Below are 72,089 nucleotides of genomic sequence, written 5' to 3'. Positions count from 1 at the left end.
AACATGAAGAACCTAATTGAGAAAAGTCAGAAAATATAGGGATTATCTTAATAATTAAACCTTAAATATTATGTTTTATTCTTATTAATATTTATATTATTATTATTATTTTATAAATTTATTTAAAAAATATTTTTATTTTTAATTTATTAAATATAAAAATTTAAATTAATTAATCTCATTTAATTTATTCTTTTAATATTTTTATTTTACATGTTTATGTTATTATAGTATAAAACATAATGATTAATAAAATATTAAAATATGTTATTTTATTTTAATTATTTATTTAAATAATATAAACTTATACTAATAAAATAGTAAATTAATTTACTTTATATACTTATTTTGATATGATTATAAATAATATAAATAGCAAAAAGTTATCACATTTAAAATATTTAAACATATATTACTGCCATAAACAGTTAAATTTTCTGTGTAATTGATTCATCTCACATTTTCTTCCCAAATAGTTTTACTTCCTCGTGAAAAAAAATTTATTTAACGTTTCATTTTTCATTTTTCTTTACTTTTTATTTGTGAATGTCGGCATAAATAGTGGAACCGTATAAACAAACATAATTATTGTTAATCTACTTATCAATTCGTTTTTTCTTTCTTCAATCCCATTTAACTTGTTTATGTCTCTTGAATTTTAAATAATAAATAAATTAGTGTAGGTATTATTGAAACTGTTCACATTTAAATTCCTCTATTAATTGGATATAAATAAGATTAATATTAATTGTTTTTCAGTTTATTATAATAATATGGATGAATATATATACTATAATAGAGTTCCACTATCATATAAGAAATAATAAAAATAAATAAGAAATAAATTAATTAAGATAGAATATTTTAAAAATTAAAATATTAAATATTATTTTAAAATATCTTAATATCAAGATGAGATTAATCCAGTAATACAAAGTGACTGTTTCCATTTTTTTCTAAGAAGTATTTTCTCAAATAGTAAAATTTATTTGAGTAAATACTAACGAATAGACACAACCCTTCTTTTTAACTATTGCAAGTGACAATTTTTTCCGTCAAAATGTCAAGTCTAACTCCAAATAACATAAAAAGAAAAGAACACAACTTTTATATACAATACAGACTATCATAACTAGAATACAATGACAACAAAATTGTTCATCTTTTATTGTTGTTTAGTTTTATTATTAGTTCAGTGTGGCATGAAATGACAGTGATCAGTATTTTGGTGGAAAAAAGAATGTTGAGAAGTACAAATCATAATGTCTTTGTGGAATAGTTGCTCCCTCCCAATAAGTGGTTGAGCCTAGTCTTGTTTGTCTTGGAGCTTTCTTTCTGGTAGTAAGCAATGAATGCAAAAGAAACAAACTTGTTTAGGCCCTTTTTTCAATTCCACACAAGCATTTGCCATTATGACTCATTCCATCCAAATATGAAATTCATGAGAAGTTTCCTAATTGACCATTTCAAGTTTCCCCACTAATGGATCATGAGAAAGTGACAAGCAATAGTGGAGAAATAACATGTTCAAGATATTTTGGCCAAGGATAATTTTCTACCTGCCATGTTCTATAGTGACTGTCAATTCATTACGTGAAAAGGTTTCAAGTTTACTCGAAGTAGATGCTCTACTTGAAGGGCATCTTCTGATAACAAAGGCTGGTTCCTTCGGACTTGGAAGAGTGTTAGATTCACTACCAAGCATGAAAACCACATTTGACATTGTAGGACGTTCATCTGGATCTTCTTGTAAGCACAAAAGCCCCACATTCAAACATTTCAAGCATTCATCTGCATTGCATGTTTGACTTAGTGTTTGATCCATGAATTCCAATTCCCTTCCTTCTTTCCACAAAAGCCATGCCTGAAAGTGAATCAAAGAGTGAAATGTATCAGTAGCTAACAGCTATGTAGTGTAATCATATGTGTTTGTTGCATATACCAGAAACACTCATTCACAGAACTTACATATCCCAGAAGACTCAATTTATGTTCTGCTTGATAAAATCCTGTGTTCCTTTTTCCACTGATAATCTCAAGTACCACCACACCAAAGCTAAAGACGTCAGACTTGACTGAAAAGTGTCCATCAAGAGCATACTCTGGAGACATATATCCACTGCATTACAAAATTTGTGAAATGTAGACCAAATAAGAATGTGGGTGGGAATCATTTGGTAAAGTGTAAGAAAAATATGGTTCTGATTCTTGTATTTATGAAATATGGTGTATTTTTGTTTCTGGTCTGTGCTTTCATTTAACCTAGCCAAGAATCATATCTATCCAATACAAGGACCAGAAATAGATTACTGTTTTTAAAATGTGAGTAAAAGATATCAAACTTTAGTAATAATATTGCTATAATGCTTAAAAGCATTGAACCATGCTGTGACATGAAACTTACTGAGTTTAGCTACTTACTATGTTCCAACCACTCTATCTGTGTTAGCTACTGTCTCTGTTCCTCCAAATATTCTGGCTAAGCCAAAGTCTGAGATTTTAGGATTCTTCTCTTCATCTAGTAGAATGTTACTTGTTTTCAAGTCCCTATGAATAATCCTCAACCTAGAATCTTCATGCAAGTAAAGGAGCCCTCGAGCAATCCCCAGAATAATCTTGAAGCGCATATCCCAGTCTAATTGAACACACAGCTTCTGGTCTTGTAGTCCATTAGGGGCAGAACATATGATATTAGTCTTCTTCAAGATATAATTTTGAGGCTACAAGAAAAAGGCTTTAGCTGACAGAGTACTTCAAATGCAAAAAAGAGTCTTACCAAAAATGAAAGCATCCAAGCTTCTATTTGGCATATATTCATATACCAGCATCTTTTCATCTCCTTCCACACAGTACCCCAGAAGTCTCACCAGGTTTCTATGTTGAAGCTTTGCAATCAACACAACTTCGTTTTTAAATTCTTCTAAACCTTGTCCAGAACAACTTGAGAGTCTCTTCACCGCTATTTCTTTTCCTCCTGGAAATTTTCCCTGACAGTATACAAAAAGTGTTAACCATTCCTACTATCATCATGATATTAGAAAAGAAAACCGTAAGTGTCAAGAAGTTCTTGATTACCTTGTAGACAGGACCAAACCCTCCTTGTCCAAGCTTGTTAGCGTTTGCAAAATTGTTAGTGGCTCCAAGTATGCTTTCTAAATTGAAAAATGGAATATCTATGGCCTGCCCATCCTCTTCTTTGAACCTACCAGATTCAATTAATTCTCTGACATATCTGTCACTGTCATACAAGTTAATCCCTGAGTTTTTCTGAACATATCCCCTGCTATCTGAAGTCAAACAGATGAACTGGGTCTGAGTTGCAGGCTACTGCTGATGAAGTATCACCTTTAATATTGGGATCTTTTTTTTCATAAGCGCAAAAAATTAAGTTACCTTGTGGTTTTCTCTGTCTCCTCTTCCTCAAGTAAACACATGTAACAGTAGTTGACAGAAGAATTAAACCAATCACAGTTGTAAAAGTTATTACAATGATCTTTGGTAAGGACAGTTGCCTTTCTGATTGATAGATATTATTGCCATCTGCAAGGTATAAAAAAATTGACATTTATGCATAAAGAAAGCTGACACAACATTTCATGAAAGTGTTAATCAATAATGTACTTATAGTTGAAAAAGTTGCAAGTAATGCTGGGTTGAAACAAAGTATAGGCAGTATTAGGAAGAAAAACAAAGTTATCAGTTGTTCTGTATAATATATATGCATGATATGTAGAGGGATAAATATTACACACTACAAAAGAAGCATATCTATCAACACGAAGAGGGAACAGATTACCTAGAGTGCAGTTTAATTTCAATCCATCCCAAATAAAGTTTGTGTTGCAAAGACATCCCTTCTTGCCATCTCTGGTAGTGTTGCAAGTTGAATTTGGCCAATCCTTGCAGTCCAACAACGAAGAGCACATAGGCTCAGTTGGGGGCTCCCAACTGAGTTCTATCTCTACTCCTTGTTTCATGGGAGCATTAGAACTAAAAATGCTTGGATCAGCATGACAATGGCCAGTAAGGTGAAATGGAAATGACTGATTGAGAGACAGAGACTTATCCCTTGAAATCTGATCACAGTTAAGTACATCTTTTATGTGGATCAAGAATTTTCGTGTGTCTGGGTTTATGCTAATCACTTGATAAGTTCCCCCTGGAATTTTAAAATCAAGCTCACCAGAGGAGTTGTTGCATTGAAAACTGAAGTACATTGGGTCACCACAACTTGGTCCTGTGCTTAGGGGATATGGAATGAAATTTGTACCACAAGTTCCACAGCTGTTCCCAGTGGATTCTGCAGAAGAACAATCTCTGTCACTTCATAAAAATAATTTGTAACACAATATCTATCTTCCACTGCAGGATCCATGATTCACATATTTGATGAGTGTATTCACATATTTAGTTGCCTAATTGCAAACTGTTTAATAATATATCTTTGATTTACTTACTAAGCACTACTTGTGTTCTACATGTAACAAACTGAACATAATTACAAAGTCCACTGCACAGATTTTACCTTCTGCTAGTGCTTCAAAATCAGGTTTATAACCAATGCATTTGAGTGTTATTGGTTATTTAAAAAACAGTTGGATATTAAGGGTGATTGGAACAGAATTTGTAAGGTTAGATACATGTAAGAGAAAATGTAAAATTTATGGGTATATAGGTGGTGATTTTATTTTATGTATATACATATATAAACTTCAGTGAAGACATTGAATGGGTTTAAGAGGGACATGAAAACGAATACCTATATCAGAAAATGCCACGCGAACATGCAGGTCACACCCATCCTCGTACTCTTCTTCAAGATTGTTCAAGTCCTCATACCAAATCCAGCAAACAGCATCCTTTTGGGCGCTTTGATACGAATATGCATAGCACTGGCAATTGTTTAGACACTCTGATTTGCATTCCTCTTCATTATTGGCATTAAATTGAGCATCCGGGTTCCCTACTTTCATCATTTTCAAACTCAAAAATGTAGCTTTCGTAGCATCCCCACTGCAGACATTTGTTTTTCTGCTGCATCCACCTGAAAAGTCTCCAGCATTCCAACTCTCAATTGAATTAGGCTTGTACCCAGGCAAACACTTGCACATGGAGTCAAACTTGCTATTACAGCTTCCAAAGTTTCCACAGGCATTGAACACACTGCATCTATCTCTTGGCTCCACCCAAACCAACAACCACACTTTCTCTGAATCCATTTTCATGTACTTAAGTTGACCCCAGTGTGTCATGACCAACCTTGTGTCACGATAAAGTGCTGAAGTGAGAAAGGGAACAGTGTCGTTTGGGGATACTCTCAGGGTGAAATTTGAAAGCAAGTAAGATATTGCTGGAGACATCTCATCGCTTCCTGCAAACCTACTTGAAACACTGCTTTTCCAATACTTGATGGACCTCTTCCATATGACGAACTGATTCTCTCCTTGACAATGCACAAAAGTGAAGTTCCCTGTTGCAGGGTCTTCATAACTTCTCCATGATGTTAGTGCTAAATTGCCATCCATTTTCATTCCAGGAAGGAATGTATCTGTTGGATTAGCAAAACTCTGCCACAGAATCTTCACTTGATGATCCTCTTGGCCTCCAACTTCATCACTGACAATAAGGTTCCCACTGTCCATTATCTTCAATGTTCTGTGTTGTGAAGCTGATCCTTCAAGTTTTGTGCCCCAGCAGGCTTTCCCCCTTCTGTCCAAAACCTTTAGATTCCCATCTTCACCAATGCCAAAAGCACCCCAAGAATCTAGAAGCGGCTTGTCTCGGTTAGCAACCCACACAACTGTTAAAGGAGTAAACTTGTAGTACCATATGCCCACATATCTTCTCCCACTAGAGCTGCCATTAGGAGTGAAAAATCCCAGCTCAAACTTTTCTCCTTTTGAAATTAGAGTATCCCCTCCCCCATCTTGCAAGAATTTGTTAATGGTTATAGCATCTGTGGCTGAGCAATGCTTAAAACTAGAAGTGAAAAGCAATGAGCAGAAGAGGAAGACAGACAGCATGAAACTGGTGGACCAGTTAAGGATAACTATCCTTCTGGTCTTTCTCTTGCTGTTCACCATTTGACAGAACTCATATGGTTTGATATTTTCTATTCCTAAAATAGAGTGAACCTTATGCCAGTCACCCAATTTTTCCACGGCTTTCTCCCTCTAGTTGAATTCAAACACCGCCGTAGGTAAAGTTTGTCGATAACACTTTCTGCTTTTGATGTCTATTGGTGGAACAATTGACTCATATTTCGGTAGGATTTAATTTAATTATGCCTTATGCATTGTGACACTATAGCCCCTACAGCAAAGGTGTAATGATACTATGAATCTCAGTATAAATATGTTTAGGATTTCTGCAGTCAAGGTTCAAGAGCTTTGCATGCAACTGATATGCTTTGGAATTTTGCTGTTAGGATCGTTTTAGGCCAAAAGCCCAGGCGCTGAAGCATCTTCAAAAGTATTTGTCTGCTGTAAATTAGAATGCAACACTAGAATAATGATTTGCAGTATGATTGATATATTATTTATTATTTTCAAACTCGAATAATTAATCGAAGAAAGGCAGAAGAAGGGTAAGTATGGTCAAATTCATCAGTTTTTGTCAATGTTATCTTTTTTCATCGGGGTCCCTTTGCTTACTTTTTTCAACATCCACTAGCAAGTGACATTTATTTTATGATATATTGAGAGCCTGTCCTTTTTACCAAAGAGTCAATATAGGTCTCTTGTTTTTTGTTCCTGTGATGAAAATCTTCAGTTATCCGCAGCTAGCGTTGAAAACTGTACCCTTGGCATATTATGTCAAGCAACATCCAGAGAAGAGAGAAATATCCATTTTAGTTAGTGAGAATTAAGAAATAATTGATTCAAAGTTCATAGTCGTCAAATGGAATTAAGATAACGAGATTCACATCGAGCCATCCCATAATAGTGTACTATCATGCATGCTTTCTAGCATTTTATTTTTGGTAGGGTAAGATGAAATTATCATTCAACTGTTATTGATTCGGTATTTTATGAAATTTCTTATCCAAATCCTCCCTCAACCCTTTTCTCTTCCGAGGCATCAGCTTCTAGATGATGTTTTGAAAGGTGGCCACGCCAAGACAAAGAACATTTGCTGTCCACTGTCCAACACTGCTATCAACTTTTTTTGTTGACCCACAAAAGTTGACTTATCTTCATTTGCTCTCTGTCTCTCAGCACCGAAATCAGTAATGATCATGGGAAGAAGCCCTTAAGTAGGGAGAATTTTCACCCTGCTGAAGGTAAACATGCTCACGAGTTGGCTTTTGTGTAATGAAGAGAATATGATCAAAGGCTAAGTTGTTTTTGCCGCAGAAAAAATCAGCTGCAGAGGCGATCTGTGCTGCTACCTCTTGTTGCAAGAGTTTTTTCATAAATACTTTTAAAAGATAAACTAAGAACAACAAAAGATGATTTTCTTTTTTTAAATTGAAATTATCTTATGCATAAATTAAAAAAAAATTAGAAAATTTGTATAAGAAATTTTCTGATTGGCTTTGCGAATAACTATTGCTTTATTCAGCAATCAAAAGTAGTTGATAAGCAAGTTAAAAACCCCATGATTGGTTATGAGCATAATAAGAAAATAGGAAGAGAATAAAATTAGTGAAAGATAATTATAGCAATAGCATTCTAGAAGTGTCTAAGAAAGATCTTTCTATCAGGTGCATTAGAGGTAGTCTTTCAACTGTATAGATCTCTTTCTAGTCCTCTTGGGTCGAGATTCATAGGTTAGTTTGCTGTCATTTTCTTCCAGTGGGGAAGCAGCTTGTCCTCAAGGTGATGAATGGAGCAAAGTTGTTTCCAACACTCTTAACCAGTGTCTTCAAGGACCAAACCAGAAAATTGGACCAAAACCAAGTGGTAAGACGAAATTATAATATATAAGTGGAGTGCAAACCTCACTTTACAAGTTGGTTTTGTAAGATTGAGTTAGGTTTAAAACCACTTTAAAGTCGATTTTATTTCTATGCTTCTTTAATGGTACGATGTTTACCTTGATGTCCTTCTTTAATGGTATGATATTTTATCTTGAAGTTCTTTGTTCTACCATGTCGTAGGATTTTTTGAAATTGTAATGACTGATATATTGTTTGAAATTGTAATTCCCCATCGAACAAAATCTTTCTAAGCCAAATAGCTTGATTTGCAGCAACCGGAAGTGATATAATCTGGATATTAGATAATACATTCTAGTTCTATAATTATATTCTCTTTCTCTTATTTCTTTCTTCTTTCAAGACATTTAATTTTTACAATGTCTTTTCTTCTTTCTTTTTCAAGTGTATAACATGTAATTCTTGAGGTCTTCATTGGTCATGGATTAGAATTGATGAGTTTCATGACAATAACTTTCATATTTGGAACATCTTAGAGTACTTGTTTTGGCCTTTGACAATGATTTGCTGCCATGTTTGTGCTTTCTTCTAATCTCACATTTTTCGCTTTAGATGCACTATGTGTGACATGACTTCATTAACATTTGCCACCAAGGTCACACAAACACTAAGTGTAAGATAGATTAAACCATATGTAAAACCAATCCTAGAAGAATGTCTTTGTTGAAACATGTTGCATTGCTAAATATTACTAGATCATGCAAGAAAGGTTAGTAAAACAAAATGACAATAAAATATATTTAAAACCTCACTACTCTTTTAAGTGTTTCACTAAAAATCTACTCGTGTATCAAATTGTAGGATTTTTTTAAGTACTCCCTTGCCTTTCTTTACTCATACAAAACTCTATATAAAACTTCAAGGAATTAAAAAAAACGATAAAATTATAAAATAATAGAACTACCATAAAGAGTTAAATGACACAACGCTAAGACTACAAAAAAAAGGCTTCTTACTATTCAATAGATCAATAAACCACAAATAAAATTGCAGTAAAAATTTGTGTTGAATGAAATTTATTTTTGCTCTTAGATCCTTACTTTTTCTTTCAATATACATTTGTTTCCTTTTGACTTAGATCCACTATTCTTTATTTTTATTTTTTCAATTTTGCAATTCAACCACAAACAAAGAAAACTAAATAGATTGTCCTCCAAACACTAAAATTTATGCAAAATCAAAGTAAACAGTTAATTGATACTACAATTAACAGAAATATACAAAAATAGATAATTTTGACGAATCAAATATAGGAATGCACAATTTAAACGAAAAAAAACAAAAAATTAAAACTCAACAAAGTTAGATAAAACCTTAGGTGTTTTACTACTTACAAAATTCTAAGAACAATTAACCAAACAAAATTTCAAAACAAAGCACAAAACACAAACATTCATTTTTTTTCTTTATATGATAGAAAAATAATATAGAAGATGATATCAAACGAGAAACCTTGTTCTAGTCACTAGATGATACAATTCAGATACCATAAGATACGATTCTATCTAAAAAGAGAGTATGACCACTTCTGAATTTGAATCCTTAAGAGACACAAACAAAAATAAATAAGAACATAGAATTAAGACAAAGATGGGATACGATTCTATCTAAAAAGATAGTATGACCGCTTCTGAATTGAATCCTTAAGAGACACAAACAAAAATAAATAAGAACATAGAATTAAGACAAAGATGGGAACGTTACAATCTAGCAGATTGATGAGTTCATAAAGATTCACCACAAAGATTTTTGTCTTTGATAAGAGCCAGGATAGAGGGATGTTATAATCTAGTAGATTGATGAGCCACAAAGAATTCTATCTTTGATAAGAATCAAAGTTCAATAACAAGAATCAAGAGAATTCTCTCTTACTAAATTCAAAATTCATATATTGACCAACCAAGGTTTACAAATGTATTTGGTACCCCTATATATAAGCACAAATATTTAAGCCACTTAAGAAACTCCAAAGAAAAGTCTAAAGACATCGGATCCAAAAATAAAAATAACTTTGAAAATTCAAAACTGAAACAAGCTATTCATCCAATAAAACATCTTTCTTGCCTAGTGAAACACCTTTATCATCCAATGACCACTCGGCATTTTCACCTCGCGATATAGATACTTTGTCTAGAAATCTTATTTGAGTAACCACAAGTATGTAAGAAAATTGTTTTAGACTCCTTCATTTTGATTGCTTCAAATTATTTTCTCAATAAACATCTTTTTTTCTCAAGATTTAATATCTTGATAAAAACGTCATGTATTATTTTCATTTTCCACTACTTTCCACACTATTTGAGCTCTCAAATAAGTTCTCATTTTTGTAGCCAACAAATCATAATTTTCTCCTTAAAAACTAGAAGGTCGGGGTAAAAAAATTTCGTAGAGGTATTTTTATTTTTTTACATTCTTACTGGTTTTCACTCTTTTATAAGCCCTTGAAAATCAATGAACTCTTGATACCATGTTGTAAAATCAATAACAAACATAAAAATTGGAAAATAAAAAACGAAACAAAAATAGACATTTTTTTCTGCACTAAGGAAAAAGGGAGAGACAAAGACTGTGCAATATACGAGTGTTCTGGGTTGTATTTCTACAATAGATTTCTCTCCTATTTATAAGAGAGATATAAGCCTACTTTTCCCCCAAATCTTAATAAAAAAAGTTTTACAAAACTTCACTACTGAGTTTTCCAAATTTTCCACAAAGTACAACTTTAGAAAAATCTCATTTTCTTATAGATTCGGAAAGAAACAATGGAAACATAATGAATGCGGGCATATTTTGGAAGTTGAAGGAGATATGCCATAGGACCAATGTGATCCAAAATATGAAAAGGACCCATATATAATCCTTTAGATAGCTTCTGGTAAGAATTTCCCACAAATTGTTGCCCATTTCGTATATATTCAATCATCCACATGGTAAGATACATCTTTTTCTTTTCTATTAGTAGTGGATATCATTGTTGCCTGGCTAAGTGTAGAGTTTTGTTTTATCTCACTTATATCCGCTGGATTGGCTATTGAGATCATCAAGAACATTAATAGAGAATCATATTCATTTTTTCTTGTTTTTTTTCCCCCTTTCCTTACGCATTATTTTTGTGTTTGCTAGAGCTTCTAGTATTTAATGTTTTTGTTAATGAACTTCTTGATCTTTGGTACCCAACAAATTATAAAAGTGGTTAATTAGGTTTTTAAATAGAAAATATGAATTCATCATGAGCAAAAGGTAGGAATATGTAAATGTCCAGAAAACACAATGATAGAAAGAACCGAAAAGGTATCTAGATTGGCCCACTAAAAGATAATATGTTGTATTTGGACGGAAATAGATTGGCCCACTAGAGATTAAAAGACAGAAATAATAATCACGTTATAAGAGTAAAATTAAAAAAAATATAGTACTTAAATAAAAATAAAAATAATTTCATCATTCCACAAAATGAACTTTTTTTTAAGTAAAGATGAACTTATAATGCATAAATAAAACTAAATTAAATCTTTTAAATTTTCGTTAAACTCGGGAAATTTTTAATTCGTTACTAATCCGCGAACAACATTCTAGACAGAAGAGTGATTTAAATACAGCCAACTGAAAATTATATTTATTTTATTTTGATTGATTAATAAAAAGCACTATTTGATTATAAAATATTCAATTTCTTCCCAATGTAATGTCGCAATTATAATCAACATATGCTATAAAGCCTTAATTTACTGTATTGGTATTTATTTTAATACCTTCAATTTAAAGAAGAAAACAAATAAAACTACTGACATTTAATTGATGTTCACTAAAACTTATATTTATTTGAAGATTAACGTCATCTTTTTAACTTATTCCCTTTCCAGATTTTCTATTATTGCAATTAAAAAAAATTTCTATGTCTTTCCAAATTTTAAAATCCTCTAAAAGCTAGTTATGAATTAAATAAGATAAATCGATTTGGTATTACATAAAATAACCAAAACTAAAATAATTATTTTTGTATAAGAAAAAAAACATTAATTTCTAACTAAATGTGGGACTCGTTTCGTTGAAATCTCTCCATAGTACATGGCACATATGTTTACATATTTACAATAAAATTTAGTTTAAACTTTCACATATTTTCGTGATGAAAATTATTATGAGAATAAATTGATAAATTTAAGTGTGAAAATAAATATAATTTAGTTTAAACTTTCACTTATTTTCATGATGAAAATAATTATGAGAATAAATTGATAAATTTAGGTGTGAAAATATATAGTTGTATCATTGGTATATGTTAATGATTATTAGTTTGGATTTTTTTTATAACAGGTATCTTCTATTTTATTTTTTATTTTAATAAATTTTTATATAACAATAAATAATTGATGTATTTTGAAATATAGGTGATGTTAATATATATAGATGCTTAACATGAATTTATTTTGATTTTATAACAATATATTTTTCATGTATCATTATCTTTTTATAAAATTTAATTTTTTTATTCCAATTATTGTAATTTTTTAATTTAAAATAAAATAAGTTAATTTTAGTTTATAAATAAATAATATAACTTTCCAAATATTCAACAACATATATATGAATAGTTTTAATAAATAAAACTTACATTTTTTTATTTACTTTATCGGTAAAAAAATAATATTTAAAAATCCATTTAAAAGAAGAAGTAACTTCAGAAGTGTTTAAAGGAAAGATGGTTAAAAACTATATTTAATAGGATAAATTGGTTGAAAAATTATCATTAAGTAGTTTAAAAGAAAGTTTTTCTTAAACTACATTGATGATAGGAGAAACTAGTGTACTGGTCAAGTAACACCTAGAACAACAAAAATTTCAAATAATGAGCAAAAATAAAATACAAGAATACACAACAATTTTTATACTTTTTTTTTTCGAATCTACATTCAATGATCCACACAACCTCAGTTGGATTTTTTTCACTAGAAAAATCAATTTTACAATAAGTAAATAAATAACTCAATTTTACAATATATTTTTCAAAACAAGAAAAGTTCAACACTTCTTGAAACACCTTTGAGAAGTTCTACACTAAGTAAATAAATAACTCAATTGCTTAGTACACACATCATAACACTATTAATGCAATATTTACAAATTAGATTACAAGAGAAACAAATATCTTCTTATGTGACAAATTTTACAATAGTTTAACTTAATAGATGATCAACCCTCATTTATCTTTATGCTCTTATATTATCTTTTTATTACAAATAATTTATCTTTATATCACGTTTGGTATATGATTAAAAGTAGAGGTATTTATTAATCAAATATTATATATTGTAATTTCTAATATTTTTAATTAAGTTTTTATTAAAAATTATTCTATTAAATTTTAAATATTTTTTTATTCAAGTATTCTCTTGTTTAATTTTGTTGAAAATAAGATAATGTGATCCTTATTTCCAATTTTCTTATCTTTAATTTATTAATCAACTTGTATTTTGTCTCTTCAGTCTCCTTTAACTCAATAGTAAATTTGATTGATGAATTAGATAAAAAAACATAAAAATAATTATTATATCCTGATAATGAAAAAAAAAATACATGAAATAAAAATAAATATTTTAAATATTAAATAAAAATATTGAATAATAATTCAAATAATAATATTTAAATTTATGAAATATATGAAATAGATAACACCTAATGAGATTTACTCGTCAGGTGAATCTACCCATAATTACAAAATAATTCTCTTTTAATATTACACATTTCTCCGTTCCCTCAAACCCTTTTTCTAAAAAAGAACAATGTAAAACTAGGGCAATTAAAATTTCTATTAGGAAAGCAAGAGTTATTTATTAAGTATAATAATTTATTAAAGGCATCTGAACTTTGTGCCCTCGACAGTGGTTCTCATTAAAACATTGATTTTGGTAATTTAAATTCTATTAACTTTCTGAAATACCATTTTTGGTTACTCAGTTTTTAAAACAACCCTAGTTCCCGGAAAGAGTTCCCAAAAACATGGGACACGTAGTACTTCGGCTATTTTTTAAAGGACCGCGATATTCCAACAACCATTTCTTAACACTTTTTTGACAACGCCACGTGTCCTATTTTCATTGGTTTGGTTTAAAAAAAATATTTTATAAAAACCTTCGAAATGGAAGTCCGTAACCCTTCTTTTAACTGAAAATCCGAAAATACCCCTTTCTCTGTTTCATTGGAAACGAAGTTCCCGTCTCGTGAAGGTCCCGTCTCCTGAACGTGTTTCGTGCCTCTTGACTTAGCTTTGTATGTGATTGTTCTGTGTGCGTGGTGTTGTCTTCCTCCATTTTCGTAAAGGTGGCGTTTTTCGTACAAGTTATCGTGCTGAATGGCAAGGTCCGGTGACCATTGTCCGACAACGGAAATGAACAACCTTTGAAGACGTATGTTAGGGTTGGATCCCGAATGCGTTACAAGGGAAGAGCACTTAGGACTCCATACACCGGAACCGTAGTGCTTAGAATAAAAAATGAGTGATATGTGTATTTAGTTGATTAATGGAAAGTAAATGATCATTGTAATCATTGTAAATAGATTAAGAAAACAAAGTGCAATGTATCGGATTTATTTGAATGATATAAAATTTGAGTTTTTGTTTGAGTTGGTCTCATTTTATTTTTTGAATACCATTGTTATTATGAGTTGTGGGTTTGTGGATTTTAGAATGTGGTAAAGTTTTGTGTTTGCTAAGTTGCAGGTTTGTTTGTAAGATGTTGGTGTTTGAGTGGTCATTATGGGTAACATGGGTGACTTATGAGAAAACCAGTTCATTTGAATCATAATTTGAGTGGGGGGTGATGTCCTGTGAGGCCAAGGAGTGTTGAGTGACCCCTCATGAGTGGGGGAGCAACTTGTGCAAGGGATGACTGAGAGTGCTGAAGAAAGGCTGTGGTAATCGTTTACAACTCCCTCGTAAACGATTACCCGAGAGAAAATAAGGTTTTGTACAGAAAGTCCAACACAGGTAGTCAGTCAGATTCACAGGGGTGACCATTGTCAAAAAAAGTGACTTTTAGGCACTTTTGCACTTGTCTTAGGCTGGTCCTGGTGTTTCAGTGGTGGGAGAGGGTGGTTGGTGATGTGATTGTGTCCCAAGGAGTGTGGAGTGACCCCTCATCAGTGGGGGGAGCAACTTGTGCAAGGGATGACTGAGAGTGCTGAAAAAAGGATGTGGTAATCGTTTACAAGTGCTTGGTAAACGATTACCCGAGAGAAAATAAGGTTTTGTACAGAAAGTCCAACACAGGTAGTCAGTCAGATTCACAGGGGTGACCATTGTCAAAAAAGTGACTTTTAGGCACTTTTGCACTTGTCTTAGGCTGGTCCTGGTGTTTCAGTGGTGGGAGAGGGTGGTTGGTGATGTGATTATGCCCCAAGGAGTGTGGAGTGACCCCTCATGAGTGGGGGGAGCAACTTGTGCAAGGGATGACTGAGAGTGCTGAAGAAAGGCTGTGGTAATCGTTTACAACTCCCTCCTAAACGATTACCCGAGAGAAAATAAGGTTTTGTACAAAAAGTCCAACAGAGGTAGTTAGTCAGGTTAACGTGGGCGACCATTGTGAAAACCAGTATGATTGGCATAAATCCCATGGTTTTAACTTGATTTTGTTGTTTAAGTGTGAGTATAGGGTGAGAAGTGATGTTTTGGCACCCCGTGATGGAGGAAAGAAACAATGTTTATGAGATGAGCAACTTGGGTGAGATAACATGCTGTCAACTTTGACCTTTGCTTGCTATTATACTGATAACTTTTCCCACCGACCTCCAAATGATGTGATTCTTTTTTTATTAGAAACTAGACTCAAAAATATTTCCAATGACTACTAATTTGTAATTTTTGGACATTTGAGTTGGTACAGTTTATTGTTTCAAGTTAGCGTTTCATATATTTTTGCCAACTCTCACCTTTGCTTGTTCTTTTGCTCATATCTTTCTCCACCGAACTCCAAATGAGTTGATTCTTGTTTTGTTGGAATCTAGACTCAAAGACCTTTCAAATTATGCCTTGGAAATCAAGTTTACACCTTCTTTGACACTGTAATCGATTACAAGGACACTGTAAACGATTACCCGAGAGAAAATTGGAATTTGTACAGAAAGTCCAACACAGGTACTCAGTCAGGTGAACAGGGGTCACCATTGGAAAAAGAAGTGACTTTTAGGCACTTTTGCACTTGTCTTAGGCTGTTCCTTGTGTTTCAGTGGTGGGAAGTGATGTTTTGGCACCCCATGATGGAGGAAAGAAACAATGTTTATGAGGTGAGCAACTTGGGTGAGATAACATGCTGTCAAATTTGACCTTTGCTGGCTATTTTACTGATAACTTTTCCCACCGACCTCCAAATGATGTGATTCTTTTTTTATTAGAAACTAGACTCAAAAATCTTTCCAATGACTACTAATTTGTAATTTTTGGACATCTGAGTTGGTACATTTTATTGTTTCAAGTTAGCGTTTCATATATTTTTGCCAACTCTCACCTTTGCTTGTTCTTTTGCTCATATCTTTCTCCACCGAACTCCAAATGAGTTGATTCTTGTTTTGTTGGAATCTAGACTCAAAGACCTTTCAAATTATGCCTTGGAAATCAAGTTTACACCTTCTTTGACACTATAATCGATTACAAGGACACTGTAAACGATTACTCGAGAGAAAATTGGAATTTGTACAGAAAGTCCAACACAGGTACTCAGTCAGGTGAACAGGGGTCACCATTGGGAAAAGAAGTGACTTTTAGGCACTTTTGCACTTGTCTTAGGCTGTTCCTTGTGTTTCAGTGGTGGGAAGTGATGTTTTGGCACCCCATGATGGAGGAAAAAAACAATGTTTATGAGGTGAGCAACTTGGGTGAGATAACATGCTGTCAACTTTGACCTTTGCTGGCTATTTTACTGATAACTTTTCCCACCGACCTCCAAATGATGTGATTCTTTTTTATTAGAAACTAGACTCAAAAATCTTTCCAATGACTACTAATTTGTAATTTTTGGACATCTGAGTTGGTACAGTTTATTGTTTCAAGTTAGCGTTTCATATATTTTTGCCAACTCCGACCTTTGCTTGTTCTTTTGCTCATAACTTTCTCCACCGAACTCCAAATGATTTGATTCTTGTTTTGTTGGAATCTATACTCAAAGACCATTCAAATTATGTCTTAGAAATCAAGTTTACACCTTCTTTGACACTGTAATCGATTACAAGGAAATTGTATACGATTACCATAGTGTTTTTTCTACAGATTGGCTCTACACTTGTCCAACTTGGTCCCCTAAGTAAGAATGGCTTCTTCTCCACTTCTTGGTGTCACCTCCCATCACTTTCCACTCTCTACCTCGACTGAAACACCAACACCAAGTAAATACAAGTGGACTTGTGCCTGAAAGTAACAATTTTTTCCAATGATCACCCATGACACCACAGCTGACTACTTCAGTTCAACTTTCTGTACAAAACAGTGATTTCTCTCGTGTAATCGTTTACCAGGCCACTGTAAACGATTACAACAGTGTTTTAGTTTTACAGACAACTGCAATGTCATTAAGTGGTATTGGTTAGTGGTATTGGTGTTTTACTCACAATTGCAATGGTATTAAGTGTATCATAAATTGAACATTACATAATAAATGTCGAGAATTGAGGAACCAGTTTTAAAGTAAACAACTTCATTAAATTAAAGACTTGAAATTATCAAAGTAGGAACTGTGGTACATAGTTCTTTATAATGCAGAAAATAAAGCCTAAACAACCAATTTTAAGTCTGAGGATTGTTTTCAGAAGCACTTTGGAAGTGTTGCAGTTGTTGTTCAATGTTCCCAACTGTCGCAACCAGAATCGCGACGGGACGACGATCCAAAAAGAAACGGGTTTTGAAAAGAGATTTGGAGTCGCCACCATAGTTTATTATGGAAAACTATGGAAAAAACCTCAAAACGATAAAGCACGGTCCACGAAAACCAAAGATTGGGTTCGGGAGTCGGTTACGCGTGGGGAAGGTGTTAGCACCCCACAACGCCTACCCTAAGGCAGTACCTTTAACTAAATGCACGAATATGATGTGGTTTTCAAAATGTTTAATTATCCCCTAAAATAAAATTCTAAATAAACAAAACATATTTTTTTAGTTTTTTAGGCCCGACAAGGATTGACCTTGCTCCTACGTATTCTCATTCAAAATGAGAAATCAGGGTTACGTAGTTCTAGTTAAGAGATTGTTTGTTGTTTGGAAAAGCAGATGTTTTTAATTTTTGGAGTTTTTATATTTTTAATATTTTCGAGAAAAAGAAGGTAATGAGTACTAGGCCAACGCGAACGGTCGCACGAATACTCATACCTTTAAAACGATATTTTAATATATTTAATTATTTTTTAAAAAGAGAAATAACGACATTAAGCACTAGGACGATGCGGACGATCACACGAGCACTCATACCGTTATTTACTTATTTAGGAAAACTTGAGAGTATTGAGTGTTAGGCTGATGCGGACGATCGCACGAGCACTCATACCCTCGTTTAATATTACGTAAATAAGAGAGAAAAGTATTGAACACTAGGACGATGCGAACGATCACACGAGTATTCGACCTTTAAACGTATTTTTTTGAAATTTTATTTAAGAAAAGAAAAGGTTTTTAGCACAAGGACGACACGAGCGGTCACACGTGTGCTTAACCTTCAAAACGTATTTCTTTTGTAAATTTATTTAAAGAAGAAGAAAAGGTTTTTAGCACAAGGATGACGCGAGCGGTCACACGTGCGCTTAAACCTTTAAATATTTTTGTAATAATTTTTATAAGAAAGAAGAAAAGGTTTTTAACACAAGGACGACGCGAACGGTCACACGTGTGCTTAACCTTTAAAACAAATTTTTGTAATTTTCTATTTTATATGTGTATATAAGTAAAATTATTATATATATATATATATTTTGAAATAAGTGGATATTTAAAAGAAATAAATAAAATAAAGTAATAAAATAAAAAATGAAATGAAATAAGATAAATAAAAAGGCAAATGAATAATTAAATAATAATAAAAAATGGGGGTACCAAAATAAAAATAAAATAATGTCGAACGGTCAGTCAAAAAGCTTGGATAACGAACGGTCCGTGGTAAAGGCCGAACGTACGTTGGGAAAAGATTCAGAGTCACGAGCGCTCGTACGTTGAGAAAAATAGACTGAATGACGATCGTTCGTTGGGTGATACGACGAACGTACGTTGAGTACAGGAAGGTAGATGACGAGCGTTCATTGGATGATGTGACGAACGGACGCTGAGAAGAGGAGGTGGGATGGCGAACGCTCGTTATGGAAGAGCGTTCGTTGGGAAGATGTGGGAAATGGAGACCGAATGACGAGCGCTCGTTTGGGATGAGCGTTCGTTGGGAAGATGAGGCTGGATGATGAACGCTCGTTATGGACGAGCGTTCGTTGGGAAAATGAGGTTGGATGACGAACGCTCGTTATGGACGAGCGTTCGTTGGGTTGATGAGGAGGGATGACGAACGCTCGTTATGGACGAGCGTTCGTTGGGAATGATGAGGAAAGATGACGAATGACGAGCGCTCGTTTGGGACGGGCGTTCGTTGGGAAGATGAGGCTGGATGACGAACGCTCGTTATGGAGGAGCGTTCGTTGGGAAGATGTTGGAAGTGGAGACCGAATGACGAGCGCTCGTTTGGGACGAGCGTTCGTTGGGAAGATGAGGCTAGATGACGAACGCTCGTTATGGACGAGCGTTCGTTGGGAAGATGTTGGAAGTGGAGACCGAATGACGAGCGCTCGTTTGGGACGAGCGTTCGTTGGGAAGATGAGGCTGGATGACGAACGCTCGTTATGGACGAGCGTTCGTTGGGAAGATGTGGGAAGAGGAGATCGAATGACGAGCGCTCGTTTGGGACGGGCGTTCGTTGGGAAGATGAGGCTGGATGACGAACGCTCGTTATGGACGAGCGTTCGTTGGGAAGATGTGGGAAGTGGAGACCGAATGACGAGTGCTCATTTGGGACGAGCGTTCGTTGGGAAGATGAGGCTGGATGACGAACGCTCGTTATGGACGAGCGTTCGTTGGGAAGATGTGGGAAGAGGAGACCGAATGACGAGCGCTCGTTTGGGACGAGCGTTCATTGGGAAGATGAGGTTGTATGACGATCGTTCGAAAAAGGCCAAAGGTTGCTGGACGTACGCTTAATTCTGGGCCTGGCCCAGTTGAATGGTTTCTAACCTAGAATTTCCTAGGGGTTCTGCCTTCCCACTCTCATTCACTCGGAACCAACACTCTCCCGCAATCCCACTCCCTCAGCCTACACACTCTCCAGAGACCCAAGGTCTGTTACTCTCTCCGTAGGCTCACCGTCGCCTCCGCCAATGCCAGCCGCAGCGCCACTATTTTCTCTCACTCGCTTCTCTCACAATAGCCTAGGGTTAGGGCCTTTCCACCTCTGGCACTGCCTATCGCATCCTCTACCAGAGTCAGCCACCGTCGCCTTTAGCCGGAGCGCGCTTCATCAACGGAACCAAATGAAAATATTTGGGGTTTTAACGATAACCTTGTCGTGAGTGGGGGAAAGGATGACTGGGTTCCGAGGATGGGAAAATGAAATTCCCCTGTGCGTGAAGATGGATACCCCGTGTTGATGCGCGTATGAATATGAGTATGAGGGTGATAGTTGATGATGTAGGGCTGGCGAGATGAGGAAGACTCTGGGAAGTGAATGAGTTTAATATCTGGGTTATGCGAGACCAGTGTGATAGTGATTGTGTGTGAATTTCTGCATAGTAATGATGATTTTTTTTTTTTGTTACAGGGTGAATGGAGGTATTAAGGGGTGTTGATGATAGGGGAACCCATGATGTTCATAGGAAAAGCCTTTATGATGGAATAAGCATAAGAGGTAGTCATATAGTAAACGTTCATGATGAGTCCGGATGCACAGGTGAACCAGAGACTTACCTGCTGCTATGGCTGCTGCTATCGTTCACTGTGTGTCCGATGACCTCTTCTCACCTTTCGCTTTCTCTGCCGGTGCTCCTGATGAATCTGGATGATGATTCTCCCAAAAAAAAAATGGTCCCCGTGTGTCCTCCTTCTCCCTTTTCTCTCTCTGATCCCACCAAATCCTCCCTGCCAAAATCTTGGAAAAACCCTATTCTAACCACCTGGTCCCCCTGCTGCCTTTTTTTTTTCTCCAAAAATCTTGGAAATATTCTCCTTAACCCCCTTGTCCCCCTCACTCCAGACACGCTTCCCATACCTCCCCTCCCCACGTTTTTTATTTCCTTTTTTCTTTTAATTTTTATTTTAATTTTTTATTTTATTTTTAATTTTAGTTTTAATTTTATTTTTCAATTTTTTAATTATTTTGATTAATTAACTTTACTAAAACAAATTGAAGATAAGAAATAAAAATTGAATTAAAAGCAAGAATCTAAATACATAAAAAAAATAAAACAAAAAAGGTAAAATAAAATAAAAAACCAATAAAAATCCATTTTTTACAACCCGGACAAAATTGAGTGTTGACACCAACGCGCGATTGCAACGCATCAAACCTTGTAGTGATGACCATGTCCATGTTTTCAAATCTTGTTTCAAGGGCAAGATGGAGGACAGAGCGACAGACAAGATGAAAGGGTTTCCTTATGGACGACAGACCGACTACGGTAAAGATTGAACACACAGCCACACAGAATATCCAAGGTTTCAACGCACGTATTGAAGAAGGAGGAATGGAAGTTTCGAAGACGAACGAGAGAGCGAGAGAGCGAGAGAGCGAGAGAGCGAGACACTGGAAGGGTTGAACGAACGTCTTTCCCACCCTAAACCGCCAAACCCAATTCTTAAAATTTTAACCTGGAAATCCCAAAATACCCCTCGCCCCGTAACCCTTTCTCTGTTTTAATTTCAAATTACTGAGCCAATGAAGCGCTGACACGTGGCGTTGTCAAAACAGTGTTAAAAATACGTTGTCCAAATAACATTTTCCTTTTTTAAAAGGTTTTTCTCTTCAAAATATCATTGAATCCATTTGGATAAGAAATTTTAATAATTCCGAAAACTATATATAGAATTTGAATTACATAAATTATTGTTTGGATAAAAAAATATTTTAGATTTATTTTTAATTTGAGTCAAACTTAACTTTATCTTGAGTATGAAGTAAGTTAGTTCGATTTTGGATTTGAGACAATTCGTTTTTACTTCAATTTGGATTAATTTGACTTGACATTCGATCTAGACCAATTCAATTTAACATTCAACACACTGATTTAGTTCGACATTTGACTTGGTCAACTAAGTTTGACTTTCGACCAAAACCAATTCACTTAACATTTGACCTGGGTTGACTCTGTTAAGAAGTAGACTTTAATAACTCAACTCCACAAAACCAACTTGTAAGGTAAGGTTTGCACTCACTTATATACTCTAAATTGGTCTTATCTCTAATCGATGTGAAACATTCAACACACATCCTCACACCAAGGTATATACATCTCGAACGTGAGACTATACATTAATGGGTAGTCCAATAGCGGGTGGAACAAAATGTCCAACAAACAACAAATACTACTAGGATAGACTCTAACCTGACTCTGATACCATGTGAAGAAGTGGACTTTAAGACTCGGCTCGACCTTCGGCCCAGACTCACCAGGATCAACCTTTAACCTCAACAAACTCAGGTCGACCTTCGGCCTTAACCAACTCGACTCGACATTCGATCTGAAGCGACTCGAAATAACATTCAGCGTAGATCAACTCTGCTCGATATTCGGCCTAGATCAATTCAGCTTAACATTAGGCTTGGGCTGACTCGGCTCAACCTTCAGCCTTGACCGACTCGGTTTGACCTTCGACACAGACTAATCAGTCAACCTGGCTCGAACTTCGACCTGGACTAAGTTGGCTCAAATCTCCCCTGGATCAGCTCGACATTCGACCTATGTTGACTTATCTCGACCTTCGACTTGAGTAAGCTCGAGTCGACCTTCGTCCCAGACCGATTCCACTCTTTTTCTGCTTAAACTTCGACTCGGATCTACTATGCTCGACCTCTAACCCAGGCCGATTCAACTCAACTCAAATAGATAGAATGTCTCATCAAGTCAGTCTAAAGTCATAATCGAATCGAGTTGTTCGGGCTAAATGTCAACTACTGGTTCACCACTCTCTTCTTTCCACCTGAATTCTACCTGTACTATACCTCGTGACCGACCGACTGTTAGATACACCAATCAAGAAAGGTAAATACGTTTAATGGGCATATTAAATGCGAATATACGCTATTTATGACTGATTGACAGGTCATATTGCACAAGAATATGATATTAATGGACAGTTAGCAGGTATGTTAGCAAGTATTATTAGATTTATTGTTATATCAAATATGAATTTATGAGCTTGATTGCTAGAAGCCCTATAAACATAGGGTTAATGCCCAGGTAAAGACACATTGATCTATGATAATAAAATATAGACCTTTTTATAAAACATATTTGACTTGAGCGTCGGAGTTCTGCAGGTCAACCACCCATCAAAGTGGATCGCGTTCTCTAAGATGATTAAAGATCAAAAGAAAATCAGAACAAGAAAGGACGACCGACCCTCAGACCAATTTAACCGAAACACTACCCAAGTAGACTTCCTCATCAGCTCACTCCCACTTTCAAGCTTCTAACCTATAAGTCCAGCGAGCTCTTCGTTCTCACCATATGCTCCTGACTTCGCGTCAAGGAGAAAGCGGTTTATCACAACCCCAACATCCACAACCTTAACTACATACACAAAAACTGAGTATGAACTATAAGTAACCTAATAGCGGTGGTTTGCATATGAAGAAGATGCGAAGCGGAAGCGAAGCAAGTCCTTAAAGACGACATAGGGATCACAGAGATCTCGGATTGCAAACAAAGGATGTCGTTCTCACCAGATGTTCAAGAACCAACTCAACAAAATCCTAAAGACTAAATGTATATATTTTATCCTAATTTTAATTACATATAAATTTGTTTAATTTTTAATTTAACTGTTGGTTTTTTTTAATCTTTTAACGATCTTTTCAAAGGAACATTCATTAAAGAAGACACGTGAAACATGAATCTAATTGCTGAACACCATTTTTTCTGTATTAAACTTAAACTCACTTATATTTCCAATCATCTTGTTACCACTTCTCACCATGATTCAATATATATTTAAATCTGAAAATTGAACAAAGCTGTAAATAATTAAAAAATAAAAAATAAAAATTAGGCAAGACTGAATTCAGGGATGACAACTACGAATAATAAAAACTAAGGACCTAAGAATGTGAGAAACAAATTTAGCGGCCAGAATTGCGGATATTATAATATATAAAAAATTGGATGAAGGATTTTGTCATTTGTTAAGGGTGTTGATCCTTCTGTTTTTAATTTTAGTGGGTTTTTACATGTTGGACTTTTTCTTGAATGTCTTAGTGGGCTTTGTTTTGTGTTCATACCGCAATCCTGCTTATGTACTCAGAATGGTAATGAAAAACATTCTCATCTCTTTTACTGTTGCACGTTTCTAATTAGGGTTAATAGTTCAGCCGTCTATCACAGATACATTTAATGATATTTATTACGTTTAATGTTTCAATAAGTCTCTATTTTCATCCACAATTTCAAATAGGTCCCTTTCTTTTTCCGCATCTCAATTGAGTCCTTATTTTTGTAAAATTGAATCAAATAGGACCTTTCCGTCAAATTGAAATGACGCCGTCATTATTTTCACCCAGAAATAAAGCATATTCTTCTTAACGGTGTCATTTCAATTTGACGGAAAGGTCCTATTTGATTCAATTTTACAAAAATAAGGATTCAATTGAGATGCCGAAAAAGAAAGGGACCTATCTGAAATTCTGAGTGAAAATAGGGAGCTATTGAGACATTAAACCCTTTTTATTAATATGAAATTGACCAAAAACAACTATTTTTTAAAATTTGAAAGATAAAATGAATTAAAATATAAAAGATTAAAACAGACATTTTCCATAGGATTTCATATATTTTGAACTATTTGATGATTGGTGATCGTGATGAGACATTAAAAGCTTTTAACAAGTTTTAATATAATTACAAGACCATAATTATATAATTAAGCTTCATCTCTAATTTAGAACATGAATGGATTATGTTTGACCTCTGCTTAATGTATTCAGAAAACACATGAATATGAGAAAGAAATTCAGAACAAGCTAAAATAAAAACACAGTAATTTGCCAGAATTAAAGTTATAACAACAACTAGACTTGAAATTGAAATCAAAGGAAAATACAAAAGATGAGACATGCAAGACTTGAAATTGAACTTGTTGAAAATTCACATGAAGTTAAAGGTAGAAATTCAAATTTGGATGTAGATGGTTATCTTTCCTGGTTGAGATATACGAGTGTTTCTTACGTTTTAACATATTTTTCTAAGTCACCATGTTTACATACTCTCTTCGCCATCTTTTCTTTTCACTTCCTTCACCTAGAATTACAATACTATTTCAAGATTTGATTGATCATTCAATTTAAGTGGGATTTCGAAGTCCACAAGCAATTATATATAATCTGAAACAACCTCGATTAAAAAAGTTAAACAAGTTCTAAAGTTTCAGTCCATGATAAAAAATAATGACGTTGTTTGTCCTCTAATCAGTTTATGACTAAAACAAATGCTTATTCACCTTAATCAAGGGAAACATGGCCCTGAGGAAAACTCCTTGCTGGACGATGACAGTGACGAGAATGAGAATAAGGGTGATGAACTATTTGTAATCTGGGAAGTAGCAGAAAAAGGAACAGCAGCACCATTACAGTTGGGAACCAAGTCCATGGATTCCTTATTCTTTAATGATTTGGAAGCTCTAGTTTCTTCTATCGCGAGTGATTCTTCTTGAGACCTTTTCTTGAGGGTGGTGTGCCAATGGTTTTTTACTTCCAAATCTGTTCTTCCTGGTAACTCAGCCGCAATAGCAGACCATCTGCAAGCGATGGAATCATAAAGTTAAACATTTACGTGTTTTCAATATTCACGTTATTGAACAAGAACTTGTAACACCATTTTGAATGGTGGGTATTTTGATATGAGGGGAGATTTCATTGTATTACAGCATAAGGAAGTGATGATACATACTTGTTACCACGTTCTGCGTGTATTCTGATGATGCATTCTTCTTCTTGTGGAGTGAAGTTCCCTCTTTTGACGTTAGGCCTCAGATAATTCATCCATCTCAATCTACAACTTTTCCCACTTCTTGCCAGACCTAAAAATCAATGCAAAAGGTAATGAAGAAATATTTTACTATAAATACTCACTAAAATTTATTGGCATATTTAGTTTTCACAAAATGTTAAAATATTTACCTGCAAACCTGGGAAGTTGGCTCCAATTCCAGTGACCATATCTAGTAATATAGGCAACTAATTTCGTATCTTCGTCGGGAGACCAAGCACCCTTCCTCAGTCCACTGTTGTCAGAAGATGGGGTTCTCACCATCTTTGTAAGAAACAGTTGCAAGATGATAGTAGAATTGTGGTAGTAAGCAAAGGTGTGTATGGATTCTGTGTCTGACCAGTAATTTATTTTACACGGTGGAGGTGTTCATGTCCAAAACGCATATTTTTTATTCATAATGAATTCAGATATTGGTGTGAGTTCAGAATAAGGGTCCTTCTTAGCAGATTCTAGTCGTTCTCTACAAGGTCAAAAACTATGTTTCTATAGTCTTCCTTTCACATTGTAATATAATATGGGGAGATAGTGGCATTAGGTATATGTGTCATGGTAGCAAGTCAATAGCGATAGCATCTTCCAGGAACATGGTCTCATCCAACTTGCGCTTTCGGATTGTTAAACTGTTTATGATTCAAGTATGTGATCAAATTGACAGCAAGACATATCGGTGATTCGGCTGAATAAGAAAAAGATATTATTAGTCTGATGATGTTGCTATGTTTTGTTAAGAAGAAAATAATAATAATAATGACCTAAAAAAATACTACGGTAGAAAAGTCTTTTTAAATCAATTAAAATAGATCTTTTAAATTTGTTTTAAAATCGATATAGAATACAGTAAGTATTAAACTTTTTAAATTGATTTCAAAATCAATTGAAACCAGTTTAAAAATTTATTTGAGAAACAAAATTTAATATATATGATTCAGATTTATATTGGTTGAGACTTCAATCAATTTAAAAAGTGAAAATTTTAAATATATGATTCAGACCTATTTTTTTAGTTGTTTGAAACTTTCACTACAAAAAAGAAAGGCATGTGCATTACCGAAGGTCAGGAGTCCTCAGAAACAGTCCAAAATCGTCAATAAAAGATAATTACAGACGGCTTATCAACGACCAAAGAACCCTCGATAAATCCTTGTCGCTAACATTTACCGAGGGCTTCCGCCCTTCGGTAATTACCAAAGGCCGAAAGCCTTCGGTAATTACCGAAGGGCGAAAGCCTTTGCTAATTACCGAAGGGCAAAAGCCTTCGGTAACGACCAAAGGACAGAGGCAAACTAAGAAAATCGTCCAGGTAAATCAAAACACACACCCTTGGAACATTATATTTTTTAAAAGACAAGAAAAAATATATCAGAGAAGAAAAATGCATGAATTTAAACACTTCTTTATAAAATAAAAATTAAAGAATGAGATTCAGGGCCAAAACAGAAGTATAATTGACTAAGGTCTAAAACAAAGAGTGCCTTATGTGGCAGCAATCTCAAAACTAAACATCTACATAAAAATGTAAGAAGAAAATGCCCTCAGCTGCTTGGATTGGTCTATTTGATCTAAAGCCACAACCCCTTCCACGATATCCACCCCTGCCACAGCCACGACCTGCAACAAAATTTAATTACAATTGTTAAATAAAATTAAATGCAGCTTATTAGTTAACTTAATATAATTAACTTAATATCAGTCACAATAACAAAAATTATTGTTACATAGAGCATCTCAATAACCTTAAAAATCAAAAGGTGTTGGGTGAAATATTTCCCCTTTCCTATCAGCAATATTGGCAGCAAAAATATCTGAGGCGAAAACAGAAAACATGTTCACGGGGAAGGATTCATCCACTTGATCAATTCATACATAACATAGAAAGAAAGCTATATTTTACACGATATTTTAATACCACTTCAACATTATTTTAATACACTGTATACCTGCAATCATATACCATAACAACACCACCATTAGTTTATAACCAATAATTTAGTCCCTTTCAATAGAAGATATATGATCAATAAAACAGAGTGACAAAGAGATAAGAGCAATTTAATTTTCACATAAGGCATTATTAGTACTTATTGACTATCCTGCAGCAAACAGAAAATGGTTAAAGATGTTATACTTATTTTGAGCTTATTTAAGCTTCCATTTAATCTAAGATTTTTTTTAAGTTTTGAGAGAGTTTATAAAAATAAGCAAAAGTAAAATAAGTTTATCCCATAATCTAAAATCAATAGTAAGAAGAAGTTAAATGACTTTAAATTTCTCTAAAAGGTTATTTTAACTAATACGTAAATACATTTTATCGTATAATAATGTTTTTTCATTCTTAATTTTTCCCTATCAATACTTTTGGAAAAAATTATCCAAACATGATCATATTCAATGTCCCCAAACATGATCAAATACCTCAATTCATTTTATCATATTTTACATAAGACTTCATTATTCATTAAGTTGTTTACCCCAAACTGTAATTTTTCTTTGATTAATACACCAAATTATTCCATGAATTTACAAGAATCAATCAATCTAATCTTGGAAACAATAAAATGTTATTTTAACCCTTGAGCCAATCTTTTGTCAGTTCACCAATAAAAATAATATTTTTGTAGTTAAAAATTGATGGGTTCTGGTAATTCTGAGACTAATTTGGTGGTTTTAAGAATCTCAAGTGGTATTTAATTGCAAATGCTCACAGGGACAAATTGACACAAAAGCAAACACATCATAATAGCACAGGATAAACTAAAAATATAGCTACTAGCAATTCCTCCAGACTTAACATTATCAGTTCAACCCTCAAACATAGGTGACACAAATAAGTAACTAGCAAACACAACTGATGGAGGAATATGATTCTTTCTTATGCATAACGAGAGAGGAGAGAAAAAAAGAAAACAGTTAGAAAATGGAAATGAAGAGGAAGCCTAACCTTGAGAGAGAAATTGAGGGCCACACAAGAAATTGAAGCCTAAGCCTTAAATATGCGACGCCCACACCGCCCATCAACGCCCCAGCCACCAGATCGCACTAGAAATTCTTCAAACCACAATTGAACACCTTATCTTGCCAAAGTTTCAATCTTCTCCCCTCTGAGTCATCTTCCTCTACGCTCATGCTTCGATTCCCTGCCACCGCCTCTACAACTCACTAACTTTGCTCAAAAGGGAACACACCCATCAATATCATTGTTTTTTTCTCAGAGAAAACCCAATTCGGAGCAATTTATATCACTCTGGAACCAAGCTTATCCCTTTGCGGAATTGGGTCAATTTTTTGGTAGTGAGAAAGAAAGCAAAGTAAAAATGCGGAAAGATGAAAAAGAGTTTATTTGTAGAGATGGTAGCCTGCACAACGAGCACGACGTGTGGAGGTCGAGCCACGGCGTGATGCAATCGGCATGGAAGAGGTGTTTGCAGGGCAACTGTTTGGCCTCAGTGTCGAGGAAAATTTGGTCTTTGCACACAGCGGAGAAAACGACACCGTTGGGGTCGAGCGCGGAAAGGAGTGAGGGTGTGACGTTGACGGAGGGGAGAGGGCGGGGTTTGGCAGAGAGGGGCTTGGAGGAGAGGAGTAAGAGCGTGTCCTGGAAAACGTCAAAGAGGGGTGATTCGGCGTCGTTTTGGGAGAAGGGAGAGTCCATCAGTTCGAGGAAGGAGGTATGGCAATGGGGACAATGGAGAGGCAAGGGAAGGAGCGTGAGGGACACACTCATATCGCATTCGTGGCACTAGTAGATCTTCGCTTCTGGCTCTGCTGCCGTCGCCATCGGAGGTGTTTCCCTCTACAAATGATTATGAACTTAAAAGGGAGGCACCCTCCGCGATTGCACGAATCCGCTCAACCACCGGAATTGCTCGCGCTCTTCACAACATCGCTATGCCAACAGAAGATGGAAGGGACCGATGATACGCAAACAAAAGGAAACCAAACGAAGGAGGAGAAATTTGGGAGGAACCAAAACGAAGGAGGATAAATTTGGGGGTACCCTCACACGCCCTTAGATTTCAATTTCAGGGGAAGAGAAGAGAGATATTTGGGGGAAAGGGAACTGCTGAAATTGCAAACGAGGGAGGGAATACCCAAAATTTAGGTTAAGTCATCGAGCACAATACCGAAGGTTCATATCCGTCGGTAAATTACGGCATATCACAAACCGAAGGACACTTGGCCGTTTGTAATTATTTGCCGGTAATAAGCACGTTTCTTGTAGTGTTTACCTAGTTTAAAATATCTATTTTTTATATTTGTTATGGAATAAACTAGTATAAAAAATTATAATTTTTTTTAAATGATAGATTTGTATGTTTTTCCTACCACGTACAAATCTCATAAATTTAATTACAATTCAGAAAAACAAGATTTATAACCGTTTAAAGTAGTCAATCAAAATATATGTTTTTTACAATCTCGAATAAGCCTACAACCACCATTATTTCGACACTCCTACTTTTAAAAAAGTTTATTAAAAAAATACAAAAGCAATAAAACCTAAATCAAACTCGTACGAAAGAATGGAATCATCAACCACCTTTAATCTTAAGATAGCATGATTGTTGATATTCTATAATTAGCGGCTCCACTTTTCCATACTTTTTTTGTCACTTTTTTTTTTAAATTTCTACTCCTATAATTACTATACTGTTTTACGCTTTGATTTATCATTCAATTTAAGTCTAAAATTGCAAACTCACAGCCTACAACTAAAAATACAATGATAATGTGATGATAAAAAAGTTTTTATACGCATTTGATACTATTTTTCATTATTATTATTATTTGCTTCTTTTTTTTACAAATATAGAAATTGACTTTGATCATATTACCTTTCAGTGAACTTTTCAGTGGATAGTCAAAATAGTAGTTATCCATGTGAAACAATATTTCCACTACTCAATTGCTGACTAAGACAAATGCTTATTCACCTTAAGGGAAACAGGGCCCTGAGGAATACTCGTCGCTGGAGGATGAAAGTGACGAGAATGATATGTCTGCAGAATCATTTGAATTCTGGGAAGAAGCAGGAAAAGGAACATGAACACCATTACTCGTGGATTCTTTATTTTTTGATGATTTTGAAGTAGTTTCTTCTTTCGCGAGTGCTTCTTCTTGAGACCTTTTCTTGAGAGTGGTCTGCCAATGGTTTTTTACTTCCACATCTGTTCTTCCTGGTAACTCAGCCGCAATAGCAGACCATCTGCAAGCAATGGAATCATAAGATTAACATTCCCGTGTTTTCAATATTCACGTTATTGAACGAGAACCTGTACACTATTTTGAACGATCGGTATTTTGATATGAGGGTAGATTTCATTGTATTGAAGCATAAGGAAGTGATGATGACAGATACCTGTTACCAAGCTTTGTGTGCATTCTGATGATGTATTCTTCTTCTTCTGAACTGAAGTTCGCTCTTTTGATTTTCGGCCTCAGATGATTCATCCATCTCAATCTACAACTTTTCCCACACCTTGCCAGACCTAAAAATCAATGAGAAAGGTAATGAATGAATTTTTTACTATAAAATCCTGACTAAAACTTATTGGCTTATTTAGCTTTCATAAGTGTTGAATATATGTACCTGCAAACCTGGGAAGTTGTCTCCAATTCCAGAAACCATATCTGGTGACATAGGCAATTAATTTTCTATCTTCCTCCGGAGTCCAAGTATCCTTCCCCGGTCCACTTTTGTCACAAGATGGGGTTTTCACCATCTTTGTGAGAAACAGGTGCACTTGAATTTCGAGTGAGTGACTGACTGAGATGGTGTTTGAGTTTTACTGCAAAGATGATATTAGGGTTTTGGTTGCAAGGGTGTGTAGTGGTTTCTGTGTCTGACCTGTATTTATTTTATAGAGTGAAGATTGGGATGCCAATAGTATAATATGATAAACATCTTACTCATTTACATTAATTATTTATCACAAATTTTATCTGTGGATATTTATTTACGATTATTTTTGCTATAAGGTGTTAACATCAAAAAAGCATTTCACTTCATAAGTGAATTCAAAGTTTGGTGTGAATTCAGAATAAGACACCTCCCTAGCAGGTTCTAATTGTTCTCTAAAAGGTCAAAAAGTGTGTTTCTAATTTCCTTTCACATTATAATATAATATTGGAGATAGTGACATTATGTACCTGTTTCATGGTAGCAAGTAAATGGCAATTGCATCTTCCAGGAACAAAGGTTTTGTCGTCATGATTTGTAGGTTTTAGCTAAAATCCAAACAAGCTTTTAAATTTAATTGTTTCGAAGACCTAACTGGTTATATGTTAATCCACATTTCTGAAGACTGGCAAACGATTAGAGAGGATCATGGATCCAATTCAACCTAGGAACCCTACTAACCTAATCCAAATAATATTAGATTATGAAATGAATTCTCGTCTATTGAATAACCAAACTAGTTTCTTTTTTTTTTAAGCAAGAATAAGCAACTAGTATATGTTTAGGTCTAATATCATCTGTTTATTCAATAAATTCCTCCCAAATCACTCTCATTCATGTCCAATGTTTTGGGTTTGGGCTACCCACGAAATAACCCTCCCAAAAAGTAAACCACAAAAAGAACTGAAGAAAAAACCCATATTCTCATAAGGCTCAATTAAGCATCAATCGGAAAAATTGCTTCCTGCACCGCCATCAATTTCTATCAGCATCCTCTCCGTTTTTGGAATTCCAATTTTACTCTTGTGAGTTTTATTTGAAAGGTGTCCTTCAGGAGACGGTGATTTGTAGGAGTTGCTGTAACATGGAGAGATTACTCCGACAAGTATTGGTGAAGGAGGGTGTGGTGGTTTGTGAAAGTTAGCTTCTGTTTATTTCCAATAATTTACTGCGCTCAACTATAAAAAAGTGAATGCAACTCTCGTTTGATTCACACGATTTGAAGAAAAAAACGAGCATGAATTTATGAGAGATGTTAAAAAAACTCTCTCACTGGAATGAGAAGAAAAAATCACCTTATATCATACAAAATTACTCATTCACCAGTAGAAATGACATTTAACGTCACTCCTTAAACGTCGGATCACACAATATCCAATGTAAAATAATTTATCGGTGGCATTTTGGTAAATAAGTTGGCCTTGGCGATGTCGGTTCATGGGGGGCCGACGTCTAGACGTCGGTTACAGGTGCATAACCAACGTCTAAATAGTCATTGAGACGTCGGTCCCCTTTACATCCGACGCCTAAATGGCCTGACAGGGTAGGTGAAAAGTTGTTTTGGACGTCGACTCCCCTTACCTCTGATGTTTATATACACCGCGAATATTAATTTTTAAATCGAATGGACGTCATATTAGTGAGGTCCCCGACGTCTAGTCGAGAATAGACGTCGGGCACTGGGGCACCGACGTCTTGATTCCTGTTAAATCAGAAATTGCGAACCCGTGGTTACAAGAATTTCATCATCTTTCTCCTCGCCTTTTCTCTCCGCGACATTGCATTTCCAAGTCCGTTTTATCTCTTTTGAACCGTTTAAACTTACTTTTACTCCGATTAAATTAGTCTTTGATGGATTATCTTCCATTTGAACCGATTAAAATGAGTTTTCGTTGTGTTTTGGTGCAGTTTTTCTCGTGTCTTTAAGTAGTGTAGTAACACCTTCTCCCTTTGCTAGTTTTCTCATAAGAAAAGCTTGCGTCTTTTGGATCTCTTATAGCATTTCAACCCAAAACCGAACCTGGGTCCTTGCCTAGTTCTCATGTCATCGTATTCTTTTTCATTAGCGGTTGCAATGGAACTAGGCAAGGACCCAGATTCGGTTTTCGGTTGAAATGCCATAAGAGATCCAAAAGACGCAAGTTTTTCTTATGAGGAAATTAGCAAAGGAAGAAGGTGCTACTACGCGACCCAAAGACACGAGCTGCAGTAGATGTCGGTTAATGTCATGTCTGACGTCTATAGTGCCCTTAGACGTCGGTTTTGGTGTAATCCGACGTCTTTATAGACGTCAAACTCTATAGGTCCGACGTCCCATTAACGTCACCCATAAAGACGTCGGATCGGGATCTGACGTTAAAAGCACAAAATAACATAAGTCTAAAACCCTTTCTGCACTAGTGATTTGTCTCTTAATTCTCACTGTATTTTCGCATGAAAAAAAAACGAAATTCATGACCAAAAGAAGATACTCTCGCTCTCCAAGAATTGATTCTCTTCTCCCTATTTTTTTAAAAGAGAATTGATGGTCTCCTCTTTACTTGTTAAGCGGGAACTTATTCATATATATTTTACACAATCTCTCACATTTTGAATGTGCATTATGTTGTAGTAATTGTTGTGTTGCGATGACATGTCTTGTGCGTGCGACTTCTCCTTCTCCTTGCTAGTGCTGATTGTGGGTGAAAAATACTACAAAAGAAATATGAAGAAAAAGCTCTCTAGAACAAAAGAATTAAGAAGGAACATATAAGAAAAATAAGTTGTAGAAAAAGAAAACTAAATAATAATTATAATAATAATAATGTTAGTGTACCGTATAGGCTGTCCGGTTAACTCATTTCTAAAATGATCGATCGATCAATTCTTACTAAGAATACTCTAGAACTTTCAGAATAACATTGACTAATCCGTCAATTCTCGTTGGAACCATTCAATACCTTGCATATTAAAGTCACCAACATAAACTCATTATGATTAATAACGTAAAACACACTTATGGGATATTGGACTAAAAACGTACGTTGGAAGAAGAACCACAAAACGTATGTTGGAAGAAGAACCACAGTTAAAACAAAGTAAAACAACATAAAATATGAAAGAATAACTCTTGATCTCACCGTCCGAAACATTTATTATTAAGAATAACTAAAATAATAATATTAATAATAACTATCATTATAATAATAATAATTATTATTATTATTATTATTATTTATTTAAATTATTCAATCAAAATTTATTTCAATTTAATTTCTATCAATTTTATTTTATTTCAATAAAACTTCATCAATTTATAATAATAATAATAATAATTTATTTAAATTAATCATTCACAATTTATTTCAATTTAATTTGTAGCAATTTTATTTTATTTCAATAAAACTTTATCAATTTATAATAACTCACATCTCATTCTAACATAATTTATAATAATTATATTTTATTTTAAATTATTTTCATATTCAAGAATAAAATAATAATCTTTTCATAACCCATCACATAATACAAACAATCTAACTTTTATCTTTCTTTCGTCTCTAATTCACGTAAATTCCCTGTTTCAAATTCACTCCGAGAAACAGATACAGGCTTGTGTTAGGTAGTTCCGTTGTTTGTTCTGTTAGTGTTGTGTTGGCCAAAATGGCGTAGTTGAGTTTACCGAAAAATATGTTTTTGGAACACGTGATGCATATTTGGTGGGAGGTGCTAACTGTATTTTCGTATTCATGTTTCTAGAAGACTAGTTTTATAATTTGGAAAACTCATTCCGGATGCATTGAAAATAGACTATTCCAAAACACGTAATTCGGAATTGGTGGAGAATTTTTTTTCAAAAACTGTATTTCGAGATTACGTTCCCAAATGTTCATTTTAGGAACATTTTCTCGAGAGGTCACTCTTAATGTTATTTCATTAATATACCATCCCAAAGATTTTTCGTTTAGGTTTCTATATAACTTATATTAAAAAGTAAAAAACAAAACAAAACAAAAATCTTAGAGTTTCTACCATACTTAATAATTTTACATCAATATGATAAGTTCATGTTTAAAATAATTTTTTAAATATTTATTTTTCATTTCATCTATTTTTATTATCTCTTTTAAAGATAAAACCGTAACTAATAAAATTTCAAAATAAACAATACTCTATATATGTATAATAATTAATCTTAACAATATCATTTAATGCACTTGAAATAAATTTATCGTGTAAACGATGGTGGAACATTCAATCTCTTAAACTCTTAATAAATATATTATAAATTCATACTTCGTAGTCCACTGTTTTTTTTTCCAACTTGTGTTATAAATGTTGAGCGTAGTGAAAATATTTTCTCTTCTCCCGTTAATGTTTATTATAATTTATTTAATTATTTAATATTTTTACTTTCAATCAAGATTTTGAACAAAAACATGTTTGGTAAAAAAAAATTCTTATAAAACAAATAAATTAACTTTATTGAGAAAGTTCAATATAGTAATTTTCAAATAATAACTTAGTATAATATTACAAAATTGGGTATTTATAATTGAGTCTTTATTAGTTTATTTTGTTTATAAAGTATTCAAAAAATTAATATTTTTGTATTGAATTCCTAATATTTAATTTTTCGATTAATTGAATTGCGTAGTTATTATCTTACTTTTTCACCATAGTTAGTGTATAATATGTATCTGAGACCATTTTGATCTATATCTTTGAGGTTGTCTCAAGCTTCCTTAATACCACATCGGTTCATTATGACTGATATTCCATTGTTTTTCTATGACCAAAATGATCTCGAATCATACCTACCTAGTATCATTTCAAACAGCTGTGAACACGAATCATACCTACCTAGTATCATTTCAAACAGCTGTGAACATATGCAATGACTGTGATCACTTTGGCATTATCACATTGTGTCAGTAAGGATTAAGGTTAGGAAGTTAAATGTATTAGCATATCATTAAGCAAGTTAATTACCATTAAGCAAGTTAATTACCATGATTATTCATGTGGACTAGGCATAGTAAGGGTCCACAAACATAATATAAATAACACAAAAATAATTAATTACTTGTTCATTATTACAATATTTATTATTTTTGCTGATGTATACCACTAACTTGAGTGTTAAAGTTTCTTTTGTAAGTAAACTTAATATAAATAACAGACTTAACAAGGTAATTAATTATGTTTTTATTATTACAACACTTATTACTCTCGTCGATACACATCTTTGACTTGAGTATTAAAGTATCTTTCGCAAAAACATTCATTCTCGGCTTAGAACGAGACCTAAATTAAGAGACATATCGGCTAGAAGGTTAAAGAGTGAAAGAAAAAAAAGTTTATTGTGGAGTCTTTGCACTATTTTTTTTGTCCTACAAGAATAATTATTTATCTTTGGTTAAGAAATATAATTATGTCTTTTGATTAATATAAAATAATATTGTTATAAAACGACGAATTAATTGTTGTCGTGAAAAATTGTTTGGATAATATGAACAATTTCATCAATAAAAATTGTTTGGAAGCTATCAAGAAGAATGGCGACATCGTTATCCAATACGTTTTCAATAAAAGTAATATCATTTGTATATTAAACTCGTACTCTACATCTATTAATACATAGAAACAAGTAAACAAAATTATAAATCAATATAACATCTTCATCACCAAACTAATGGAAAAAAAGTATATCAAAATTTATTACAAACTTGAAACTTACTTAATCCTGGTCTAGAAAACAAGGTTGACATTTGAGTTTCTATTTTTCTTGTATTTTCTTAAATCTCCTCCCATTGATGTCTTATCTATTTTTTTAAAAAAAATAAAAATGTAAATAAAATATAAAAAAATATTGATGAAAAATAAAATACTTGTTGAGAAATTTAAGTTGTTAATTAAGTATATAGTATTTATAAATTTGAATCAATAAATTGTTAAAAGCATATTTATTTTTGTAAATCAAAATAAAAAATGTTAATAAAATTATTTGATTATATTAAAAATTCAACATCAATCAGATATGTATCAATAATTATAAGTAGATTATATAAGAATGTGTTAGATTTAAATTTTATTCATATATATATATATATATATATATATATATATATATATATATATAATTTTATTATGACACTTATTCATTCAAATATTTAATTTTTTATCCCAAATTTTATAAATATAATCAAATGAAGCCAATTCTCATTTTACAAAAAAGCAAATCATACGCAAACAATCTTTCTAAGACTATATTCACTTTAGAAGATTGATTTGGGAAAAGTTAATGGATATATTTGAGGACATTTAAGGATTAATTGATTGTTGTTCATTTTAGTGAGTTTGAAAGTGAGTGAAGGTGAATTTGAAAGTAAAGTTTGTAAAGATTAGTGTAGGATTTGATCAATGTGACAGATAAAAAAAATTTGTTTAATTGATAAAAATTATATCTTTAGTAGGAAAAGTAATATAAAATTGTAATTGTAAAAATTATTATAAAAAGAGAAAAGAATAAAAATGAATTTTTAACATGAAAAAATTGTATTATTATTATTATTTTATTTTCATTATTACTATTATTATTAGTATTACTATTATCATTATCATTATTATTATTATTATTATTATTATTATTATTATTATTATTATTATTATTATTACTTTATGTTTTGTCAAAATATGGTTTTAATTTCAATTGTTATATTTTTTTTTCAAATTGTAAAATAGATCTTAAAACATCTTATTATATTATTATTATTATAATTATTATTAGTAAAAATATAAGTAAAAGAATGTAAAATTAATAAAAAAAAGATCTAATACAGGGGTAAGTCACCCCTCATTTCTCTGGCTGAAACGATAATTGGTTCTTATCCCAATTCCTTTTCTTCTTCTTTTTTTACCTATTTTTTTTCTTCTTTTCTATTTTAACTTACACAGTTCCAAAAAGCATTGCAATAAGGTGAGGAGGAATAAAAACCTATGTTTCTTTGAGATAAAGTATAGAATAGGAAGACAAAAAAGAAAGAAACAATAAAATAAAATTAAACAAAAATCATAGTAAACATCATCATAAATTGTCGCTCCTTCAAAATGGAAGAGATCCCGCAAATCAACGTTGATCTCAAATCTATAAATCTAAACAGGAACAATATCTGCATATCCATATATGTTATTCTTTCCCAACAGTAAATGTATTCAATTGAATAAAGCCTAAATAAATACTATTAAAAAAAAATTAATAAAATACTAATAACATTCCAATATTTATATAAAAAAGTTATGTTTTTATTTTAAAGGTTTATATGAAGAGCGGAGAAAAATAGATAAATGAAAAATATTAATTAATAAGATAGGAATAGGAACGGTAGAGGTTGGCGTGAGGCAGAACGTGGAGAAGCGCGTGAGAGATGGCTGGAGACGGAAGGGAAATCAAAATCACGCGAATCCCACATCACAGAGTGTCCACGTAAGCAAACGGAATCTTCAGAGTATATTTGTGCCACCTGGCAACGCATCACACCCACACTCAAAAATATCCCAGACCAACCATTCATTTATTTTCAAATTTTTAATCAATTGAAAAAGGAAATGATTTAATTATTATTATTATTATCCATTAATAGTAATTATTAAAGTGTGAATTTACAATAGAGGCCACAGAAAAAAAGGGTTGGTGTTCCCTGAGGAGGATACACCTGGCGACGCCTGACACCACAAAACCATACACTCCCATTCCTTCTCCATGCTTTCATTCCACACTACCTAGCTCTTCTTCCTTTCACAATTATTATCACCCGTCTCATTTACTCCAATGTCCAAATTCTTCTTAGTTATCTTTTTTATCCCAATATTTAATATTTCCATATATTTTACTTCTTTAACTTCAACAAAACTATTATATAAAATTAAATTTTCTTTTTAAATACTTAATCTTATACATATTTAATAGTTGAATAAAATTCTTAGTTAAATTCAAACAATCTTATTCTAATTCATTTATTTACTGATTATGCTCTGCGTATATTATTTGCTCGTGTTAATATTATTTTATTATATCAAAAGTACATTCTTAATTTTCGGAAAAACAAAACAAAACATGTGCTTGGTTTTATAATATGATCAATCAAAGTCATGAAATGAGAAATTGGGGCCGAGAATCATATAAGACAACACCTCTTCTCATGTCTAGTCAACGTATTTTCAGTGTTCATTATGTTATTCTTTCGTTTATATCTACTAGTTGTAATGCTATAAAAAAAATAAAAAAATTACTTAAATGGGTTGTTTAAATATGAATATGTTGACTAATAAGATTTTCATTAAAAAAATTCTTGTAAATAGGTTTTTGAAAAATATAATTTCTTTATATGTAATTTTTCATATCAAATATATTACATACGTGAAATTTTTTAAACATCATTTATATGAGAATTTTAATAAAAAAACTTATAAGTGAATCATCTTTCTATGCTCAAGTTGAATATTTGTGTAAAAAATCATGTGATATTATCATTCTCAATTTAGTGTGTTTTAAAATATCGATTTAGAACATAAATCATGCTTCATCTAATTTGTTTTGTTTTGTTTTTATTAAAACATCAATGATTGAATAAAATTATTTGAAATTATTCTTAAAAATGTGGAAATTATCTCTCTGAAAAAATAGAAGAAAACCATGCTCATTAAATACGTGGAAGTTAACATAAGTTGGTTATTTAAAGAAATTACTAATGAAAAAAAAAGAAAAAACCTATTCTCTTTTCTAATTATATTGTATTGTTGTAATAAGAGCTTATTAAAGTTGGATCACTAGTCAAGAATTTACCATGATGTCAAAATTAAAATAAAAACATGAAGTACACAAATTTCGACTCATAAAAACATCAATGAGGATGTTACAAGAGCAAAAACTCCCTTGCTACACGCAAAAGAAAACACATTAATTGTGTTTAAATATTGATAATATGCAATAAAGATGACGTAGGACACACTTTTTAATATTATTCGTACAAAATCAATAACTTATATAATCGAAATTTTAAACATAGATCATGTGATATCTTTCACATTTTAACTTCTCTCAGCTATATTTTTCAGAGTTCCATAGATATTTTATTAAAATTAAAAAATATATTTATTATAAAAATAAAAAATTATCAAATATCATTTTAAAAAAAACGGGATGTTACACCGATAACCTCGTGTGTAGAAAAAAAGAAGAACAAATAGTGTGAGGAAAGAAGGAGAATGAAATATATAAAAGAAAAAGGAAACAGAGAGAGAAAACTGAACAATGTGTTGTAAATAAAGTGGAAATTATAGACAAATTAAAATTAAATTGTTTTTGATTAAAAAAATTATAAATATAAAATAAGAGAATAGTAGAATTACCTTTCTACCTTTAAAGATTTAAATTAAATTGTTTTAATCGAATTCTTCACTAGATGTTTTATTCAAATATTTTTACAACTTATTTAAATATGCGAAGTGTTATTGGAACTATTTTTGTCCCTTATCAAATATTCGAAGTTGTTTTTACCAATTATTCAAATACATAAAATGCTAACAAAGACGCGAATGTCTTCCTTTTATTCAAATTTATATTTCATCATTCGAATAATAATGCAAGTTACGTGAAACTCTGAGTTGTTATTTGAATTATATCAATTATATTCAAATATCTTATACTTCGAATCTGGCAATTCAAATATCATATGAATTATCTATTATTGTATTATTTTTATATGTTAATGCTCTCTTCTTTAGTCTTGATCTAAAAAGATCCAATGAGTACCATAATTAAACCGTTTTATTCCAATAATATTGAAAAGAGAAAGAAAAAATATTATTATTATAAAGAAAAACGAATTTTTGGTTTCGAAATAAAAAAAGATGAAACGGCAGAGTACAGAAGCTGCAGAGGTTGGAATTTCCTTTATAAATTTCGCCGACAATCAGAGCCTCTTTCTTCCCTTTCTTTTTTTCCTTTCTTCAAATCTTCCAACGGAGAGAGAAAGTAAAAAGAAAAAGAAAATCGCACAAAATAAACAGAGAGAAAAAGAAAAGAATAAAAAAAACACAAACTTTCGAAACGATCGTCTTTCGTGTGAGTGGAAGATGAAGAAGTGCGAACTGTGTAAGCTTCCGGCCAGGATTTTCTGCGAGTCGGACCAGGCCAGCTTATGCTGGGACTGCGACGCAAAGGTTCACGGCGCAAACTTCTTGGTCGCCAGACACTCGCGAACCCTACTCTGCCGTACGTGCCACTCTCCCACGCCGTGGAAGGCCGCCGGAGCCAGACTCTCTAACGCCGCCTCCATCTGCCACCGCTGCGCCGCCTCCGCCGCAGAAGAACCGGACGAGACCGAATCCGGCAATGACGAGGAACCAAGCACGGAGGATGACGATGTCTCCGGCGAGGAAGACGGCGAGAACCAGGTCGTGCCGTGGTCCTCCACACCGCCTCCGCCGGCGAGCTCCTCCAGCAGCGAGTGGTCGTCGTTCAGCGGGTGCAAAAACGACGACGACGAAGGTGCTTCTGTTTCCGTATGTGAACCGGAAACGACAACATCCTCGTTGAAACGACAACGCGAGAACGACGACGACGGTGTATCCGGCCGTGATCCGCAGGTTTGCTTTATTTAATTTTTGTTTCCGACGACGAACAATCGCTTATTTGTATATATTATTTTTATTTATTAATTTAATTATTTATGTTGGTTTATTGCGTGAAAGCAGGGGTTTGGAAGGGTTGCGCATCTCAACGGAGGTGGCGTATGACGGAGGATGAGGATGATTGTTGGAGGAGATTTCAACCACTCGCTACGACGACGTTTCGTGTTGGGGAAAGCAAGAGTCTCTGAACCGTACGATGGACCAAGATATTTTAGCTCTTTCATCATTAACTTATAATCTAACCGCTTACAATAGAGTACTGGTTTTTTACTGTAGGATGATTATGATGTTGTGTGTTTAACAACAAGTTTTCCTTTATTGGTTTCTAATTTAAGACAAAGTTAGCATATAATCTTGATTACTGGAAGTTGTAACCCTTTTATATGTCTAAATAAAATGTCCGATTAATTTTTGAATTTTTGTATGGTTTAGTGCAGAGAATAGAATTAGAAAGAGTTGATAAAAGATTATAGTTATAATTAAGAAAATGGGAGTGGTTAGCATTTAGCGGTGGTTAGAGACGTTGGTGAAGGTGTGGCTGTGTGAAAGTGAAGATTTTTTCTCTTTCCTTAAAAGGGTGTGAGGTGAGAGTTGCTGTGCTAGGTTTGATGTGCGTGTCATGTTGTAGGACCTCACAGCACAACCACAACCAAGTGTAGTGTGTGAACAAAATGAAGAATAATGAAAGGTGCAATGCATCAAAGAAGCACATCACTAGCTACTACACATTTATGTTTACGTGTACGACTAGGTAGGGCTCAAATTAGAGATAAGTGTAAAGTGAACAAACCCCAATTTCTAATTGAATGAATGATACAAACTATAAATAGAAGGAGTTGAATGCGATATAGCGCACCACTTCCTTGTCGCCTGCCTGCATTTCAACATAAACTCATCAATTAACTAATAAAATGAACCCAACGCCCTCAGCAGCTTGGTGTTTCCAGATATTATACCATAATTTGGTATTTTAAAATTGAGGTATCTTGCACGCCTAATTGCCATCATTTCTTGATTTGGGGTGTAATTATGCATCCTAAGTTGAGGTGTCTTAAATGTGTATTAACATGTCAAGTAAATTAGGTTGATTTTCTGTATAATGTATGGCTTCACAATTTATTATATATTTATCCGAATCCATGGGTTCATGGAACTCACTTCAAATGTTTGTATTTTCTCTTTAAACTAAATAAAATAATAGATTTGTTTTAGCTAATCGTACACAACTCTACGATATTCAATAAAATAGCAATAATAATATTTTAACACAAATTTTACATTTGACGTTATCTTTTATTTTTATTTTTTGAAAAAGTATAAAAATTCATTTTTTTATAATTATTTAATTCTTGTATTGTATTATGTATTAAATGAATATAACTTTAAAAAGTATAAAAATTCATTTCTATCATTATATATTAAATGAATATAAAAGTGTATCATCTTATCATTGTTTATAAAAGAATTAACAAATAAAATTTATATTATAAAAGAATTAACAAATAAAATTTATATTATAAAAGAATTAACAAATAAAATTTATATTATAAAAGAATTAACAAATAAAATTTATATTATAAAAGAATTAACAAATAAAAATTATATTATAAAAGAATTAACAAATAAAAATTATATTAGAAAAGAATTAACAAATCAAATAAAATTTATATTATAAAAGAATTAACAAATAAAATTTATATTATAAAAGAATTAACAAATAAAATTTATATTATAAAAGAATTAACAAATAAAATTTATATTATAAAAGAATTAACAAATAAAATTTATATTATAAAATAGTTAACAAATAGGATTTATATTATAAAATAGCGTATGATGATAAATTATGTTCCTTATTGTAAATAATTTTGAATTATAACTTGGAAGTCGCCTCTAGTTTGCCTTTCTAAGGGCAATTATAATAAAACTATACTTAACAAAATGTTAGTTTTATTTGTTTATTTCATAATTAAAATAACTAGTAGTGGATAATGCATACTGGATATAATAGTTATTGTTAATAGTAATATTGTCAAATGTTTTATTAGTAGTCTTCAAATTGAATGAATACATGGTTTTGACCCTCAAATTGAATGAATTTAAATTATCTATTTGAGTATATATATTTTTTAATTTAGAATGTAAAATGTTGTATGGAAATTTGGTTTAGGATGAAATTAACATGTCTTTTGTATTTTATTTTTACAATAATAAAAAAATTGTGTAAGCGAATTTCAAGAAAAAATACAAAAAATTAAATAGATAAAAGAAGAAAGTGGAATAAGATAAAGATGAAGACGTCACAATCTAATAAATTGATAAGTCAACGAAGATTCGTTCAAAAAATTGTAATTTTTTTATTAAAACTATAGTTGAAGATGCCATGATCTAAAAAATTGATAAATTAAGGAAGATTCGTCATAAAGAAATTCATCTTTGATAAGAATCAGAATTCTAACCCAAGTACCATAAACTTCCTTTCAATGAAAAATCAATATTCATGTAATGATCATCTAAGATGTCTACATATGTATTTGGTTCCCTATATAGACACAAATGTTTAAGCTACCTAAGAAATCCTAAAAAAACAAAAACTTAAAAATTCAAAAACAAAAATTAAAAGAAAATTACAAATAATTTTAATTTACTAAAAGTATCTCATAATTGTGTTTCAAGTCATGATCTTCATATCTTTTAAACTGCAAAGACTCATCTTCAAGTTCCTCTTGCATTGAATTAAGGGATAATCTTCTATCATTTAATCTCACAAGGACTCTCGATCTCTTAAATAATTTTTTCCTACTTCTCGATACCCTCAACACTTATATGTTACCTTTATTAGATCAATCGAAATAAATCCAAATTCATCAATATGTACTTTAATGGTGTTATCAATCCATTTAAAATTAAAAGCAAACACTCTAAATTTAATGTAATCAATCCCAAATTTCTTTAATGACTCTAATGGAACTTATAGAAGCCATCATGAGATTCTTATTTTTTTTCATCTAGAAAAAAGCATGGGCTTTGCCTTAAAAGTGACATCATTATTTTGGCACAATATTTTAGTCATTTTTAAACTTTATATAATGCATGTTATGATATCAAAGTTAAGTCCTTGTGCTAATAATTTTAATTTCCTAACATCACAATCTTCTTAGGAAATTGTCTTTAAATCGGTTGAGAAAAAAAATTATGCTTATTCAACAATCATTTTCCATTTGTAAGAGGGTTTGGAGACTTTAACAATGTTTTATGTGTATCTATGAAAACAAGAAGTCATCAGTTTTATTAAATTTATATAAATGGTCTTGGAGGAGTTCATCATGATATTTTGGAACTACTCTTACACCTCTTTTACCTTCACCTCCATTCATTGTCATGTTGAGACTTTAGAATGCCTATAACTTCTACTTGTATTTGAAGAGTATTTTTGTGGTACTTTTATTTCTTATAAGCACTCATAAAAGTTTTTCTTTTCATCTTTTAACAAAGTATGACGTGTTGGATACAAATATGTTCATTTATCATAAGCTTATGCTTGTAACTCCAAACAAAAACCATTGTAACTAGATATTTGTTAGCATTTAAATAATATTTTATCTTCCCTAATGTTTATCAATGTGCCAATTAAACTATCACATACAATATTGTCCATATGCATTGCACATATGCAATGTCCACCATCTAGTTTAGACTAATATAAAAGTTGATTAATATGCTTTTCTTTCATTATTTTGATAATAAATTTCATTTGAGTTTTCCTAAATACATTTATTTTAACTTATGGTAACTTGTGTTTCCTTTAAATATAGGACAAATATGATCTAAACTGAAAATCGCCTTTTGATATGTCTCAAATACCTCAACTTCTTCATTCACAACAATCTCAATTTTAGGTTAGGTTCGCTTGGTCCTGATATTAGAATAAGCAACATCACAATTTATTTTTTCATACACAATAACAAGACAAGTTATGTAAGGACTTAAAAAATATCTAAGAGTAGAAGTAGTCTTTATAAATGAAACTCAGTTATTTTATTATTAAAAAGTTGAGTTATAAATAGAATAATTAGTTAATCAAGTTTTATTTTATAAAAACTACTATCTCTTTAAAATTTATCAAATTTTCTTACCTCTACACTTTCTCTAAGATTTTGATTGATTTACTTATTTGTTTAAAGATTGAAGTGCACCATAGGAGTCTTGACATAGAAACCTAATCAATCAAAATGTTATTTTAAGTAAGTTCATTTCTACCCTTTCTTTTGAATCAATTTTTAGAAGTTTTGCATGTGTGTGATATTGGACCTTTGCATGTGATATTGACTAGGATTGCTAGGATGTGTTTAAATGGTTAATATGAGTTTTTTACGTATAGGTAGAGCATCATGTGAGAGCTAGAGTTTTGGAGCTTACTTAAGCTAAAAGCTCAAGCCGAGACAAAGGAAGCTTGCTATTAGATTATTTTTCTATTATATTGGCTAATTTGGTTGTGTGAATGAGATCTTTGATGAGTAGTAGTGATAGAGGATTATCCCTTGATTCTAATACAAGAAGAACTTGAGGAGAAATCATTGCAATTCAAAGGATCTATGACAAGGTTAAGAACCAAAAGCTTGGAAGAACATATCTCTTTGAAGCACTAGACGCTCCATGAAGCTTGAAATTTAAAGGACATGAAGGTCATGGCTTGGAGCACACTTATAGAATAACTTTTAAGCATTTAAAGCGTCTATAACTTCTTTTAATTTTGTAAGTTTGTCGAGTGAGCCGCCTATCTCGTTGGACAAGGGTGTTGAGTTATTACTGGATGAGAAAGATGTTTCGTTGGGCGAACAATTCGATTCTGTTTTTGAATTTTTGAGTTATTTTGAGGCCCAATGTTTTAGGGCCTTTCTTTTAAGGTTTCGTAGGATGCTTATTTCTATTCTATTTATACTTTGACTATAAACAGATGTAAGGGGACCTTGGTTGGTTATTATGTGAAATTGGTTTTCGTTTAAAAGAGGATTCTCTTGGTTCTTATTATAGAACACCAATTCTTGTCAAAAATTGAACTCTTCTCAAAAATCGAATTCTTTGTGACAAATCTTCTTTTACTTATTAATCTGCTATCTTATTTTGTGTTATTCTTATATATCCTTTGGTATTTTTTGATATATTTTTCTATTTTGAAGAAGGAATCCAAATTCAGAAACGATAATAATCTTTCCTAGATAGGATCATATAAAGTAGGCTTAATATCCCTGATGGTCCCTATTTTCGTTAGGTGTGTTCGATTTGGTCCCATTTTTTTTGTTCAATGTTGTCCTAAAGAATGTAATTTTTGTTCAATTTAGTCCTTTTTGCAAACGACGTTTAAATCGTTAATGGCAGACAGTCCAGATGTGCACAAGACTAATGAGATGACATTTAACTTCTGCCATGTCAACATCTTCTTCAACCTTCAACCCAAAATTAGGGTTCTGCATTTGGGGGAAACCTTCCTACGCCTGCGCCGCGAGAAGAAGGAAAACGTTGCTCGCAGTTTTGCTTCAATAGAGGATGATTTCGCGAATTCTACGGCTCATGGTAGCATGAAGAAGACAAACCTAGTTGTGTAAGAAAGCACTCATGGTGGCCGGTGGAGGCAAGCAGCGACGCGATTCTAGGTTTCTTTGATTTGGGATTTTTCTGGATTTCGTTGTGGTTCTCTGCAGGTTGGAGAAGATGACGACCTTAGAGCTTTGCGCGACGGTGACAAGGATTGTTACGCTGATGAAACTCTCGATTTGGATGATTCATGGCTGATGCGCGAGAATGAAGATTCGAATGGAGTTCGAGATTAGGGTGGCTTGCGACATTATTGACGATGAAAACTTAGCGGTTTGGGTGGTGCGATTCAGCTTTCTCTGTTTCTGGCGGTTTGGGTGGGCGGCTTGAGAAAATCCTATGATGACGAAGGCGTGAAGGTGATCTGGGTAGCGCAGCGGCCTGAGGAGAGTTTCGTGATTTAGGGGAGATCGCGAATTTGATGGTGGTGGCCATGAAAGTTGCGCGTGATGGCTGCCATGGTTCTCTACAGGAGCGGCTTCACGGCGGCATGGTGACTTTGAATGATCTCTGTGGCGGCGGTGGCATTAGGGTTCGGTGGTGGCGCTAGGGTTTCGGTTTCTGTTTGGGCTGAAGGTTGAAGAAGATGGTGACGTGGCATAAGTTAAATGTCATCTCATTAGTCTTGTGCACACTTGGACTGTCTGTCGTTAACGATTTAAACGCCGTTTGAAAAAAGGACTAAATTGAACAAAAATTACATTCTTTAGGACAACATTGAACATAAAAAAAAACTGGGACCAAATTGAACGCACCTAACGAAAATAGGGATCATCAAAGGTATTAAGCCTATAAAGTAATGTTATATGTTTTTTAGATGTGAAAATACATGGATGTTTGATTGATAAGATGATTTGTCCCATTATAAGTTCAATTGATATATCAAAGAGTCAAAAATTCATATGAGGAGGACTTAGTTCTTGATTATGTGGTTATCACTAGTAAAAAACAGCATATAACGTCACACTTTCAACGTTGAACCACTGAATAACCAACGTTAAAAATTACTGGTGGCAGTTTTGTAAATAAATGCAATTATTAAACATCGTTTAGAATTGTAATTCGACGTAAAATGATATAAAACGTCGAATGCCACAACGTTCGACGTCAAAAGGTTAGTGAATTCAATAAAAATTTGAGCGGGAGATTGAAAATTCATTCACTTTATCTTAGCGCGCGAGACGCTATTCTTTTCTCAAACTTTTCTCGAACGAAGTTTGACTACCATCACATGTAATCTTTCTTTCATTTGATACAAATGCATGTTAATTAACTACTTTATGTATGATTTTCATTTGTTTTGACCAATTATTTTCGTGCTTTTGTCCTTCATAGGCGCATTCTGTTTTCTCTCTCACTGGTGATGATACTTTATTCCAACGAACCCACCTTTTGAAGATTAGTTTTCGTTTTCGTTTTGAAGAACTTATTTTTTGAACTTGTTTGTTGTTTTTTTGTTGAACTTGTTTGTTGTTGTTGTTTGGTTGAATTTGTTTGTTGTTGTTGTTTGATTGAACTTGTTTGTTGTTGGTTATTATTGTTTGTTGTTGATACTACACTACACATTCATAGTTTTTGCTTTATAAAATACCAAAAACTGAAATTTATTGTTTTTCTATTTTTCAGGCCTCGTAGAGTTGTAAAAACGGATTACAAATAATTAAAAAAAACAAAAAAAAAGTTTATTAACGTCGTACATTGACAAAATTCGACATTAAGTTAACGTCGTATATTGACAAAATTCGACGTTAATTTAACGTTTCCTAATATGACGTCGTTCGTGAATTCGTCTTTAAAAGCCCAAAATATTTGACGTTGTACGCGATTTTTGTACTAGTGTATATGCAGCGGAGAGGTGATATGATAGGTGTAGAATCTTTAAGTCTAATTCAATGCAAGGGTCTTCTAGATGTATAATATATTGTCGATAATGATTATTGTACGAATGATATGATGCATTTGTTTGGATGTGATGTTTTATAGATGATTATGTTCTGTTAATAAATATGTTGTTTTACCATGTCTTGTTGGATTGTAGTTTTTATCTACTATGATAATGTATTATACAAAAGTAAAGTATGTTGCACATGGGTGTACTAATTAGGGCTGGGCATAATTCACCAAACTGTACTGAAACTACAATTAACTGAATTATATTATACTTAAAAAAACTAAACTTATTTTAACTAAAACTTATTAAACTATTTTACAGTTCAGTTAAAACAAACTGAACTCTACATAATTTAAGTGCAGTTAACTATGAACCACAGTTTCTCCCTAACTGAGAATTTCACCCCCAAATTGAAAACCCTTGAAGCTAGGGTTCGAAAGGATTAGGGCTGCTGTGTGCTTCTTCATGTGGCAGCCGTGTTTTTCTCTGTGTGGGATCTTCTTCCAGCTCTCTAATCACCATGCCAATCTTCTCTGCTGCTGGACCGTGAAGGTCTTCTTCAAGGTGTTGGACGTCTTCTTCTTGTTGCTGGACGTCTTCTTCTTGTTGTTGGACCGTGAAGGTCCTTGGACAGCCATCCATGCATCCACTTCTTCCAGCTGCAATTTACGTGAAGTTTCTTCTCCTCCGTGAACATGTTGGCTGGCTTTTCCAATGAAAAAGATCACTTTCTTGGGTGGATGGATCCCATAGGACGAGACATCACTCCACTTTGCTCCGTGTTCTTTTCTTCCTTTCAGCATGAGTTCCCATGTGTTTGTCGTCTACAAATTCTTTAATCAACAAAAGTAAGAAAAGGGGGCCATGTGTCCTTGTATTATTTTATTTTCCAGACACTTCAACAAATGAGCACAAAGTGTAATATAAATTAGTTTACTCAACTGCACTGTACTATGAGTGGACTAGTGGACTAAAAACCAGTGCAGTTCAGTTCACCCGAACTACTTTTAGTTCAGTTTAGTTTAGGAGAACTGTTTTATAGTTAATTGCAAATTTTTATAGTATAGTGCAGTGCAGTATACTTTGCCCACCCCTAGTACTAATATTGAGGTAATACTAAAACATTAGTATCAATGTAACCACAAAGTAGGAACATTAAGTCATAAATAATCAATAAAATGGGTTGAAAATTATGTTTACTACATAAGTTACGATAAAGATTCATCCCATTAGTTACAAGACCAAACCTAAGATTTCTTGGATCACTCCCAACCCGATTTTTCAATTATGTTGAATCAGTTGCATGCCCTGACAATTTGACACTTTCTTCCGTCTACAAGCCATGTAAGGTCTTCTACAACATTATTATTAGCAAACAGTTAAGTCATGGAATAATTAAAAGACACCTAGGTACTGATGTATCTATAATACATTAATTTTCTATATAAATTTTACATTTATTGTGCTTTAATTGATCATATTTTGTAAGTAAACAACCCTTTTAGCTTATAATTATAGAATGAAGCACTAAGAAGCAGAAAAATTAGAAATTGATGAATTTCTTATAATTTGCATGAATTTCACAAAGAATTAAAGGGTGTGTGGCTTAGGCCCATAAAACGGTGTCGAGCACTATACATAGACAATTAAGAAAACCATCATGAGGAGAAAACCTCAAACACCTACCTGAGAAAAGGCGATTATAGCTCAAGCTCTAAAACTTGTGTTGAGAGCTAAGAAAGACAATTTGGAAAAATCTATAATGTAACTTTTGCAGTTGAACCTCAAGATGGCACTGAGTACTTAAGGCTGTTAAGAAAATCCTGCATAAAGGGAAACCTCTGTGGTTGAGCGCCACAAAAAAAAATCTATAAATACAAAGCTTGTGTCCTAATTTTAGGCATTGAGTGGATAAGTAACTAAGTAATAGTAGAGTAGAAACAAATATGTGAGACTAGAAAAACTATGTTCTTATTGTAAATATTATATGTCTAGACGTAGCTGGGTTTGTATTACAATACTCTACTCCATTAGTAGTAGATTTTTCTAAGGTGATATCGATGGAATAATAACATTCCTATACTTTCTTTTCATTTATGTAACTTATCTTTTAGATGTTTATACTTTCCTTTGGTTTAGTTTATACTTAATGTTTGTCTCGGAGTTAACTTAGAAAATGATCTTGTTGTTGGAAGATGCTAAAAGTAAGATTTCAAAAGTTGAACTAACTAAATCAAATCAAGTAAAACAATTGCCTAGGATGGAGCTGTGCATTTGCCCCTACTGTTATGGGGATTTTCCCATAAGCAACCATAGAACTTTTCTCCTTAACTAGTTAATGATTTGGGTCTTCTAATCATAGAAGATTTAATGAACTCGGAGTTCCCAACACTAAAAGTCTTAAATTCTTAACCTTTTCCATGTTAGGAAAATGTTTATATGATGGGAGTTGTTTGTAATCAAGTGGTGGGGCATGCCGTGCTTTTTTTTCCCAACAATCAGAAAGTGAGGGTTTTTATTTTATCTGTAATTGGGTACGTGTGTTGCAATTGGCCTAAGGAAGTGAAAATCACTGCTTGAGGGCCTCAAGCTTGCAGTTCCTTTCAACAATGGTGATTTAGGCCTCATTTTGATTTTCTTTGTTCTCATGATGTTTTACATTTTAAGTTCATTCACTTATAATTGCTTATTTTCACATAAAAAATTGTGATTGTGGTGTGTCATCATTTATCTGACTTTCTTTCTTCTTGGCAGGTTTTATGGCTGAATTTTTACACATTTTTGAAGATTTTGATGAGGAACTTACAAATTTGAATATGCTCCCCATTGAAATCATTTTAGCCTTTTAATTGTTAGAAATGACACATTTCAAATTAATAATGAGGTGAAATTATGATGAAATAATCATTTGGGTGGAGAAGATATTTAGGACTTCTAGTTATCAAAGGTTTTTGTGATGCTTTAAATTTAATGTTTAAAAAGTAATAACCCATTTGTCATGGAATTTGATGTTTTCGCTAATGGAGGGTTAGGAATTAAACCTAGCAGACATGTAACTACAAATATATTTTATTTTCTTTGGTCAATGAGCGGTTCAGAATTTTGCATAGTGAATTTGTTTGTCTCAACTGTTAGGCAATGTTACTAATTTGTTGAAAATGAAGATTGTTCGTGCCACTTTAGCTCTTAAACACTATTTCAAGTATATGGATCATAACATTGGCTTTTCATAGCAAAAACAATGCTAGAATAATGTTTTCTCTTTAAAACTCTTAGATGATGGGATTGAGATGCATTTTTCAACAAACCATCTTGGAAAAAGTCTTAAGATTCTTGCATGAAATTCTTTGGTTTACTCCTTAATGTAATAAACTATTGTCTTTTCTCATCTTTTCAAGTTGTTCTGGCTTAAATTTTGTGCATCAGAACAATGATTTTGATAAGTGGAACATCATAGTTTTTTTGTAACTATTGCTTTAAGTTTTTGGTTATGATATATGATAGTATGAGTGTGAAGGATATACTTATGTGAATTATTAAATTTTATAAATTTAGTCATAACATATATTTAAATTCAATCATTAACATTTTTATTAATTGATTTAATAAAAATTAAATCTGAATAACCTATGCTTATTTAACTTTAACCAAAATCATTTACATACAAAAATATTTGACAAATTATATGGTTAAATTAGATTTTAAAAGATTAAATTCAGATTATGTTGAACTAGTCAAGTTGGATTCAAATCTGGCCCAACTCGACTATTGATCAATCCTAACAGGAACTTATACCAAGGATGAGTAAATTGTTTAAGACTTAGATAGACATTATATGAGAAATCTACGAGTTCTTAACCTTAAAGAATAAGGAAAGTAATATCCACCACCAAGATTGTATTCAGAAGTGAAAATATATCTAATTAAGTTGAACAGAGATCTACAATCATGGAACAATTAATCTTGCATATCTAAATTAGGAGTATTTGAACATTGTTGTATTCATTGAATATATTATAATTACATCTAGACATATATAAATTGAATATAGCTTTCACTCTCAATCTATATATTTATGTATATGTACTTTCTATCCAAATTAAAAACATCAAAAACCAACTGATTTGATGCACTTGTCAATCAATCACACAATTGAATACTTTCTCTTTTTAAAACTTGATCATTCAACACTTTGTTGTGTGAAGGTGGAATTTAATCACTAATAAATAACCGAAAAAAATACGATTGTGATTTACTCCACTCTCCAGATACATTTACAAGTGAATTCTATTTTTTATTATATTCATCATTATTATCATGACCCTTGAACAGGGATAAGACATATTTGAAACTCTCCTCTATACAATATACAATATGTAATCATTACAAAAAAATGTATTATTTTTCTTGCATTACATATCCATTAAACATAAAATCTTTTTCACCTCATAGTAATGAGTTGATAATGCCTTGCCTTTGAAATCCTTTTATTTAAAACTCTACCAATTCAATGACATTATATAGTTAACAAACATGTGAAAGTTGTACAACCTAAATATAAAGGTTGCTTTGAATCACCTGAGTCATACATGTGTGCTAGACTTACCCAACCTCAAGAATCATGTTCTACCAGTGATCCTCAAAGTACATATTAGAATGTTGAGATTGAGATAATAGTGAAAGTTTTAAAAATTGTATATGTCGGGTCTACACAGTAAAACTTCTTAAAAGGCTAATTTATATTTTTTATTGGAGAAATTTAATATATATTTAAATTTCTTTTATTAAATCAAATATCATTATGTATTTGTGCTAATAATAATAAAAGTTAAATTCAAATTAAAAAAAAAAAAACTTATGAACGAGTGTCACAGGGTCAAATAAAGATAGGTCGCGCGTGTGTTCTTCGGCGTGGTGATGCTAAACGGCTGCAGCGTGGTCGTCGACGGCAGCCAGATTACTGATAGGCGGTGGGCACGTGATTAGTGACATACTTTAGCAACAGCAGCTGGAGGCAAGTGCGACGGAGATGGCGGTGCTTCGCAGTGAACGATGGTCACATGAAGGACAAAAGCTTTCGAGAAACGTGTAAGAAAAAAACACCTATTTTTGTTTTGGAAAATGGCATTAAATTCCATTTCAATGACTGTGCTGCTATTGATGGAACACCTACTGCATGATTAATTTTATATCTATTTTCATATTTTCATATTTTCATATTTTCATATTTTCATATTTTCATACATATCTCAATTATGTTCCATGCATTATTACTAGTCACGGCATAAATAGTTCTATGGTGCCACTATCTTTCTCCATAAAACTTCTATTGCTTAAAGTGAAAATAACTACGACTTTATTTTTTGTCACATTTAATGTTATTTTTTTATTTTATTTTTAAATATGGGAGGAACAATTTAACGTTCAGGAAGACTCAATCCAAATCATCCAAAACTTTAAATATTGATCAAATATATTTTTAATTTTTAAATTTTAATGTAAAATTAAAATTTATTTTTATTTAATTTTAATATATTTGGATTCTAAAATTTTAAAAATAAATAAATAAAATGAATTTAACTTAAAAGTTTTTCTTTTACTAATTTTAAATTAATATTTGACCTGAAACATATCAAATAATATAAATATTTAAATATTATCTAAAATATCATTTGAGTTTAAGAATTAAAATAATATTTAAGGCACGTTAAGTATTCCATATCAAATGATTGATTGTTAATGTGAAACTCAAATTCAAATGTTTGTGTAATTTAATACTTTTATTAAAGTGGTAGAAAAAATCGGCCGAAGACTTCCATTAAAAGAAAAAGGAATGGACATGAGATTTTAATCTTTAACAGAAAATAATTAGAATAAAATGGTGGTGGGCATTTCATATCAATAATAAACACCAAGTATAGTTTTATTGTTAGAAGATTCCAGTTTCAGACATGGATTTCAAATGTTTCAATTTCTGGGATGTACATTTTAACTTCTAATTTTGTATAATTTATATTATAATTATATATACCGTGAAACAAATTTGGTAGAGTGAGGATTTGTTGAACTTAATTTTGAATGTTTTATCCTTAACTCTTAATAATTTAATAATATAGAACATAGACGATCATATTTTCATTCTTCGTTCTTTACTAAAGAATTTGTTGTAAGTTGTTTTGTTTTTCAACCCTTTAGGGTTATTCTAATATTGTGTGTTTTCTTAATTTTATTAATGATTGTTTTTTACAATTATAATCCACTAATATTTGTGTAATCTACTTTACACTTGCATTTTTTTTTCCAAAATTCCTTCTACATTTGTGATGTACAATGAGAGTCTTCATATAGCTACTTCCTACCTTGCTAGTCAATTAAGAAACTACATTTCTTTTTACACAAAATCCAATCTCTCTTCTTATCATTTTTCACAAATTGAACTTCTTTTCTATTTAGAACGTTATGTTCCATTTGTGCATTCTTAAAATCTTTCAACGAACAAAACTTCATCCCCAATTTAAATTTGAAGGTCTTCTTCACATCATCCGCTGTACTTTGAAAACTTCTTCTTATTCAAATTAGCACTGTCATCACTATCTACATCCAAAAGCAAATAATCAATATTCACTAGTGCAGTCAGGAGAAACGACAACGGTTATTTTCGCTGATAGGCACCGGTTTCTGAAGCGAAGCATATTCAGGCGAGGTAAAAAGTGACAGGCTTTATGCCTCGGTTCAGAACCGAGGCCTAAAATGGTAAGATTATGCTTCGGTTCAAAATTAACCGAAGCAGTAACATTTTTTATTTTTTTAAATATTTTTTTTCTGGACTTTATGACTCGGTTGATGAACCGAGGTCGTTTCTCCCCATCTCCTGAATCTCACTTTCCTCCCCTACCTCTCCCTTGCCGACAACCAGTTCTCCGGCCCAATCCCTCCGCACTCTCCGCCCTCCGCCATCTCAACCTCGCCAACAACGCCTTCAACGCCACCTTCCCCTCCAACCTCGCCAATCTCTAAGTCCTTGACCTCTACAACAACAACATGATCGGTCCCTTCCCCCTCGCCGCTGCCGCCATGCCCCTCTTCCGTCATCTCCACCTCGGCAAAAACTTTTTCTCCGGCCAAATCCCTCCCGAGTATGGCCACAATCTGATACTTGTCGGTGTTGAAAGCAGTTTCGGGAGTGAAAAGTCCAAGGTATTCCCCAGATGAATTGTTGGGAATGCTCGGCTCAACATCGAATGTTGAGATGAAAAAGGAGAGGCCATCAGCGTGGATTTGTGACTCGGCGGAATTAACAACGAATGTGAACAGAGTTCCGAAGTCTGCAAGTTTCCCTGTGGTTCCGAAGTCTGCAAGGTGAACAGAGATAGATGGGTGGAATGTAAACAACACGACCATGGGATGCGATGGGATGAGTGAAGCACGTGCTTGGTGGAGGTCCAATTAATAAAAGAGGAAGTAGCCTTGTTATTTTTTAGGTTAGGAAAAACGAAGGAAAAGTTGGAGGTGATGGAGCATGGGATGTGATGGGATGAGAAAGTGTCAGTGATGGGATGTGATGGACCATGCCATTAATGTATTCCACCGGCCCTCCTTCTTTGCTTCCTCTTTCGTACTCCTCTCATCTTCTTTTATCCATTTTTTGTTTTCTCTCTCTCCATCTTAGGCCTCGGTTATGAACTGGGATCGAGGCATAAACCTCTTTTGACATCGGTTCCGTATAGAACCGAAGTACTAGATCACGTGTCAGTCCAAAACTCGCTTTTGTAGAGACGCAGGTAATTTTTTCAAAGAGTATTAGGCACCGGTTATTATTTGAACCGATGTAAAATGCTTTATATGCTTTGGATATTCTTAAACCGGTGCATATAAGTTTGTGCAAATTACAAAATTGTCACCGCTTTCAAATAGGCTTCGATTTTTCTTTGACCGAAGCCTATTAGGTGAGTTCAAAAGCATATTTTTTACTAGTGATTGTATTCTTCATTTATGTCATGATCTCCAACTTCTTCATTAATGATAAATGACCCTTTAGCAACATTGGTTATTCTTTTCACTGTTTTCTTCTTTTTTCAATCTACTCCACTTATCTAATACGTGATTAATATTTCTACGATCATGTACCACCCTCTCAATCCATTCCAAACCCATCATCATCATTTGTCATCCTTTCTTCTTCACTGTCATCCATTTTATCTACATCTAACCCTTCTTCTTTCTCAGCCATATTGACCTCTTCCTCAACCACATTGGCCTCTTCCTTTGTGATATTAACCTCTTCCTCCATGACCTATATGTGTCCTACCTCTACTTCTTCACCCATGACTTCGTTCATGACACCAATACCAATGAAGTTAATTACTTGAGCCTCATTAGGAACATGTTCCACATATATTTCAACATCTTTGTCATTGGTCTTTGCGTATTTAGCCAAGTATAATGTTTCTCTATCATCACTCAATATTATGATACTGTTGAGTAGTGTTTGTTTCGATCCCTTCCATCATAGTTTTACATCACCATCATATTTGAACTCTTTAACTATTCCTAATGCTTTGAAGTACAACCATCGATCATGATCGATTCTTTTAATTACATGTATCTCTCCACTAACATATTGCAGTCTCATGTTGTTTTTGAACTTTCCCATATGATGCAAAACCATATTGAACCCCATTTGGAAACTAACATTGTAACATCAACACTTAAAATCAAACAACCACAAACCTAAATGCTTATCCCCAACATTACATAAACCAAAAAATCTCTATTCCCATGAAAATGAAAAAATGAACTTACGGTGTTTCTTTAATTGCTAAATGGCGATTTGTGTTTCTTCCAATGCTAAATAGCAATTTTTGTGTTTCTTCCAATGTTAAATGATGATTTTGTTGAAGATGAATTGCACACCACACCTCTAATCTCACATCTTAGGTGCTTTAAATTTCAATTTTAGTAAATAACCTAAATTTGAACTTCAATTTTAAATGTTAACAAAGCTAAATTTCGATTTCAATAAATAACCATAAATTTGTACATTTGTATTTACTGCGTGACACACCATTATCTAAGTTATAAAAAGTTTAATAACATTGGTATTAGAGAAATAAATCCACCAGTTTCTATAAAAAGAGATGAAAATTAATCAAAATTTTAAAGAATGACTGAGATCAAAATAACATGTTGAGGAATAAAAATATATTTAACTTTTTAGTTTTTTTTTATAAAGAACAAGTTAGATTATTAATTAAAAACACTGTTTTATTTATTTTAAAATACACACATCTATAGTTTTTTTCAAAGTTACGTAAACTTTTTTTTAGCCTTATCTTAAGGGTGCAGGAACTCTTTAGACTTTTTGTTCACATCTGAGAAGAAAAATATGTAGCTGGTTTACTTTTTCTAATTATTTTCGTTCTAATTATTTTTGTTCTAATTTTGTTACACCATATAGAGCAAATTTAGGTATTTTTACTCGTTTTCCATTTTCTTTCTCTCATTTGGTAGCTATTTCCATTGTATCAACTCAAATGGAAATCACTAAAACAGAGGAAAACATGCATTTTGGGAAAACTTTGAATCCTATAAGTCTCATTTTTATGTTCAATATCACCATGTCTAACCTTTATAGGAAGAAATCAACTTGTTCAATGACATTATCATGCCTCTTTTGTCAATGAAATTCATGCTAATTCTAGCTTATTTCGAGTCTCTTTTGTTATTATATATTCTCAACCTTGGACATTTTATTAACTAAAATAAAATTCCCACTTTAACAATATTTGTTCATCTTTCACTCTTTTAATGGATATTCAAGGTTTTCTCAACATTTACTATGCAATAAGTTCTATAAATTCTTTTTATAAGAGTGTTTAATATTATTCTAAATTGCCTTCCTTATATCACACCACTTTTAAATAACTCATAATTTTTTTACTAGCTTTATTGCATGTCTAGTAAAAACTCACATTTATATTTTTTTATTTGCAATTCATTTTTAAAATTTCAAAATTTAATTTAATTATTAAAATACATTTTTTTATTCCTAATAATCAGAATTGTACTTAAAATATAGTTCTTAATATTATTTTTTATTCTCAACGATCATTACTAAAGTTTTATTTTTTTATTCTGAGTGAATATAATTATTTGAAAATTTTATTAAAATAATATAACAAACTATCTTTATTCTTAAAAAAAATATAATTCCTTAACAAGTTTTAAACATTGTCTCAAAAATATCCATTATAAAACTCATTTACCACATTCTTAACGTGTGAAAAGTATTATTATATTTTATTTCTCTCCTTTCTTTTTTCAACTAAAAAAGAAATAGGTTATAGTGAAAATTTTACTTATATATTTAATTATATTTCTCAATAATTATATTTAATTAATATTATAAAATAAAATTTATATTTAATTATTTACTTATATATTACAAATTGAAGTATAAATTTGTAACATAAATGAAGTGAGAATACGTTTTTTTCTTTTAAATTAAATGACTGTAATGTGGAGAAAGAATCTACGTTTATGCAGTGAAGCATCGTTATTGATAGACACACCTCTAGAGAATAGGAGTTTTACGAAATATTTTGGGCTTGCTAATGATACCTCCGAATCACCTAATGCCACATCTTACCTTCCAATTGGTCAATTTGATATCTATATTTTAAGGTGATAATATCTAGATGTTAATTTAGATTATAAATAAAACGTGAGGATTAAATTAGTGTGAAACTATGCTAATTAACATTCGTTGGAAATTAAAAAAAGAGTTTCTGTACAAGTAGCCTCGTACAATTTATGACAAAACACTATCTCTGGTGATGATGACAACATAGCTTTCGCATGAAAACAAACATCATTGGTCAATAAACGTCATCATGTCCTATAATCTTTATTACAACCACATGGCTTCATCCAATCACCAAAACCTGTTTGTTTGTATTTGCATTCAATTTAATTATCAATTATCACTTCCTCACAAATCAAATCAAATGCCTTTCACTTTTTTATCCAACCTATATCTGCCGACTTTCAGCATTAGACATTTAACCATACAAAAATATCAGGGCCAAACCAAAAATAAGGTATATATTTATATATATATATATGTATATATAATTAAAGTTTATTTCTAAACATCACAAATATTAATCATCATTATCTTCTAAAAGCTAGAATATCAAGATAATAATATGAAAATAAAATATAATTAAATATTATATAATCAGTTATCGATTTAGATTGTTGACCAGTAATTGCTTAATTACTTATTTTGATAAATATATCATGACCATAACAATAAAATTCGTTTAAATTTAATTTGTTTAGTTACAGTTTTCTAAAATCAAATTTACACACCCTAGATGCCTTGAATCTATTAGTTTAGTTGTGTCGATGGATTAACTCCTTATAATTCTAAAAAAAGGAGAAAGAAATATTATTTTTAAAATTGAATAAATGAATAAATTTAGGTACAGAACCCAAATATGTTAATACTAATTTTTATTAGAACAAATAGATAAATTCATAAAATAAACAAACAATAAAAAAAAAGATATTTTAACTTTTTGAATAACTTTAAAATCTCCGGAATTTGAACCAGATTAAAATATATTGCATCGAAAATATTTGCAGTTACAAATATACTTTTTGATTAACGGTGACTGTGATGGCCTCTAATCATTGACATTAACTGATGCAGACTGTAGAAAACATTTTATTTAATTCAGATCTGATTTGTTAGCAGGCTAGGGTTAGCAATAGATAGGATGTAGTTGTTGGTTCCTACTGAATACGGTTTATTCGGCTTGTTATTATTATTATTATTTATTAACGACTATATATAGGAAAAATGAATGGAAGGTGATTCTTTGGTGGCGTAGCCTAGCAGGTCAGGGGAAACGGAGGAAGAAGAATCTCTTTCTCTATACAACAGTGCCTCTTCCTTCATTCTTTCAAAGAGGTCTCCTGTCTCTCTCTCTCTCTCCACCCTCTGTATGTCATATCCTGTGTTCTTTCTTCCTCATGGAACCTCTGCTATTGCAAAATCCCATGATTTATGAATAATTTTGTTGTATATTCGATTCAAAGATGCGATTTTGTTTGATCCCATTGCTGCCCTTTTTCGAATAAATCAATGGGCATGGTCAAAGTTTTTCCTTGATTGCTGTTTGGATTTTTTTTTTATTTGGGGGGTTTTCATTTTTCAAATATTTGGTTTGTCGAATTTGTTTTGTTTGGAATTTTTGAAGAAGTCCAACATGGTTGAGGCAGTCTTGGAATTTAGAGTTTAGGGAAGAATGAAGAAACCGTTTTGAAGTATCGACGTAAAGATGGGGTCTGTTGTATTTCTTTTGTAGAGGTCACATGTACATTGAGACAATCATGGTTGGACTGGTAGGATTATTATGAACAGCTAAAGTCTCCCTCCATGTCTTTCATTGCATACGCAGAACTCGAACTTGAGATAATTAATTAAGCTGCAACTTTCGTACCGGTTGATCCACGAGCTCTGTGGTTGGGGTCTATTGTATTTGTTCTTGTGACTTAGGTAAAGAATAGAATGATACACTATATTGCAGATTATGTGAATGGTTTCTATAGGTTTTATCTTCAAGTTATGTTTTTAGATTGAGAAAAAAAATGCTTTTTGGTTTGTTTTTTTAACGGTTGATCATGTTCTTCTACTTTTACTATAATTATATATCAGATTGACCTTTATTCTTGGTTCCTTTTTGTTTACCAGGACTGCATCTCTTATGCATATCTGTCTCTGGATTCTGCCGGTTGGAAAGGAATTTATTTCACTCTGGCCGCTATAACAGAGTCAAACTATTCTCGCACCTCTAGGAGGGTGTGGGGTGACGAAGAGGGAGTGATTTGGCTTTGTGTTTTGCGAAGATCAAAGTCTTCGGATATATGGAGATTGTGCCGTGTTTCAGTGGGCTTGTCGCTTGATTATGGCTAAGGGTGGCTTTTGCGGTTTTGCCAGAAGCTCTTTCTAGTTTGCCACTGAATCTGAGAGCAAATTTAGTCCTTGATTAGGCTTCTGGAAAATTGATGCACGGTATAGATTGTAATTGGTATTTGTTTTTCTGCCTTAGAGAAAGTTGTGTTTAGATGTAGCTGTGAACGTCATTGCAGCAATGTTTAGATTTTCTTGTTTCCATGCTAATGTACACGGCAATAAAACAAAGGTAAGTATAAGATGTATGAATTGCTTGGTATTATTTGTTGATATGATATATATCATGGCCTATGTTGACTTTGTGCTTTCCCCTTAAATCAGAAAACAGTTCAACCTTCTACTGAAGTAATGTTGAAGACTTATCAAGATGCTGCCCAAAATCAACGCCGTAAAGATTCATCTAATCCTCCAAGCGCATATTCACCCCTTCTGAAAGAACAAGCAGACCAGCAAATAGATATGACAGGGATTCATATTAGCAACTGGGATTCAGTTGAGCGCAGTTGTAGGTCAGAGGATATGAGTAGCAAGTTTTCCTTTGAAAATGACAGTCAAGTTAACCAACCTAGGCCTGTTATGAAGAAGAGTCAGTCTCTTCAAAGTGTGCTTGATCAAGGCATAAGGGATGGTGATGAAGATATGGGGCTGTCGTGTGATGATGCCAAAAGCCCAATTGAGTCAAAGATGTCAACTTCCAAAAAGTATCATAATGGAAACCCTGTTGATCAGTATGGAAGTAATCCAAACATTGAGTTTGCTGCCAGTTCAGGTTTTGCAAATGATGCCTCACTTTTTTCAATTGGAGACCCGACACCTTCAGATAAAGACGCCCGTGAAATTTCTGACACTCCTTTATCTGGTGAATATGTTGGTGACATTCCTGACCAGACTTCTGTTCCTGGTAGTGTATCACTACGGAAGTCACATTCTTCACCCAATATCAGAGCTTCCATACTTTCTACTGAAAAAGATGCTTTTAGACGTGCATTGTCAAGATCCTGTGAGGATCTTCATGCTTTAAGCATGAGGCACAAAGAGGAATTCATCAACGACTTTAATGATCAAATTAGGGGAGATCACGAAAGAGAGAATGACATGGGAAAAACTGAAGATGGACATATGGACAACCTCTTTGATGATGGTTTCGATTCTTATCTGCTTACTGGTTCAGCAAAAGACTGGGTAATGCCATTGACATATGATACAGGTGATTCCAAAACCCTTCAAGGAGATTCCTCAGTTGAATTTCCTAACAAGGATTTCAAGATTAAGCGCATTGAAGATTGGGTTATTGGTCTGCAGCATTGTGGACCACCCGTAGAGGAAACAAATGAAGTGCTGCCTGAAGTTGTTAAGCCTTTAGCTGATGTTAACACAGTAAATGGTGTGACTGCTGCCATTGTAGATCACAAGGCCACTCCAGGAATGGATGCAGCTAAAAGATATATATCTTCTCTGGGGCCTAATGCCACTACCGCTCAGCTGGCTAATCATGGGTTGGTTGTGATCCCCTTTTTGAGCGCATTCGTCAGTTTGAAAGTGCTCAATCTGTCTGGAAATGCTATCGGTTAGTAGTATAATTTCCTTATTCATTATCGATTTCCTTCAAACTGACAGTACTAAATCCAGTTATCTTTGTTCTGAATTCTCCTTTCAGTGAGGATAACTGCTGGTGCTCTTCCCCGTGGACTTCACGCACTGAATTTGTCTAGAAACAAGATCTCCACTATCGAAGGATTACGCGAACTTACAAGACTTCGTGTCCTAGACCTCAGTTACAACCGTATATTAAGAATTGGACATGGTAAAACAAATTCTGGATTACATCTCAAGTTTCTTATTTATAGAACTTCTTATAGAAATAACATGTTGATGCCATTATCTATTGACATCCAATCTTTTTCTTCATCTGCAAAGGCCTTGCATCCTGCTCATCTCTGAAAGAGTTGTACCTGGCTGGAAACAAGATCAGCGAAGTGGAGGGTCTGCACCGTCTCTTAAAATTAAGCATCCTGGATCTCCGTTTTAACAAGATTTCAACTGCCAAATGTCTGGGCCAACTTGCAGCAACTATAACTCTTTGCAAGCTATCAACTTGGATGGGAACCCTGCCCAGAAAAATGTTGGAGATGAACAGATGAAGAAATATCTGCAGGGCCTTCTACCCCATCTCGTCTACTACAATCGGCAGCCTATAAAAGTGAGCACTTTGAAGGATGGAGCAGAACGGTCGGTTCGGCTAGGAATGAATTCCCATCAGTTTGATCGCAGCCTTAGGTCGGATCGCAAGACCACAAGGAAGAGCAGCCAGGGTGGTGTTGGCTCACGAAGGTCAGTGGCCACTTCCACTCATGTTCGCAGAAATGTGGATTCACCAAAAGTATCCAGAGGCAAACAAGCTCTGCCACCATCTAGAACCAAAGTACCAACCCACACTCGCCATCAGTTTGAAGCCTCCACCAAAGTATTGAACGTGACCCCAAAGCTTTCCATGCGCAAGAGTCGCAGCGAGGGAAATTTTGGAGCTCTGTGAGAGGCTGTTAAGTACAAAGTTCATTCCTTTACCGCATTGTTTCAGTATGCATCTGTTTGCCTTGGTATGTTGTATTCTTGTCATGCTTTCGTTTTGCAGTTTATCGCTTCTGTTTTGGTGCACTAGATATTAATACGTTGATTTGTGGGTTGTAATGCCCAATAAGCTGCTGCTTTCTGTCACAGTATTTCTATTCCATTATGTGTTGTGTTGTGTTTTGTTCGTTCAGAACATCATTTTCAATTTGTCTAGAGAACAAGTTTGGTGCGATTGCAATAAATTTCCTCTTTGGAAGGATAGTTTGTCACTTCCATGATTTTGTTATGTGGGGTTGATGTGCTCCTTACTGATATTAGGATTAAACAACTGTATCTTAGCTGGATCAGTGTAATTAAACCAAGTTACTAGGCCTTGGCCCCACTTATTTAGTGCAGATTATTTATTTGAATACTTATCTTTGAAACATTTGCATTATTTGTAGTTTTTATTTCTTTGATATATCAACTAAAGTGTTATCCATTTTTTTCAACCTTCTTTTAAATGAATTTGGTTGGTTAATTAAACTCAACTTGTACTTGGACTGTGTTTTGGTTTAGATTTTTAATTCAATCTAAAACGGGTCACAACAAGAGCAAGTAGAACCTATAAAATTATAACTATGTGTGTTGTGCAAATAAGAAAGTTCAAGAAGACCGATATCAGTTCGTGGTCTTTCAGGCATTTCCTTATGCCACTGTGATTCTGGTTCTGTCCGCTAAATATATTCATACAACAAATGTAAGTCAGATTAAACAAAAAATTGATCAAACTAGGAAATTGGTTTTTTAAACATTCAATCCATATTAACTTATGAAAACCAGATATAATGAATAGAAGTTGTTCCGGTAGGGTTTGGAGGTCCCTTGCTAAACACTTCCGGTTGTACTTAAGATTGGATGGGCGTTGAAGACCGGACGTACGAACTCTGTTCGAAGCGCTTTAGGTTGAAGACTGGGCGAGATTTGTTCCAAGCGGACGGACGTTGCTCGTTCTCGCTAAGACCGGACGGGCTTTCCTCTAACCGGGCGGATGGACTCCCTAGTCATCCTCGCACTCCAAGTTGTTCGTTCTCCCTCCTCCTTCTCCAAGCCGAATGGGCGAGGTACCTGTTAAAGACACTCCAAGGCTCAAGTCAGTAAAGTGATCGCACGACTATCACAGCAAGTGATACATGTGATGTGCATAATGTGTAGCGTGGTCCAAAAATCATACCTGAAACTCTTATTTATACTGGTTGTAATGGGCTTTTACCTTTCGCCGACCTAATGACGACCCAATTACGCCTTAATCACGCCTTAATCTTCATTAGGGGCTTTAATGAGCTATTATCGTTTGTAATGGTCGGACCGATGGTTGGTCGGCTTGGGTGGTTGGTCGGCCTGGGTGGTTGGTCGGCCTGGGTGGTTGGTCGGGTGGCAGGTCGACCTGGGTGGTCGGCCGGGTGGCAGGTCGGCCTGGGTGGTCGGCCGGGTGGTAGGTCGGCCTGGGTGGTAGGTCGGCCTGGATCGTACGGTACATTAGCCCCCCAAACCCGAGCATGATGTTAATGATGTGAAGGGGTTTTGTAGATGACCTTCCTGAAAAGGACGGGTTCTTTGTTTTGCTTTCGTCTCTAAGTCCTCTCTTCTTGTTGAGTGGATGGAAGACAAAACCGAGTCGTGCATTCGTCGACCGAGTTGGATAATCTACTGATCCTTACTTTAAGTAACAAGTTGTGAAGATCCGCGGTCGCCCATTGTCGTTGAGGCCGGTCGGGGTATCTTTGTTGAAGATCCACGGTCGCCGACTTTCGATGAGGCCTTTGGAGGACGAGAGGTTGAGGCTGAGGAGGCCAAGTTGAGGCCAAGAAATGACCGAACAATTGAGGCCTTTGGAGGTCGAGTTGTGTCGAGTGGTGACGCTGGTTCATCTGCTGAATGTGTCGTTCCCCAACTTGGATTTTATTTGGAATCAGGCAGTAGTGGTTCTATAATAAACTTGTCGTTCACCGCCCGAGGTGCTAAGGCTGGAAGCTTGAGGCAAACTTTGGCTTCTGTTCCTGTGAGGCCATAGTCGGCCAAGCAGTTGAGGCCGAAGGGCCGAATATCTGATTACGGATTTTTGGCTAAGTACCTGTGAGGCCATGGTCGGCCGAGCAATTGAGGTCGAGTGACTTACCTTAGAGGCCGAATGGTCGATTTGCTGAGCCCATATTTCAGTAAGAGGTTGAGGCTGACTAGCTGAGAGGTTGAGGCCGAATGACTGAGAGGTTGAGGCCGAATGACCGAGAGGTTGAGGCCGACTGGCCGAGTAGTTGAGGCCGAATGGTTGAGGCCGAATGACCGAGTAGTTGAGGCCGAAGGGCAGGATGTTGGATGCCAAATTTGGCTAAGTACCTGAGGCCGAATGACCGAATGGTTGAGGTCGAAGACTTACCTTGGAGGTCGAATGGCCAAATAGTTGAGCCCAAATTTGGCTAAGAGCTTGAGGGCGAATGACCGAGAGGTTGAGGCCGACTGGCCGAGAGGTTGAGGCCGACTGGCCGAGAGGTTGAGGTCGTATGATCGAGAGATTGAGGCCGCCGACTGACCGAGAGGTTGAGGCCGACTAGCCGAGAGGTTGAGGTCGACTGACTGAGAGGTTGAGGCCGAATGACCGAGAGGTTGAGGCCGACTGACCGAGAGGTTGAGGCTGTATGGCCGAGAGATTGAAGTCGCTGACTGACCGAGAGGTTGAGGCCGACTGGCCGAGAGGTTGAGGCTGACTGGCCAAGAGCTTGAGGTCGACTGGCTGAGGCCGAACGAATGAGTATGAACACTCGATGTCCTTTACAGCACCACTCACTGGTTCCTTGTGGTTGCAATGGGAATACCCGTTCGGCCCCACGATGGGAGCCAAAATTTTCCGGTAGGGTTTGAAGGTCCCCTGCTAAAACACTCCTGGGGTTACTTAAGACTGGATGAACGTTGAATACCGGACGGACGAACTCTGTTCGAAGCGCTTCAGGTTGAAGACTAGGCGGGCTTTGCTTCAAGCGGACGGACGTTGCTCGTTCTCGCTAAGACCGGGCGCGCTTTGCTCCAAGCGGGCGGACGGGCTCCCTAGTTGTCCTTGCACTCCAAGTTGTCTGTTCTCCATCCTTCTTGTCCAAGCCGAATGGGCGGGTACCTGTTAAAGGCACTCCGAAGCTCAAGTTAGTAAAGTGACCGAACGACTATCACAGCAAGTGATGCATGTGATGTGCATAATGTGCAGCGTGGTCCAAAAATCATACCTGGGACTCTTATTTATACTGGTTATAATGGACTTTTACCTTTCGTTGGCCTAATGACGGCCCAATCATTCCTTAATCTTCATTAAGGGCTTTAATGAACTATTATCGTTTGTAATGGTCGATCCTAGATGGTCGGTCGGCCTGGTGGTTGGTCGGTCTGGATGGTTGGCTTGGGTGGTTGGTCAGGTGGTAGGTCGACCTAGGTGGTTTTGCCGGATGGTAGATAGGCCTGGGTGATAGTTCGGCCTGAATTGTATGGTATAGAAGTACTAAACTTTTCAAAACCATTTTTTATCATTATTATATTAGCTTTTTCATGAATCAAGTGGAATGCGGATATTATATCAGATTCAGTTATTTTAAGAAGGATGTAACTATGAACCTTTTGTCTCATACACATAAGCTTCATCATTTTGGAGAAATCAATAATAATTACTTTTTATTGTTTTCCCTTATTCTCTACAATAATTTAATTGCTCTCCACCACACCATTCTTTCTTCCATCTTCCAAACTCAACCAATCTCTATCTCTATCTCCATCTCCATCTCCGTTCCAATCACACACAATTGTAGATAAATCCATGAAAATCAACAACCAACAATGATAGGACATGATTCAAGAAGGAGAATTAAGGGCGAGTAGTTCGAGTTTGAGTGATTTTCGACGACGATGCAGAGACGAACAGGGGCAAAGGTTTCGAACCTCAGTAGAGAGGTTGTTGAGTTGTGGATTTGGGCTCACGCAATGGAGAAAGGGACAACATCGACTGCGATGGTGACTCCCGGTCAAGGTTGTGACGATGTGGCTCGACGAGAGGGTGAAGCGGCGATTGTGGGTTGGGATGGACGTTCTTCCAAGTGATGAATGAGGATGATGAAGGAGGAGGTAACCGTAGTAGCGTCGCCAATGTGGTTTCTGATGACAATCGACATGTCATCGGTGGCTCTGGTTAAGAAAATGCTTTTGGCATATTTTATTTTTAATTTTAATTGAGTCAAAGTTTGTTCCTTATTTTTAGGATATAGTTAATTTTTTAATTATGGGTTAGAGTAGTGGATTAGAATTAGGATAAAAATGTTAGTGGGTAGTTACTTTTTAACTTTTAAATATTGGAACAATTTGTCATTATTTTACAATCAATAATACAGAAGCATTTTAGCTTCAAGCGTGCTACTGCTTTTATTCTAAAAGCTAACAATTGGTATCAAGAGCTTTTTTCTTGAGGGACTTGTGAGAGAAAATCAGAAAGCATGGAAGGAGATTCAAAATTTTCAACAATAGCACCATCAGTCTTTGATGGTGAAAATTATCAAATTTGGGCGGTACGAATGGAAGCTTACCAAGAAGCTCTAAATTTATGGGAGGCAATTGAAGAGGATTATGAAATTCCTGTGCTACCTGGCAATCCAACGATGGCTCAAATCAAGAATCACAAGGACGGAAAAACCAAAAAAGCTAAGGCAAAGGCGTGCCTCTTTGCTGTAGTCTCACCAACCATTTTCACTCGAATTATGTCTCCAAAGTCAGCCAAAGCCACATGGGATTATCTCAAAGAAGAATATGATGGATATGATCGAATAAAGGCATGAAGGTGTTGAATCTCATTAGAGACTTTGAATTGCAGAAGATGAAGGAATATGAAACTATCAAGGAGTACTCTGAAAAGCTTTTGAACATAGCAAACAAAGTAAGATTGCTTGGTTATGAATTTAAGGACTCTCGTATTGTTGAAAAAATTCTAGTTACAGTACCTGAAAGATTTAAAGCTACCATAACCACCTTAGAAAACACCAAGGATTTTTCCAAGATCACCTTGGCAGAGTTGCTGAATTCCTTGCAGGCATAAGAACAACGAAGGGTTATGAGAGAAGAAGGCTTTGTTGAGGAAGCCTTGCCTGCTAAACATGAAGACAATTGGAAAAACAAAAAAAGGAACCAACAACCAAATAGAGAAGGTGTTGTCAGAAATGAAAGCAAAGCAGGAAGCTCCAAGGGAAAATATCCTCCTTGCAAGCATTGCAACAAGATGGGTCATCCTCTATTCAAGTGTTGGAGAAGGCCTAACGCTAAATGCACCGCTGTCATATGCAAGAACCAAAATCAGCAGCAGGAAGCAGATGCTCAAATTGCAAATGAAGAGGAGGAAGATCAACTTTTTGTTGCAACTTGTTTTTCAACCAATGCTTCAAGTGAATCTTGGTTAATTGATAGTGGTTGTACTAACCACATGATGTCACCAACGCCAGAATAGGCAATGGTGATTATATCTCAGTCAAAGGAAAGGGGACAGTTGTAGTTACAAGTTGTGCAGGCATAAAATTTATTCCAGACGTTCTTTTCGTTCCAGAAATTGACCGAAATTTGTTAAGTGTTGGTCAATTGATTGAAAGAGGATTTAAAGTTATTTTGAAGACAAAAATTGCTTGATTAAAGATGCAGCTGGTCAAGATATGTTCAAGGTGAAAATGAAAGGGAAAAACTTTGCTTTAAAACCATTGGAGAAGGAGCAAATTGTATTCTCACTCAAGGAAAATGTGACAGAAATCTGGCAAAAAAGACATCCTCATCATATGTTAGGTGCAAAATGTTTCTCTTATTTTGCAGCAATGGCTGCAACATTGGTTTTGATCCTTGTCAATGTGGTTGTGGCTTGCCATGGAGGCAAAAAAATTTCTTTCATCAGGAAGGTCAATAGGACTGAGGACATGCCCTTAAAAAGTGATGTATTTGCTGGCCCATCTAGCTATAGTGTTCCTCAACAGGTTCATATAACAATAAGTGACCATGTGGAAAGGGCCATGATCGTATCATGGATGATCATGGATGAACTAGGAAACAATTTAGTACGTTATTGGAATGTGGTGTACGAGGAAACAATTTAGTACGTCGCTAAATAATTACCTGCGGTTTTTCAAAAAACCGTCAGTATTACCGGGGGTTTTGGAAAAACCATCGGTATTAGCGGGAGTTTTTGAAAAACCGTCGGTATTAGCAAGGGTTTTTGAAAAACCGCCGGTATTAACAGGGGTTTTTGAAAAACCGCCGATATTAACGGGGGTTCCTCAGAAACCACCAGTATTTGCAGGGATTTTGGAAAAACCGCCGGAAATGTTTGCAAATTTTTTTTCTTTTTAGTTTTTGATTGTGATAAAATAGAATTATGATCAAATTAATTTTAATAACCACGCAAACAATGAAATAATATGTACTAAAGCTGAATATTATATATAAAATA

General features: G+C 33.9%; 4 protein-coding genes and 1 pseudogene across 7 annotated transcripts; 2 read left to right on the top strand and 3 right to left on the bottom strand.

Annotated features, from left to right (window-relative positions):
* Positions 1–1,008: 1,008 nt before the first annotated feature.
* On the bottom strand, positions 1,009–6,451 carry LOC124819461 (G-type lectin S-receptor-like serine/threonine-protein kinase At4g03230). 2 transcript variants are annotated; one of them, XM_047290984.2, is made up of 9 exons: positions 4,760–6,449; positions 3,797–4,300; positions 3,394–3,540; positions 3,076–3,287; positions 2,777–2,987; positions 2,422–2,659; positions 1,969–2,119; positions 1,560–1,864; positions 1,009–1,335 (listed from the first exon to the last, which is right to left on the bottom strand). In XM_047290984.2, exons 1-9 carry the CDS (start codon positions 6,081–6,083, stop codon positions 1,218–1,220), a joined length of 3,210 nt encoding a protein of 1,069 aa, XP_047146940.2. In that variant the 5' UTR covers positions 6,084–6,449; the 3' UTR covers positions 1,009–1,217. The 2 variants fall into 2 exon arrangements, with proteins under 2 accessions (XP_047146940.2, XP_047146941.2); XM_047290985.2 differs by lacking the exons at positions 1,009–1,335; positions 1,560–1,864 and having other exon boundaries at positions 1,968–2,102; positions 4,760–6,451.
* A 19,056-nt stretch (positions 6,452–25,507) lies between these two features.
* On the bottom strand, positions 25,508–26,860 carry LOC148197092 (transcription factor MYB15-like). Its single transcript, XM_088093040.1, has 3 exons — positions 26,338–26,860; positions 26,108–26,237; positions 25,508–25,955 (listed from the first exon to the last, which is right to left on the bottom strand). The coding sequence occupies exons 1-3, from the start codon at positions 26,468–26,470 to the stop codon at positions 25,664–25,666; spliced, it is 555 nt and encodes a 184-aa protein (XP_087949166.1). The 5' UTR covers positions 26,471–26,860; the 3' UTR covers positions 25,508–25,663.
* A 722-nt stretch (positions 26,861–27,582) lies between these two features.
* On the bottom strand, positions 27,583–32,061 carry LOC124825997 (transcription factor MYB4-like). Of its 2 annotated transcripts, XM_088093041.1 has the most exons (4): positions 31,797–32,061; positions 31,566–31,695; positions 31,141–31,412; positions 27,583–27,817 (listed from the first exon to the last, which is right to left on the bottom strand). In XM_088093041.1, the coding sequence occupies exons 1-3, from the start codon at positions 31,927–31,929 to the stop codon at positions 31,142–31,144; spliced, it is 534 nt and encodes a 177-aa protein (XP_087949167.1). In that variant the 5' UTR covers positions 31,930–32,061; the 3' UTR covers positions 27,583–27,817; position 31,141. The 2 variants fall into 2 exon arrangements, 1 of the variants encoding a protein (XP_087949167.1); XR_007027801.2 differs by lacking the exons at positions 31,141–31,412; positions 31,566–31,695; positions 31,797–32,061 and adding an exon at positions 29,148–31,134.
* Positions 32,062–41,774: 9,713 nt separating this feature from the next.
* LOC124846691 (uncharacterized) lies at positions 41,775–42,976 on the top strand. Its single transcript, XM_047324008.2, has 2 exons — positions 41,775–42,515; positions 42,624–42,976. Exons 1-2 carry the CDS (start codon positions 41,778–41,780, stop codon positions 42,663–42,665), a joined length of 780 nt encoding a protein of 259 aa, XP_047179964.2. The 5' UTR covers positions 41,775–41,777; the 3' UTR covers positions 42,666–42,976.
* An 18,857-nt stretch (positions 42,977–61,833) lies between these two features.
* Positions 61,834–66,026, top strand: LOC148197091 (uncharacterized; annotated as a pseudogene). The gene is made up of 5 exons (XR_015780290.1): positions 61,834–62,023; positions 62,807–63,257; positions 63,350–64,595; positions 64,686–64,832; positions 64,946–66,026. The product of XR_015780290.1 is annotated as an uncharacterized LOC148197091 (transcript).
* Positions 66,027–72,089: the final 6,063 nt, after the last annotated feature.

The sequence above is a fragment of the Vigna umbellata genome, chromosome 6 (genome assembly GCF_029865625.1).
Source record: "Vigna umbellata cultivar VRB3 chromosome 6, Vumbellata_1.0, whole genome shotgun sequence".
Taxonomy (NCBI): domain Eukaryota; kingdom Viridiplantae; phylum Streptophyta; class Magnoliopsida; order Fabales; family Fabaceae; genus Vigna; species Vigna umbellata.
The sequence above is the reverse complement of the archived record's forward strand: the minus strand, read 5'-3'. Positions and strand labels throughout refer to the sequence as shown.

Excerpts from the sequence above, each read along its gene's own strand:
- LOC148197092 (XM_088093040.1), bottom strand. The coding sequence starts at position 26,470 with ATGGTGAGAACCCCATCTTCTGACAACAGTGGACTGAGGAAGGGTGCT. Across the intron at positions 26,238-26,337 it reads CCAACTTCCCAGGTTTGCAG|GTCTGGCAAGAAGTGGGAAA; the intron begins GTAAATATTTTA and ends ATTGATTTTTAG. Across the intron at positions 25,956-26,107 it reads CACGCAGAACGTGGTAACAA|ATGGTCTGCTATTGCGGCTG; the intron begins GTATGTATCATC and ends CATCGCTTGCAG.
- LOC124819461 (XM_047290984.2), bottom strand. The coding sequence starts at position 6,083 with ATGGTGAACAGCAAGAGAAAGACCAGAAGGATAGTTATCCTTAACTGG. Across the intron at positions 4,301-4,759 it reads CGTGGCATTTTCTGATATAG|AATCCACTGGGAACAGCTGT; the intron begins GTATTCGTTTTC and ends GTTCTTCTGCAG. Across the intron at positions 1,865-1,968 it reads AATTGAGTCTTCTGGGATAT|GCATGGCTTTTGTGGAAAGA; the intron begins GTAAGTTCTGTG and ends ATTCACTTTCAG.
- LOC124846691 (XM_047324008.2), top strand. The coding sequence starts at position 41,778 with ATGAAACGGCAGAGTACAGAAGCTGCAGAGGTTGGAATTTCCTTTATA. Across the intron at positions 42,516-42,623 it reads TATCCGGCCGTGATCCGCAG|GGGTTTGGAAGGGTTGCGCA; the intron begins GTTTGCTTTATT and ends GCGTGAAAGCAG.
- LOC124825997 (XM_088093041.1), bottom strand. The coding sequence starts at position 31,929 with ATGGTGAAAACCCCATCTTGTGACAAAAGTGGACCGGGGAAGGATACT. Across the intron at positions 31,696-31,796 it reads ACAACTTCCCAGGTTTGCAG|GTCTGGCAAGGTGTGGGAAA; the intron begins GTACATATATTC and ends ATTGATTTTTAG. Across the intron at positions 31,413-31,565 it reads CACACAAAGCTTGGTAACAG|ATGGTCTGCTATTGCGGCTG; the intron begins GTATCTGTCATC and ends CATTGCTTGCAG.